General features: G+C 40.0%; 3 protein-coding genes and 2 long non-coding RNA genes across 5 annotated transcripts in view; 3 read left to right on the plus strand and 2 right to left on the minus strand.

The window, feature by feature from the left end:
- Positions 1-17,282: 17,282 nt before the first annotated feature.
- Positions 17,283-25,760, plus strand: CTSL (cathepsin L). The gene is made up of 8 exons (XM_042452849.1): positions 17,283-17,411; positions 20,000-20,133; positions 21,435-21,557; positions 21,639-21,794; positions 22,659-22,883; positions 23,291-23,459; positions 24,587-24,710; positions 25,235-25,760. Exons 2-8 carry the CDS (start codon positions 20,008-20,010, stop codon positions 25,332-25,334), a joined length of 1,023 nt encoding a protein of 340 aa, XP_042308783.1. The 5' UTR covers positions 17,283-17,411; positions 20,000-20,007; the 3' UTR covers positions 25,335-25,760.
- A 1,406-nt stretch (positions 25,761-27,166) lies between these two features.
- LOC121923841 lies at positions 27,167-31,138 on the plus strand. The gene is made up of 3 exons (XR_006102470.1): positions 27,167-27,883; positions 29,273-29,367; positions 30,886-31,138. It is a non-coding gene; the product is annotated as an uncharacterized LOC121923841 (long non-coding RNA).
- A 1,923-nt stretch (positions 31,139-33,061) lies between these two features.
- On the minus strand, positions 33,062-57,587 carry LOC121923839 (fructose-1,6-bisphosphatase isozyme 2). The gene is made up of 7 exons (XM_042454686.1): positions 57,261-57,587; positions 52,790-52,952; positions 51,636-51,728; positions 48,839-48,979; positions 43,774-43,911; positions 39,175-39,294; positions 33,062-35,436 (listed from the first exon to the last, which is right to left on the minus strand). The coding sequence occupies exons 1-7, from the start codon at positions 57,431-57,433 to the stop codon at positions 35,242-35,244; spliced, it is 1,023 nt and encodes a 340-aa protein (XP_042310620.1). The 5' UTR covers positions 57,434-57,587; the 3' UTR covers positions 33,062-35,241.
- LOC121923842 lies at positions 43,249-46,123 on the plus strand. The gene is made up of 3 exons (XR_006102471.1): positions 43,249-43,513; positions 44,037-44,125; positions 44,217-46,123. It is a non-coding gene; the product is annotated as an uncharacterized LOC121923842 (long non-coding RNA).
- A 5,911-nt stretch (positions 57,588-63,498) lies between the features above and the next one.
- Positions 63,499-72,089, minus strand: part of FBP1 (fructose-bisphosphatase 1) — an 18,454-nt gene continuing 9,863 nt past the window's right edge. Inside the window, exons 4-7 of the mRNA XM_042449634.1 lie at positions 71,824-71,964; positions 67,380-67,517; positions 65,013-65,132; positions 63,499-63,875 (exon numbers count right to left, since the gene is read on the minus strand). Of these exons, the coding sequence (XP_042305568.1) occupies positions 63,684-63,875; positions 65,013-65,132; positions 67,380-67,517; positions 71,824-71,964 (591 nt within the window). The 3' untranslated portion in view covers positions 63,499-63,683. The remainder of the gene's footprint in view (positions 63,876-65,012; positions 65,133-67,379; positions 67,518-71,823; positions 71,965-72,089) is intronic.

Consider the following 72,089-nt stretch of genomic DNA (forward strand, 5'->3'; position numbering starts at 1 on the left):
AAATATTTGCCAAGCAAAAAGTTAAGAAGGGGAAAGAGGAGAGAAGAACTAACTTTAAAAGCAGTTACGACATAGAGTTCTGAAATAGCAAGGAAATAAGTTTTATCTTATGTTGGTTTGGGTGGTAAATAATTGGCAGACCAAACAAAGGCAAGATATTACAGCAGACAGTGGACAGCATGTGACATGAGAAACTGAATAAGAAAGATTTAGCAAGAGCAAATATCTGAATGACAAAGGTGTAACAAACACACAGGAATGTGGACTGGTTGACCATAGGGTCCCATCACAATCCCTTGTCACACCATGGCATGGTGGCAGGAGGAAGCTGGAAGTGTCATTCTTCAGTGCCCCACTCATAAGTGCCACAGATACCTTTACTCAGTATAATTTCCTGGCCTTTAAGGTCCATTTTGGAGGCTTTTGTGGTCATGGCAATGGTGCCATGGTTGTACAGTAAATGTAATACAAAACAGTTAGGAGGTTATTAGTCTAGCTAATAGCAACAAAGCATGAAGCCAGCTGAAGACGCTTACAAGCACAGTATGTTCTTGGAGGTGTCTAACATGTATTCAGCAAGCTCCATGTCAATTACACTTAAGTAAGTGTGTATTAGATAGAATGCAAGCAACCTTTATTGTTCCCAGCAGGGCTCAACAACAATTGGTGTCTTAATATTATTTTGTGCTTGAAAATTTAGAGCACTTCTAACTGATAAGGCTTGAAGAGACCCAACTAGATAAGAGTCTTGGTGGTCATACCTTGGGTTAGACCTGGTACAGACCGGCTGGGGCCAAAAGTAGGGTTTGGGAGAGCAGAGTGTCCATGTGCTCCCAAGTCCTACCACACGCTGTGGGCACCATCTTAGTACATCACCGTTTACACAGCACATGCAACAATGGCGTGGCTTGTGCGCTGCATCCAAATGGTGCAGCGCATGAAGGACATCACAGTGCTGCTCCAGGGTGCTTATGGCATCTCGGCAGTGGCAGAGAAAGGAGCCATGTTTCGTGGCTCCTTTTTGGAGCAGATTTTTGCCACGCCGTGTGGTTGCCGCAGCAATGATCTGAGGAAAAAGAATCCAATCTGTACAGCCCATGAGTCATTAATCAAAATGGAAACTGTAATCAAGTAATTGAAAGAAGACTAGGACATGGAATGACAGCTATGAAGGAACTAGGCAAGATCCTTAAGTGTAAAGGTATATCATTGAATAGTAAAGCTAGGAATGTCCATACCATCATATTTCCACTTTCTATGTATGGTTGTGAAAGCTAGATAGTGAAGAAAGATGATGGGAAGAAAATCAACTCATTTGAAATGTATTGCTGGAGAAGAGTTCTATAGATACTGGAGACAGCTAAAAAGACATATAAATGGGTCCTAGAACAAAACAAGCCTGAACTCTCCCTAGAAGCCAATGTGACTAAACTGAGACTGTCATATTTTGGCCATAGCATGACTCACTAGAAAAGACCATAATGCATGGTAATGTAGAAGATAGTAGAAAAACAGGATGACTACATTCCAAATGCATAGACTCAAAGGCTATTTATGAAGAGGGACTTGAGCTGCGCCTGCACTCTACAGGTAATCCAGATTAACACCACTTTAACTACCATGTCTCAATGGTATGGAAATCTAAGAATTGTAGTTTGTTGTGGCACCAAAGTTCTCTGTCACAGAAGGCTAAATGTGTCACAGAACTACAATTCCCATAAATCCATAGCCATGGCAGTTAAAATGGTGCCAGCCTGGATTATTTCTGCAGTGTAAATGCAAATTTGGAGGTCTCTCATTCATAGGATCACTATAAATCAAAGTTGACTTTACTGCATTTAACAACAACAAGCTGGTTGAGGGATGTGTAAAATTTTAGCCTAAAAAAGTAAATAGCCATTCTGTCTAAGGGATGACAGTATCTACAATCCCAAAAAGTATGTTTTCGAAGGTCTGGATAGGACTGCCACATAAATCACATATACAAAGCGGAGAACATGTAACCCTCCAGATGATGTTAATCCACTCAAACCCAGCCAGCAGGGATAGTCTGGACTATAATCTATGGCCTGGTGACTCCCTACTATTATAGCTAATCATTGGATTCGCATGACAGTAGAATGCAAACTCCTCTTTTCCAGTTACCCACTTGCAGTGAGAGCAGCTAGAGAAGCCACAGATTTTCAGGCACCTATACCCTAAAATGGCAAAACCCTTCTGAACAGATCTTGTCAAGAAAACCCCATGATATGTTTGCTTTAGGGTTATCGTAAATCAGAAACAACTTGAAGGCTCACAGCAACAGCACATAGCCTAAAGACATTAGATCCAATCTGATTTTGGTAGCTAAGCAAGGTTAGCTCTGGTTAGTACTTGGACAGGAGACCAATGAATATCAGGTGCCATAAGCTATATTTCAAAGGAAGCAACTGGAAAAACCACCCTTGACTATTCTTTTGACTAAGAAAACCCTGTGAAATTCATGAGGCTGCCATAAATTGAAAGGCAACTGGAAGGCTCGTGCACACATAAGCACATTGAGAGCAGTATGGTGTAGTGGTCTGAGTGTTGGATTAGGACATTGGGAGATCAGGGTTTGAATCTTCACTCTGCCATAAAAACCCACTGGATGACCCAGGGCAAGTCATACTCTTTCAGCCTCAGAGAAAGGCAAGGACAAAATCAGTACATAATGACTTCAAGGCACACAACAACAACAACACATTTCATCTTGCCAAGTTGACTAATGTTAGGGTACAGGTTGCCAAGAAATAAATACAAGGACAGATACAGCCAGGGCTAGATTGATACATAGTGGTCTCTAAGAATGTTAATTTAAAAATGTGAAATTTAAGAGGCATTAGCATAATTCCAACTCAAATGTGTTTAATTATAACATATTTGGCTTTTTATTTGAAGGCCTCTCATAATATGAGGACTGAAAGTATGGGTTGGAAAATGAAGGAGGAGACAGGAATTATTCAGCCCCCATAACCTGCCTACAAGCCACATCATTGCTCTGATCATGACCTGAAATGGTGCAATATCATTTCTTGTTTTGAATGGAAGTTTGCCTGTTTTCCAGACTTGGCATCCCTAAGCTGAAATGTGTGTTGTTGTTGTTGTTGTTGTTGTTGTGTGCCTTGAAGTCATTTCTGATTTTGTCCTTGCCTTTCTCTGAGGCAGAGACCTTCCTACATGGGTCCCATCCCAGAGCTTCACTTCCCCCACCCCTGTGCTAAACTGTAGTTTACGTAGCTTCTAAATAAGTCCAGCCTTGGTCAGATTTGTTGTTCATTGTTCTGTGCCTTCGAGTCATTTCCAGCTTATGACGACCTTAAGGTGAACTTAACATGGTGTTTTCTTGGTGAGGTTTGTTCAGGGTTTGCAGTTGTCATCCTCTGAGGCTGAGAGTGTGTGACTTACCCAAGATCACCCATAAGGTTTCCATGGCCAAACTGGGATTTGGTCCCTGGTCTTCAGAGTCAGAGTCCAAAGCTCAAGCCAATATACCACACTGGCTTGCCCTGCTCAAATACCTCATGCTTTATTGTGGATAAGTGGGGGGGAAGCAGTGGAACAGTCACAACTGCTACCATTATAATGGAAAGCAGAAAAACCTGCCAACAAGCTGCTTACATATCAGATCTTAACACTGTTCCTCACCATGGTCAGTTTCTCAAGCACATGTGACTCCCGCTTCAATGAAAGTGCATTCTTTCTTTCCATGGCTTTTGATTATCTGAGTAGCAATTATGACTCATAAATGTGCTTGAACGCAGTAGGAATTCCTCAGCTGAGAATTTTGAGCAGTGGTAGAAAGTCACCTTATTGTTAAAGCCTGGTTACAAGGTGAGATTTTTAAAATATTTATTTATTTATTTATTTATTTAAAGAAGAACTGGGGAAAGAAAAGACAACATGACTGCCTGGTGCAGAAATGATTGCAAGATAAAATTACATTGCGAGCACTCTTTTAGAGTTACCATTTTAGAACTTTTGAAAGGGAGCTCTTTTAAAGAGGTGTTATTGTGGGCCTTCAGGTTGTTTCCAACTTATGCCAACCCTAAAGTGAAGCTATCATAGGGTTCTCTGAGGCTGAGAGCGTGTGATTCATCCAAGGTCACCCAGAGGGTTTCCATGGCCAAGTGAGGAATTGAACTCTGATCTCCAGAATTGTAGTCAGACTCAAACCATTATACCAGGCACACTGGTATGAAATCGTGATTCCAGCTTCATCTGAAAGTTTTAGGATGGCTGAAAAACGTTTGTGGACATGGGGAGGAAATGCAAAGATTACTAAAGGAAGAGGAAAGAAGCTGGCTTTCCTATTGCCTCTCCCCCCCACTGGAGAAGGGGAGAATCCTCTAGAATCAGGTAAAATCAATGTCCCCTACAGTAGATCCAATTCACAGGGCTTGGGAGCAGGGGTAGCTGGTTACTGGTCTGGAAATCTTGAAAGGCAGAGGGCCCAACTACATTGTAAAGAGTCTCTTCCCAGCCTGCAGGAAATCCAAGAGGGAGAGGAACAGGAACAGAGTCCTTTCCTCAGATCTCCCCACTCCACACACAGTCAGGACACCCTTTCTCACTTGGCCCAAGTCCCAGAGTTGCTGAGACAGACAGACAGACGACGTTCACCCACCAGCTGTCTATGCTCATCATCACACAGTTCAGTTGTGAGCAAACAGCTGGACACTTGCCAAAGGAAAAAATAATTGAGGGCCCAAACCTTCTCTTGACAGCCCTGCAGAGCAACAGAATTTTAAATGAAGAAGAGGTTGACACTAGAACTGGCTTTTGAATGAAACAAAGAAGAGTTGAACTAACGGATCTTTTCATTCATTTAAATAATTCCTATCTTGCCAATCTGCACCAAGGTGGCTTATGAAAAACCAGCCATAGAGCCATCCCTAAAATGAGGGTGGTGCTTTTTTCCGGGAGCAGGTTTTGACAGGAATTTCTCATTAAATGATCATAAGTGTATTTTTACTGCTAAGATGAAGGAGAGCTGCTTGCAGAATTTTCTGTCTCAGGAGTCAAAATATCTTGATTGGTTTGGAGTACTTGCACCACTCCTGAGGGCGAGAGGCCCTTTTCACCCATAGCTGCTTCAGGCAACAAAATATTTTAGGCCAGCTCTAGAAACAGACAATAAATGCAAGGTCATAAATACAATTGCACAGTAAATTGCAACTTAGTCTTTTGTGGGTTTTTCAAGCTATGTGGCCGAGTTCTGGAAGAGCATGGTCACATAGCTGGAAAAAAACACATAAAACTATGGATGCTGGTTGTGAAAGCCTTTGACTTAACATTAAATCACAACAGTTCTTAAAATTGCAAGTGACAAACAAGAATGCTTGCAGGGGGGAAATGCAGGGGCGGGTTCCAGTTAACAATTCAATAATTTGTTTATGAATTCATAAATTAAACTTTTTAAAAAATCCTTCTGGATGCAAGAGTGGTGTGGAAATACAATGAAAACAGTAACATGATATAATTCAATCACGCTGACATTAACATAGCTGAGTCTACACATTTTAGAACAAAAGAACAGGATGTGGGGGCCAGAGTTGCATGGGTTATTATATGATAAACAGTCTTGCTGAGAGGATTCACTTTCCTTGTCTTCAGTGCTACAGTGATATATACATATATGCTTCTGTTTGCATGGATTTTTTTTAAACCTTTGGACTCCCTTTTCACCCTGAGTGTTCAAAGCTGTATATAAAATTTAAAAATTTTGAATATAAAATCAAAAGGTGAAATGTTCTGTGTCTATACGGGCCATCCTCACCATACCCTACTTTACTTTATTTTATTTTTTTAGACAACAACCCTGAACACACCTAGTAATATCCAGTGAATGTTATGGGACTTACTTTTAAAAAGACACACATATTTGCATGATTTGACTGCTAGTCACACTGGGATCAATGAACACTGCTCACACTCAACAAGATGAAGGGGGGAAAGTTCTATGAGTGAGAAATTAGTTAGACAATTGGTTGGTTTTGCTGAGAAGCTAGTTGTTCTTCACTGGTGCCTGTGTGATAAAAAGCTACACAAGAGATTTAAAGATAAGGAGGTAAACTTCTCTCCATCATTGTAGATCAGTGTGCAACAAAGCTATATTTTTTTTAAATTATATTTTTGTTGTGCAAATATTAAACTAAAAGGATGAATCCCTGTCACAAAAAGAGGATATTCTAATTAAACTATACCATTGTTTATCTAAGTGTGAAAAGAATTATTTTCCCCAAAACACACATGCTAAAACACAAAGATATCAGATAGTCTCCAAAGTAAATTGTTCATACATTTGGCTTTTGCAAATAACTCCTTCTTGACTGAGTTGTTTTGGAAATATGATGCTACATTCCCAGTTCTTCCAGTTTTCAAAACTACTGTATCTGTTGCAAGCAACAGACTTGCAATGTAAACAACAACTGCACTTAAACATTACTAAACAGTAGTTTGTTGTGATGGATACAAGCAATGGTGAGCTTTTAGACTGTGTGCTTCCTCCCACCCCATTGCTACCATGGTAGTGAGGAAGTCAGAAACTTTCACATCTGTTACATTCAAGTCAGATAATGTTAACCATGGCCCTCGACAGACGGGCCCTTTAGCACGTAAGGAATACATGCTAGGGTTGCCTCGGGGTGTCCTTTACAGACACTCCCCAAACCTAGCATGTATTCCGTATGTCAAAATGGCGGCGCCCTGTACAAATGGGTGCTGCCATTTTGACGTGACGGCCACACCGCATCCAAACAGTGCGGCGCGGGTGTGACATGCTCGCGCCGCTACAGGGCACATAGGGTGCCCTATTTGCTGCACCAGAAGGAGATCCAAAATGGAGCTCCTTCTTGGGGAGCGCCTCATTCCCACAGTCACCAAATGGTTGCAGGAATGAAGACAGGGGGAAAGGGGCCAAATGGCCTCTTTCTCTCCCTGCAGCGGCTTCCTGGGGTTTCCTGAGGCATGAAGCCCCAAGGACACCCTTTCCAGGCTGAGGGGAAGCAGTGGATCGGGGTTTCCAGGGCTGCCACTATGGCTGCTCATGCCCTGATCCAGCGGTGATTGCAGCCCCTGCAGGCCACCCCAAAGGGGTGGTCTGTATCCCGCCTATGATTTGTAGAATCAAACCAGCTTACCAAAGTGTAATTTGAATTTGGTTTGTTTCCACTAACTGAGGTTAAAACTAATCATAGTCAATTACACTGTTAGGATTTAAAGGGCCTGTCACCATCACATACATTGTGGGTTGCCAGACTGGATCTAGGCTGGGGTTTCTGAAACTTTAATCCTTAACAGATCTTGAAAGCAGGACAAGGTACCCTAAAACTCCATTAAGTGGGGAAAAAGTACTTGTCCTCCCTAAACTTTCCAAACCCCAACATTCGACCATAGGCACCTGCCCCCAATATGGCTATAGCCTTGTTGGTGGACAACAAGAGGAGGATGAAGAAAGGAGCACACCGCTCTGGATATTCAAAGGATGGTGTACACATCTCTCCTTTATCTGAAGCATATCTCTTAAGGATTAAAGTTACAAGAGCCCTGTCCTGAATTTAATCTGACAACTTTATGTACACATCACTGTGGATAGTCTACCAGCTCCTTTCTCCCACTAGGTTGCCATACTTTTTGGCTGCTGCCCAGGACATTTGCTGACTCCCACCTCCCTTTATCAGGTGGCCAGAAAGGAATTTTCCTTTTCTTCCTTTATTGTTATTTTTAATAGAGGTCAGCTTTCAAAAGAAAAAAATAGTGGCCATTAACTCTCCCTGGTTGCTTTCTCTCTCCTTGTTGGCCAAGGAGAGAGGAATGGTGGCAGGAATGATGTGGTGGCATTTTATTTCTGGATGTTTATTTGAACAGAAGAGGTTTTAAAAGGTGTGTTTGTTAGCACAAACATTTCTTTCTTGAATAGGTGGGGGGGGGAAGTTAAGATGATGGGTGCAACTGGAGCTTTGAAAGAGTGCAAGAGAGAATTGCTGGTGTTGAATTACCTTTGGGGGAACCATTCCACCACTGGCATTGGGGCTCTAGATCTGTTCCAACCCTCACACAATCACTGCTTCTCTTGTTCAAATGACACAACAAGCTATGTAATAATAATAATAATAATAATAATAAAAACAAAAACACCAAACAACAACTGCTGTTACAGATTGCCAAAATAAAGCTGCTTCGGGTCTCTTTAGAGGTATGCTGTTTAAATGATGCATGCACCCTAAGAATCCGGAAGCTGCACCAAAGCTGCACCCCAGTACTTAGGAATGGAGTGTGGCTTTGGCGCGACCTCCGGACTCTTAGGACCCATGCATCATTTAAATAGCATACCTCCAAAGTGACCCGAAGCAGCTTTATTTTGGCAGTCTGTAACAGGCCAACAACAACAACCAACTGTCCATGCTGGAAGGAGGGGTGTGCTGACATGTTTAGGCATCATAGAGTTGTCAAGAACCAAAGACAATAGTTACACACCTTACATAGCAATTATGAAAACCTTACAACACTAACAAAATACAGCAAGAATAACCTATTGCAATGCTGCAACCCTGCACAACTTACCTTTGAGTAAACAGCATTACTTGATGAGATTGGTTTAGTTCAATGAGATTATAAATGTATAGCATCTGACTGTTAATTTCATTCGCCTAAATCCAATGCAGAGTTTGGCAGGTTTTTCCCCATTGATTCCAATGGCCTGAGGCATGCTTAACCCTGGAACAGATTTAGAACATTTGTAGTTGAAAAACCCATACCAGCAGTTCCCTAAATTGACTCCAGCAATACAGCTTGGTACAATACAGCTGCAAATGTGATCAATTAAAAACATAGATTAAATCAAAATGGAATGGATACTAAGACTCATTAGTTTATTTTTGTAATTTATTTTTATCACTGTATCAGCAATGTTTAAAAGAGATAATCAAATAGAAATTTCGGTTATTTAAACATAATAACCCACTACAAACAAAAAGGGGAGAAAATGCAACATATATACACATAGAGCATATAACCTAATAACTTTCTTGGACAAGTCATTTAATTTTCATTTGTTCCTCCAGACAAATTTCGTTATTTTAAAGGGGAAGATGGGAGGAGGTTTAGGTAAGTTGTTGGCCAGATGCAAAAGACCACAGCATTCCTGCCTCTTTACATGGAACCTGCTGGAATTTCTGCTGAGACAACTGCACAACTATTGAAGTGGCAGAGTATTGTCCTGGGGCCCTTTCACTCTGTACAATGATATAGTACTATAATTCTACTTTGCCAGGACAGCATGAGCCTTCTGGCTGAGATGTCCAATCCTGGAATTCCACAGAATAGAACGATGGCAATTATACTAATTAATAATTAGTATAGCATTGTGTACTGTGAAAGGGCCACCCCCCTGGCCACCCCATCACATGCCATCCAGTCTGTCTCCAAAGCCAGTTCTACAGTACTCTCCACCCCACCTTGTGCATGCAAGAGAGACATCTGATTACATTATTCTGCTGTTGTCCTTGTCCATCTCAACTTGTGACCAGAAAGGCTCTTGATATGCAAAAGAAGGAAGCTTCACAGATAAGTTGGAATGTTGCCCCTCATTCCAAGGTCTTTTTCAAGATAAGGTATCTTTTAAGAACAATTGAATTTCTAAATAGAGAACAGGATCCCCCCTGGGCTATTTAAATTGCATTTGAAGTCTACTATTCAAATGTTTATAAACTGTATTTTATTTATCAAAATAGTTATATCCTACCTTACATTACAGGTTCTCTGAAAAAGGTTTAAATCAATTGTTAAAGTTGCATTCACATGTTAATGCATTTTAAAGTTAACATCAATTCACAGGTGACTTTAAACTGCTGTCTTCCACTTTGTATTCCATAGCCTCTTACAATATGTAGAGAAATCTTGTAGCACCTTTGAGACTAACTGAAAGAAAGAAGTTGTCAGCATGAGCTTTCCTAGACTTCAATCTACTTCCTCAGATGCATATAGTTGCATATTGATTCTACAGACTAACATGGCTCTATCTCTGAATCCTCTTACAAGTGAGGAATTTCCCAGGAAAAGCCACTTTGGGTGTCACTTAAAATTTATATTCCTTTCTGAGAAAGATCCCCAACTCCTAAACTGAACTAAAATGAAATAATTAGTAGTGCCAACTGAAAAACAGAATCATCCACACAAAGAAAGCATTAAATGTAGAGATAAGAATTTGCCAACCAGGCAAATTTTGTTTCTTTTCACTTATATCATGTATGTAGGTTGAGGTGATACAAACTACCTTCATCCATCTCATCCTATGTCTTTTAAAGCAGGAGGGGGAATCATGTCACCCGCCGGATGTTGCTTGGTTGCGACTCCCATCAGCCCTAAGTAGGGTAGCCAATGACGAGGAATACTAGGAGCTGCAGTCCATCAACATAAAAAATGTTTTAGGGTTAAGATTTCCTAGAAAACCAGGTGTTCTACAATATAATTTTCAGCCATTCCAAACAAGAAACACTTCAGCAGCATGTGAAAGAGTAGGCTACATGAAGCATTCACTTGTATGCAGCTTCCTATGTGTGTCGGGCCTTCATGGTGGATGCCCCTACAAATGAAACAGGTATTCTAGGCAGCAGATTCAAGGGGACAGCATGTGGTGCTGGAAAGGTGTCAGAGCTGTGCATTCTTTGCTGCTACCCAGCACATTCTGATCTAGCCTGCTACACTCAATGATGGAGCCTCCTTCCTTGGAGGTCTTTAAACAGAGACTGGATGGCCATCTGTCGGGGATGCTTTGTTTGAGAGTTCCTGCATGGCAGGGGGGCTGGATTGGATGGCCCTTATGGTCTCTTCCAGCTCTATGATTCCCTCAAGAAGAAGAACCATCCCTCCGTACCTACTGTCATCATCAGATCTGGGAGGGAGTGAAAAAGACAGGCCCAATTCCATCAGGTCTAACTGTGAATTCTGTAACTCACGTCGCTCTCTTATATTTTATTGTATTTTATTTATTGTATTGTATTGTATTTTATTGTGTTCTCTGTATTTTCATTGCTGTAACCCGCCCAGATTCCTTGTGATTGGGTGGGCTATAAATAGATCATTACTATTATTATTATTATTATTATTATTATTATTATTATTATTATTATTCTATGATTCTATGTACAGTATTGCAAAACAGGAGGTGCATCACATACCTCACCTCAAGCAGCCAAGCAATTTAGGGTGGCTCTGAGTGTTTCTAGTAAACAGGGTAGTTATTGGCTCAGTCTGTTCCAAGGTCTTTTTGAAAACAATCTTCGTCTTAAGAGCCTTGCAAAGGTTGTATGAGAATACGATAGCTATAGATATATAAAACTGCTAAAACTGCTCTGGCTGTTTTTCCTTTGTCTATTTTCCCCCACCAGAGTCAAAGTTCAAATGCATACCTTTCAAGTTCCCTGTTGCTTAAACACATGAGATCTGCTGAACTATCCAAATTGCAAAACAGAATAGAGACTTGCAGTCCTCTGTTCTGGTTCATGCTGACTTTAAGCACTTCTGCTTTCTGATTGTTTTTTAAAATACTTTTCTCAATCGGTGTGTCTTTATTTCACAAAGCACCTTCATAACTAAACCATATGGGGATTTTTAAATGTACATTTATTTATTTTTCTCAATGGTTATTTATTTGATCATGAATAAAGCTTTTTAAAAATCTGTAATAATAGAAGCATTTTACAGAGATTATGAAGACATGATTCTCCCATTACAAGTCATGACAAATGAAATACAATTTTCAAAAATATCTATTATACAACATGTATCATACGCTCCTCTTTATGATTAAAAGTACAGGATTTTTTAAAGAAAGAAAACATTGAGCTGCTTTTTCATTATAGTAGTTCTCATACTACTTCATTATAGTAGTCATTAGTAGTACAGAGAGACAGACAGCACCAAGGGAAGTGATGTGATGCAAGGGAGAATCAATGAAAGTACAGTGGATCCTTGTTATACGCTGGGGTTTGGTTCCAAGATCCCCTGTGTATAACAAAATCCGTGTATGCTTAAGTCCCATTAAGTATAATGACAGAGCAAAATGGTGTCCCTAATAAAAAATGGAACATCAAGGTAAATTTATACTTTTTTGGAACATTTTCAAATCGTGTATGCTTAAATCCGTGTATAAAAAATCAGTGTATAAGAAGGGCCGACTGTAGGAATTAGTGACTAAATTAAACTGCAATCCATTTTGAAATTTTGGCCCTTACTGGTGCAGGATGTATTGAAGGCAGTAATATTTTGACCAAAGAAAAAGGTGGTTGCAATTATAACTTGTGGGCTGCCATACTGCTGGTGATTTATGATAACATAAGTCAGACTTATGACATTGCAACTCTCTACCAACTATGCAATGTCCAACCCCGCACCCCCCCCCCCCCCCCCCCCCCAAAGCAATGTACCCCCCCCCCCCCCCCCCCCCCCCGAACCCAGTCTGAAAGCAATGTACCCCTCTCCTCCACATGTGCATTTCCATGTTGTCAGAGATCAGGGAGATCGGTGCGGGCTCATCTAGCTATTTTCCTGTTCCTGGATGGGCTGCAACAGGCATCTGCAAAAACCTCCAGGAGTCCTTGGAATATCCCTGCATGTGATGCCTTTACAGTACATCCAACTATATGAAAATAGCTAGCCATGTCTCTGCTGATACCCTCACATCCAACAACCATGTTGGGGGCAGCTCCACTGTTTACAAGGTGAGTTTGGGGGGGGGGGGACTGCCTTGGAAGATGTAGCAACAGAGGCATAACTACATGATGCACATATGTGCCCCAATGCATAATCTTGGATGTGGTTTGGAAATTTTGAAAAAATTAGGACAATATTTTCGCAACTTGATTTACAGTAATAAAGAACTTTTCTAATTCGATTCTCTAAGTGTGATAAATAAAACAAATGATGTATTAATCAATCAATCAATCCTATCACGTTATCTCAGGGGTCCTCCAAAACAAAAAGAGGTTTAGTTCCTAGTTATTTTTCAGAGTGATAATGATGCTACTGATAACAACCTGCCTGCCAGTGTTGAGACCCCACCTTAAGAACAGTTCTGGGTGGTTGTGAAAGGTATACCTTTAAGGGTAAGGCTTAGCAGCATGGCCCTGATCTCTACATATAGCCATGTTAAGATACAGGTATACTGTAGCTCTACATACAATGTCATACTAGCAACTCTCACAAGTACACAGAACAGTTTCCCCATTTGGCTTCCCTCCTCCTTGCACCACCCCAGCTTCAAAGCCATCGTATTTTGGTAACTTCAGAAGAATGAGTCTTAAATGGGCCTATTTTTCACAATGCTATTTTTCTATCAAAATGCTATATATTTTTCAGAGGGTAGAGCTATGAAGGAACTAAACAAGATCCTGAAGTGTACAGATACAGTCGGCCCTCCTTATCCATGGATTGTTTTATCCACGGGTTCAAGCATCTACGGCTTGGAAATATTTTTTTAAAAAAGACATTCCAAGTAGAAAACCTTGAATTTCCATTATATATAAAAGACACCATTTTGCTATGCCGTTATATTTAATGGGACTTGAGCATCCACGGATTTTGTTATCCACAGGGGATCCTGGAACCAAACCCCAGCAGATAACAAGGACCCACTGTATATCATCGAATCCTAAAGTTAGGATTGTCCATATCATTGTTATTTCTAATTTCTATGGATGGATGGAAATGGTGGACAATAAAAAAGGCTCATAGGATCAAAATGAACTCATCTATAATTTGGTGCTGGAAAAGAGTTCTACAGATACATGGGACGCCTAAAAAGGCAAATAAATGGGTCATAGAGCAAATCAACTCTCCCTAGAAGCCATGATGACTACACTGAAGCTGTTATACTTTATCCACATGGGACAGTGAAAATTCCTGATATATGAGTTTGATAGCCAGGAAGTGGCTGTTAAGAAGACTGTGTTCTACCTAAATATCATGTAAAAGTATTTATTTTAATTAATTTAACCTGACTCTCAGGTTGGGTTAGATTTTACAGAACATCTGTTCCTCTCATCACTCTCACAGCCCCAAATATTGGATTTTCTGGAAGTCTATGGAGTGTCCTTCAGGGCCAAGCTTTCTGGCTGTCAAATGAGGGACATCCCTTACAATAAGGGATGCCTGGCAACTCTAATGGCTTAGCCATTAATCCCATCTAGCAAACTTTTCACCAAGTTAGCAAACTCCAGTTCTTAAGCATGTGCTAAATGGGGAAACGTTCCTCTGGAAACTCACACACACAAAAAAAGTCCATATCAAAGGACCTTGAGTTCTCAAGCCAAAATGTGGCAAGCCCTACAGCCTTAAATCATAGTTCAAATATTATCAGCCTCTACCTAAACCAATCAGATTACCTGTCAGGTAATCATGGTATTCTTTAACTTTTATTTTGGAAAGCTGTTTTTAAACTATGGAGATTTGGTTTACAAGCTCCATAATCTTACAATTCCATAATCTTAAAAGTAAACTGAAACCTTCACATGACTCCAGGCATCATGTGATTTTCAACAAAGCATGGGTTGAATGAAGAACTAGGGAGTTGTGAATGGAGAGTTGCCTGTTGACCCCCATGAAGGTCCAAGGGTTTTCTTAGGCACGAAATGTGTTTTTGCCAGTTTCTTCCTCTGAAATATAGCCTACAGCACCTGGTATTGGTTGGCAGTCTCCCATCCAAGTCCTAACCAGAGATGAGCCTGTTTAGCTTCCAAGATCAGATGTGTTCCAGTGCCTTTAGAGTATTTAGGCCCATTATTACATACAATTTTATCCTACCCATTTGGGCAGCTCTCCATTAAATAAGTCACTTGACTGATTTAAACCTCTGTAACAAATAGCTTTCTTGCATGCTATTTGAAATGGGAAGGTCACTTTCAACTCTGAATTATTCTACTATGGTCGGGAAAGGGGAAACCAAACAAAAAGCAAAAGGGAAATGTTAAAACCGGAACCTAAAGATACAGTATAATAGAGAGAGCCATCTACATATAATCATCTAACAAATAATATTCATAGGTGAGTCAATATACACTGATATTCATGCATCCTACAGGTCTGAAAATCAATATACATTTGTTTAAATCCAAACATTTGTATAAATCTGAAGACATTTGGAAACCCTTTATTACATATGTTACTTGTGCAAATTCTGGTTTTAATCCACTATTTCATGCAACTTTTTAAAAAATGTATTTTGAATGTGAAGGTTAATACACAACTCAGTTGTTAATACTATGAAGAGGTATTTGATGTACAGACAGTGATAGTGATATATATTTGGTTTATTAACTAAGATTGGGGGGATAAGAGAGAGGGATGTATGCATACATACACAACCCATTTTCACCATATTCACATTAGCACTTTAATCATTTTGGAGCTTTCTTATTAGACAGTTAAAACAGCTAAACAGAAGATCAGTATACTTAAACATTTACGATTAATGATGATGATGATGATGATGATGATCATCATCATCATCATCATCATCATCATCATCATCATCTTATACCCAGATAAAGATTTTGTTTAAACTGAACATTTATAAAAGAAAGATAAAAATGGTGGAAATTTTTACCAAGAACTTTGAAAAGTAGAAGAACATGGAAACAACTGCAATGACTTTCTGTAGAAACCAAGGCAATGAAGTGCTTTAGAGATGCGGAGGCTGAGGGCAAGAAGGGGACACACTCACAGAGAAAGGGACAGTGAAATTTTGGGGGAAACTTGGATCCAAAACACACTGCAGAAATAATCCAGTTTGAGACCACTTTAACAGCCCTGGCTCAATGCTAGGGAATTCTGGGAACTGTAGTTATGTGGGATATTTAGCCTTCTCAGTCAGAGAGCTCTGGTGCCACAATAAGCTACAATTCCCAGGCTTCCCTAGCACTGATCCAGGGCAGTTAAAACGGTCTCAAACTGGATTATTTCTGCAGTGTGTTTGGGACCTTTGTTTCCTGCAGGAAATAAGGGGAAATGGTTTCTGAACGATTTCTGTGAACTATTCTTTTATTTTATGTTTGAATTACGAATAAAATAGTTAAGCCAAGATGTTCCTACAAAGGGCCCGTGGTATCCATGCATGTTTGTGTTTTGTTGTAACAACGGGGTGGTAAAATGGTGTCCCTTATACAAAATGGCAAAATCAAGGTGTGCTTTTTGGAATTTTAATTTTTTAAAATATATTTTCATGCCATGGGGGTTGAATCCATGGATGCACGAATATGAAGGGCCAACTATATATTTATGCCTCCTAGTTCTAGTTATCTCTAAAAAAAAACTATGTAGCAATGTGACTTTTGTGTAAGACTAAATACAATATAGGTCACATCATTGAAGTTCCTGGTCTTGGCTTCCTTTTCTCGCTTCTTTTTATGGCAATGAGCCCCATGGAGAACTAGAGAACAATATAAATAACTGTTTTGCTGTTTTACTAATGTTGATGGCTTCTTGTTTTTAAATCTCCTTTTCCTGCTCTTAATAAACTGGCAGAAGCGGAAGTTTTATGTGTGTGTGTGTGTGTGTGTGTATATATATATATATATATATATTGATTGAATGAATGAATGAATGAATGAGTGTTCCTTGGTCCAAACACACTGCAGAAATAATCTAGTTTGAGACCACTTTAACTGCTCTGGCTCAGTGCTAGGAGATCTTGGGAACCGTAGTTTGCTAAGGCACTAGTTTATAGTTTACTGTGCCATCATTCTGACAGAGAAGGCTTAATGTCTTGCAAAGCGACAGTTCCCAGAATTCCCTAGCACTGAGCCTGAATAGTTAAAGCCTTCTAAAGTTGAGTTATTTCTGCAGTGTGTTTTGGACCAAGTGTTTTCAGTTTCATGCCCCTCATATTTGGGGGGGGGGAGGGATGCCCTCTTGTCCTCTTTTGCAAGGAGGACACCTGGCTCCAAACCACATCTGGACTTTTTAAACTCTCCAACATCTGGCAGGCCTGACTACTCACTGCCTACTAAGCAGGATCCCTTGTGAAAGAAAAAGAGGCATTTGAGGCCCTTATTGCTGATTTTGGGGAAAAAGCATTATCTCTCTCTCTGTGTCTGTCTTTGGTTTGTTTTTTGGCTGCCTGACCCACGAAGCCAGCCCTGGCGTCCTTGGCCCCAGATGCTGTTGATCCCCATCCCTCCATCCCAGCCCCCTCCATCACGGGATCCAGAGTCACGATCCCTGGCAGGATTAAGCCCAAGCCACGCCCCCTGAGCTTCCCAGCCAATCAGGAGGCTCGGGGGCGGGGCCTGGAAGGAGCAGGAGAGGCTAAGAGAGCAGCCCCAGACCCTAAACGCTCCACAGCGCTCACGGAGCAGAACCAGGAGGACTCTGCTGTCAAGGCTGCGCTCATCCAGGTGAGACTCCGCTCTGGGCCTCTTCGGGCCCTGCTTTCCCTTCTGTGGATAATGGGAGTTATTGTACTTGGCTATCCTGGCGGATACGGCTACCCCTGGATAGGCTTCCTTCTGAAACACACACATGCATGTATGTATGCACACACACTGTGTGCATATGTGTGTGTGTGTGTGTCTCCAAGCATTTTAGTCTATTTAAAGCATTTGTCATTTTAGCCTTGAATTTGTTTTAATTATTCTGGTAACCTAATCTTGTTTTATTTCACCGCATAGTGTTTTTTAATGTTGCAAGTTGCCCTGAGTCCCAGCTTTGGATGAAGGGCGAGATACAAGTATCATATGTGTGTGTTTGTGTTTCTATTTATGTATTGTGTATGTGTATATATAATGTGTACATATGTGTGTGTTTCTATATATATATATATATATATATATATACACAATATATCTATGCACACTATATATATATAATGCACACACATATATAGGTCTTTCAATGTGTGTGTGTGTGTGTGTATGTATATATATATACACATTGCCACTGCGTTTGGGCGACTCTGGAGAGCAGGGTTCGAACCCCTGACCCTGGGACCCGAGTCCACCGGGACGAAGTCACACTCTCTCAGCCCTGGGGGCTCCCTCTCTGGAAGGACCCTTTCCAAGAACCCCCCCCCCCCTGCTGAGTCTGGAAGGGCTCCGAGGCATCCACAAACAACAGCAGCGGCAGCCTCTGCTCCGAGGGAAAGCGAGGCCTCCCTGGCTGCCTCTCCGGGGCCTCGGTTACGAAACTGGGCCAGGTGCCACCTCTCTCCCTCTGGTTCCCTGGGGCTGCCTTTCCCGGCCTCTGCCCTCCTTCCATTTCACTTCGGTCCTACATTCCAGGCTGGGGGGGGGGGCTAGAATAATAACAGTAATAATAATCTCTCTCTTCTCTTCCATTTGGGAGCAGGGATTTACTTCCATGCCCATCCCCAGCTCTTTCTGTGGTCCTGGCCAAAGTGTTTTCTTCCTTCAGTGTAGGGCGTTATTGTATATGGACCAATGAGGCATCCTTCCCTTCTCCTTTTGTTGTCTTTATGGGAGTGGGGCACTATTGAAAGTGCCTTCCATCCTGCTGCCCAGGAGGGGTCCCCCAAATGCCCTCCTCCTCCTCCTCCGGGAGCCTGGCTGAGAAGCCTGCCCAGGGGCCTTGGGCCTCCCTTTGGGCTCTTTCCCCTCTCCTTCCCCTTCTCCTTGGACTCCTGCCCAGCCAAGAGGAGGAGGAGGAGGGAAGCTGCCCTCCACAGAGGCCCTGGAGGCAGTTGTTGTTGTTGTTGACACTCATCCTGGGCCTACAACCCCCACCCCCTCTACACGCAACCCTTGGTCATGTGAATTGGCACTCACGTGTCTGTTCCCTGAGCTGGGTCACGTGTCTTTGCCCCCCTCCCTCCCTTGGTCTCTCAGCCCCCCCCTCAAAAAAAAGAGCCTTGGAGCCAGGAGAGCGGAAGTGATTCCTGGAAAAGGCCGGATGAGTCAGGGATCCTCCTCCTCCTTTTGGGAGGCAGCTGCTGGAAGGGCTGGGCTGGGTCTCTGTCCTGTTTATCTCTCTGGTTTGTGGGCCTTCTGGGGGGAGAGGAGGGGAGAGGCCTCTGGGGGGGTTGAGGGGGAATGGGGTCTTCTTTCCCCGGATCCCCTCCCCCTTGATCCACAGTGTGGGATCTTTAATAGACCCTTGGACCCACAGTATTGGATCTAATAGACTGAATACATCCTTAGTCCCACAAAGTTGAATCTAATAGATCCTTGGACCTGATAAATCCTTAGACCCACAGTCTTGGATCTAATAACAGTGGTCCCCAAACTGTGCTCTTTAAGGGAATTTTGGACTTCAGCTCCCATAATCCCTGACTATTGGCCAACTTGGCTGAGGCTTCTGGGAGCTGAAGTCCAAAAGCTCTCAAGGGCACTGTTTGAGATCATTAGAGCCGCAATATTGGACCAAATACACCCGGCAACGTTGCTAGTGCCTTTTCAAAAAGAGATTTTTAGTTTCCTGTTACTTTGCTGAAGAACAGTGTCTGGCTGCCACACTATGCTCCTTCAATAGGGAGAGATTATAGTTTTTAGGAACTTTGGTAATAATATAGAGAAAGGCAGAGAAAATACTTGAAAGGGCTCTTTTTTCTTCTCATTTGCTACCAAAATGGTATTGACCTTGCATTGTTGCCGTTAAGGTGCAAGAAGTATGAGACTTCCATCCCTTCCTAAGAAAATTTGGTTAGCGTGTCAAAGGTAGTCTTGCCCCATCCCTGCTTCTCAATGTGTATCTATGTACATAAAAGTTCAGACAGCATTTTGAAAGAACTTGAGGCATCACTGCGTTCTTAATTTTCTACTGCTAAGTCACTGAGAAGATCGCATAAGGAACAGACTGACATTCTCTTGTACCAGATGCCTTATGTGATAGCTGTGGGGTGTGCCTGTGTTAGCCTTTTTAAAAAAGTAGGTTATTCTCCCAAACTTGGAAAGTTTTTTCTGTACTATAATGTTGTTAATTGTAAGCAAAGGAGGTTATCTTGCTGAACCAGATTTTCTTCTCACAACAGGTTTCAATATGAAGGTCTATCTGTGTTTACTGGCCCTTGCGGTGGAGACATGCTTTGCTGCTCCCAGCGTAGACCCTGCTCTGGATAGTCATTGGGACGCATGGAAGTCATGGCATGGCAAGAACTATGCTGAGGTGTGTATAGGTCAACCTCATGTATAAGTCAAGGGCAGGTTTGGGGGGCAAATCTATGGATTTTGATATGACCCATGGAGAAGTCAAGGGTAAAACTTAAGGGCATGTAATGAAGGTAATGAAGGATGTAAAGGACAAAGCAAAGGAAAATTACACAATTCCAACAGGCATAACTGTCCTCATACCAAAGGCTGGATGAATTTGGGGGGGGGGGGGTCAGTGCTTCCAGGGCAGATTAAACTCTTGCCTTTCACCAGGGGATTGTGTGTGTGTGTGTGTTATATACACATACAGACATGATGTAAAGTAAAGTTTGGGGTCCATTTCTAGACTTACACATGAGTATATACAGTACTGAAAGACAGTTTGAAATGGTGTAGTTGTGAATGTCTTATGAATAGTGCATAGGAAGGGCTGGGTTACAATTCCCTTCATCCCCAGTCAGGGTTAGGAGCTGTTGGTTTCCTGGTGTTTTGTATTACAATTCCCATAAAACAGTTGGGATGGGCAGTCATGAGGTATGGGAAGTGTAACTCATAACTGCCCGTGGGTACTAGGTTGCCTCCTTCTCCTATGTTTTTTCTAGTTTTGATTTGGATATTAATTTAAATATTAAATGTTTTCAGTTTTGATAGTATTAGTTATTTGCTACTTGTGTAACTTTTTCCACCCCTGACATAAACAAGCCATTGAATAGTAAGGCTTCATATTGGAGGTTGCTTATGCTCAATTTTGAAATGGTAGTGCTTAATTTGAGTTGGGGATATATAGCAGAGATGGCTGTTACTAAAACACCTCCACAGACCAAAAGCCTTGAATTAGTTTATAAAATAAGCATGAACTGTATAATTTTAAAAGGGCTGGCTGAAATAGTGGCACACTCTTGGCATATCCAGCATGAAAAGAGAAGCTAGATATTGGAGATATTTTAAAAGTTTAATTCAGGCATTGTTTCAAACTAAAACTAAGAAATATAGTTGTGGCTTCAACATGCTGCCTTGAAGTGACATAGTAATTTGTGTTCAGCTACCCAACCAAAACTGGATGCTGTGGTTTGTGCTACAGTTTTGGCACAATCTGTGGCATTTGTAGCTGTTGGGGGCCAGGGAGCTGACAGGTATAGGAAGGAGATGGGAGAATCAAAAGCAAATAAGCAGCTCTAAAGCATAACTTGCATGAACTCTTGGCAGCTGGATGCTAAAGTGCTTCATCCAGCCCATGGTTTATTCGGGTTACTAGATTTAGCCAATCTCTTCAGAATCTAGAGGATGTTGAAGACTAAACATTAATTTCTTCTTCAGAAAGAGGAAGGCTGGAGAAGAATGATCTGGGAGAAGAATCTGAAGATGATTGAATTGCACAACCTGGAACACAGCATGGGCAAGCATAGCTTCACCCTGGGAATGAATCAATTTGGAGACATGGTATGTATCAGCAAAGTTGTAGTGCTACTTCCTTGAGTAATTGTGTTGATGTTATCCTGATGTATTTCCTCTTTTTTCCAGAACAATGAAGAGTTCAGGCAAGTGATGAATGGTTATAAGCACTCCAAGACAGCAAAGAAATACAGAGGATCTGAGTTTCTTCAACCAAACTTTGTGGAGCTTCCAAAATCTGTTGACTGGAGGGAAAAGGGATATGTAACTCCAGTGAAGAATCAGGTATGTATCTGGGTTTCTGGGTTTGGCTTAGCTGTATACTAGTAGCTTGAGCAGCACTTTTAAGCAGTGGTTACATACAGTGCTTTGCACTGCCTGAAAATCACCTCTCAAGCGTTCTTGGTTCTCATAGCACTGGTGGAATCTGGTCATCTGTAGTAATATTATAGCATGTAGTTCTCAGACCTTTTGGGATTTCATCAGGTTTACTAATTCTCATCTTACTATTTGAAGCATTAGCAGAGGTTCAGAAAGTTGCTTTGTTGGACTGTAAATCACAGAATGGCCAGTGGTTAGGGGGTCTAGGAATTGTAGTCCAAAGATTGACTTTCCTGAGCTCTGAGCAGTAATAGTTCTCTTTCTTCAGCTGTGCAGCTGATGATTAAGAGAGAAATTGCCTTTCCTTCCTCTAAGCCCTTTTCTCTAATTTTGTTCACGCCAGGAAATGGAGGCTGGGTAGAATGCTGTGACTGTCTTCCAGTTAACTTGCTGACTTTGCATATTTGCAGTGTTGTTGCTACCAGTGCCTGGCTCTGCTTAGACCATTAGTAGTCAAAATTAGTCCCGTGAGTTCCACAGTCCCTTATTATTGGCTTTGCAGTGCAAAACATCTGGAAGGCCTACTGAAGCAAGTAGAAGAACTTGCTACTAATCTGGAAAGATCAGTTGCCCAGAGAAGCTCTTTTCTGGAAAGGCAAATTGAGTTGAAAGAAAGGTGGACTTCATTGACTGAACTGGGCTGGCTGAGGGATTCTGGTAGTTGTAGTTCAGTTTTTCCCAGTTGTGTTTGAGCAGATTGATCACAGCATGATAGCAGTGTTTTCTCCCATTGCAGAACTTAACAAATTTCTCTCAATTTGTCCTTAGGGTCATTGTGGTTCTTGCTGGGCATTCAGTGCAACTGGAGCCCTTGAAGGACAACATTTTCGCAAAACCGGCAAGCTGGTCTCCTTGAGTGAACAAAACCTTGTGGATTGCTCTCAGGCTGAAGGAAATGAAGGCTGCAATGGGGGTCTTATGGACCAGGCTTTCCAGTATATTCTGGACAATGGTGGCATTGATTCTGAGGACTCCTACCCTTACATTGCCAAGGTATAATGGCGTCTGAATCAGTAGTGCCTTCTTCCTTGGTTAGATTTCGTTCCTGCCAAATTATTTGTCAGATCTAACAGGTCAACAGATACATTAGGGAAGCAAATTAAGAAATAGCAGCTATTAAAATCTCTGGGATTGCCATTGGAATACTTGGCTGCCACCATATTGAGTTTGCAGTGCAGCAAATGAAAATGGTAAACTGTTCTTTGAAAAAGTTGATAAATGATAATGCTTCAGTTTGAATTTAAATGGATTGAATTTGCTCAGTAATTTCAATCTCTGCTTCATTATAGTTTAACCATATTGATAGTGGAGTTTTTTTTTAAAAAAATGGAGAACTAATGTTTCAATGAGCTTTCCTGCATTTGAAGTTTGAATTGTAACAAATGTGTTTCTTCATTAAGGATGATGAAGATTGCCTGTACAAATCCGAATTCAATGCTGCTAATGACACTGGATTTATTGATATCGAACCAGGACGTGAGCATGCCCTCATGGAGGCAGTGGCTACTGTTGGGCCAGTCTCTGTTGCTATTGATGCTGGTCACTCCACTTTCCAGTTCTATAAGTCAGGTGAGGCGCTGTTCAAACATGTGAGAATCTCTTTTATGCACTCCACTGCCAGCCTTTACCCAGTTTCCTTTCATTCCCAAATGCTGGTTAACAGTGAGAACTGCAAAGTGTATTATGCAGTTTCTCAAAGGAAGCCAATGAAAAAACGGTCAATGGCTGCCTCTGACATGGCATTGACATGGGAATTGTAGCTTGTTGTGGCACCAGAGTCCTGTGCAGAGAAGGCTAAATGTCTCACAAAACTACAATTATCAGAATTCCATAGCATTGAACCATGGTAGCTAAATGGTGTCAAACTGGATTATTTCTGCAGTATGGAATCAATGTGGATTATTACTGCAGTTGCTATTCTCTTGCTTTTGTCTTATAAATACGAAGAGCAATACTTGACAGTTCCAGTCTGTCAGGTAACAATAGGATATCAAGCAAAGGTAGAATCTGCTTTCTCCTGCAATTTTAGGAGGTTTGCAGATAATTTAAAAGATGACTGTTTGTTTAGACTTGTGACTAAAGTGACCCATTTCTGTTTTCTGAGGCAGATGTAAAACTGTAGGAGGCTGCATGGGTAATAATCTGTTCTTACTACTACAGCTCCATGCAAGTCCTTGAGCCAAACCCAGAACTTACTCCTTCCTCATCACACTCACTCCTTTTATGGGGTGGGGGGCACCAAGAATTCTCCCTCAAAATCCTAAGAAGTAAATGAGGCTCTGCCTCACTCAGACTTGGCAAATGCCAGAAGAGCCTTAATATCCTGAACCTTGTTTCCTTTTATATGGACATCTTTACAGAAATTTTGAATATCTGCTAGTGTTTTTTTTTCTGTCTCATTGAAAGCCAGCATAAAGATGCACATTCCCTTTTCTGTATTTCTTTGAATGAAGGTTGGGGAAAATCTTGCCCTTAGTGAGGTGGTGATATATTTACAGATCATTTGTCACATAATAAACAAGAAGCAAGAAACAGAGACTTGTACTGTATCCAAAACACTGGAGAGTCACTTGGTCGGTCAGCATAAACAGATTTAAACTTTGCATAAATCAACTTCCTATAAGAGGTTGCATCAGACAAGATAACCTGAAGGAAAAGTTAATTATCTGAAATTTGATCTATCCTTCCATTTCTAGGAATTTACTATGAACCAGAATGCAGCAGTGAAGATCTGGATCATGGTGTTCTTGCTGTTGGTTATGGATTTGAGGGAACAGATCCCGAAAACAAGAAGAAAAAGTACTGGATTGTCAAAAACAGGTATGTGCCGCAAAACTAATGTAAAGACTTCTTGCCTTTGGATTGTGTTAATAATTTTTCTGAAGCTTTACACAGTGATGTAATTTTGCATGTATGCTGGAATTTGTAAAGTGTGCTGTTTATCCTAGCAGTTTCTATATAAGTTTTTTTTATTGCTTTATGGTCTGTAATACCATACAACATATATATAATACATCCTTACTAAAATCTATAACTGAGGTGAAGTATTTGCATGGAAACCTACTTGAAAAAGGGGCTAGAAGGAAATGCAGATAAACTTAGCTGTTGGCTTATAATAAACACTTCAGCATTTTTTGTTGATACTTGTAGCCATATTTACCAAATTCTGCACAGACAGGAGATAGTCCCTTACCCACAGGCTTTCAATGTAATAAAACTTGATACAAAAGAAATACCATGGGAAGAGATGTGAGCATTGTGGTAGGTGTTCCAAAATCCTAGTTTGCTATATTAAAATAGTAGTTTGCTTTACCAGTCTTAACTGCTGTTTTTTTTTCTTTCAGCTGGAGTGAGGCGTGGGGTGACAAAGGTTATATCCTCATGGCTAAAGATAGAGAAAACAACTGTGGTATAGCTACAGCTGCCAGCTATCCTCTTGTATAACTTCTCCAAGGACGAAATTGCTGGTTAACAGCAGTTCTTCAACTTGAGAAGATGAACCACTGGAATAAGCTTTCCGGATTGTTGGTCTTTCTGGACACTTTCTCTGAGGCCACCAAAGTATTTCAGCACCAGAAAGGACTTTAAACTGACTTGCACATGTTACTAATACATGTGCTTGCAGCTGTTTTCTTCCAAGATCTGAGTTGTGATTTTTTTTTACCTTGAGCCTCTGTGATGTTTACTTGATGGCAATGTGTGCCCTCTTTTATAAACTTGATGTAAATGTTGCTTATGTACACAAGCTTGTAATATTGATAGCTTGAATTCTGGCTAAATCAGTTTCTTTTTTAATTTTGATTTTTTTTTAACCAATGGCTTGCACAAAGAGCTAGAGCTTTTCAAATAAACACTGAACATTTCAACATATTCAGAAGAGTTATGTCCCATTTGTATGTGAAACCTGTCTCCCCATTCTGTTCTGAAATAATTTTATGCTATTATGCATACTTGTTCCTGAGAGTCCAATTTCAGTAAGTCCTTTCTGATTTAACCTAGGTGAACCAATTACAGGGTTGGGGTTTTTTTGGAGAATATTTGTTCAGAGGGCATTTCCCCTTTCATCGAAGCTGAGAGTGTGACTTTCCCAAAGTCATCCAGTGTGCTTTCATGGTCAAACATTTAAACCCTGATCTCCAGAGTCAATAGTCCCCAGGCATTGCTACTACACTTCAAATCCCACATTCCATGCATCTATCAAAAGCTTGGAAATCCTGCTCTTTTTCTACACCATCCTATTTCAATGGCATGTGCATTGTTTGTATGGCATGTCACTTTCAACTGAGTTTTGAAGCATAGAAATGGATTTGTGGGCTGCTACTCCCACCAGCTTCACCCACCATGACCAATGGGTAAGGGTTTGTGGGAGCTTTAGTTCTGAAACTTTTGAAGGGCCATAGGTTCCCTGCCTCTGCTTGAAGACTTCAGATACTTAGGATGCTTCATGCTTTGCAGACTACTTGAAGACAGAAGGCTAATGGTGAGACCATCAGTCACTTTAAATGGGAAAGGGATCTTGGACTTTGAAGAACTGATGCAGCTATCCATCCATTTCTGAGACCCATTTTGCAGCTGAAGTAAGAGTTGCAATGCATGCTAGCAAAGGCCTCTGGTTACTGTTTAAAATTCCTGAATGTCACCACTTCCTATGTGATGTTTCCTGACATTTTGCTGTAAACACTGGTGTATGCCACCCCAAGGTCATTACTTACTGGTGAACAGCTGCAGCAACATTTGCTTGGCATCCATAATATTTTATCCTATAGTTGTGTTGTGCTCTGCTGAAATGCTACTAAGTGTTTTAATTACCTGGTTCTAGGACAGAACTGAAACCTATAGCTGTCCACATGTTAGACTGCATTTCCCATTCTCTCACACCATTACCTTTGCTACTTGTAATTGATGAGAGCTGCAATCCAACTGGCTAGAGGGACCACCCTCGCTCTCAAACCCACTGGTGACATGATTCCCCTCCCTGTTGTAGAATAAGACCTGTTTTAACACATTTAGTGCATTTTAGGGTAAACCAGTCTGGTCATACTGGGGAAGAAGAGATGGAGAAGTACAGTGGTGTAGTCTACTCTTTGCCAGATTGGTAAAGAATTTCAGCCAATATCTTTAGACTAGCTTAAACATATAATACCCAGATTCATCTGTTGCTTCACATATAAAGCATTTGACTCGCTAAGATAATCATGATACAGTACTCTCCCTGCCCTGTTCAATGTACAGAAAATTACTAATTCATAGTTGAGATGGTGGTGGTATAGCATTGTATACTGCAGGGGTACTATCTCCAATGATTCTTAATTATGTATCACTAAATATTTTTGCAGTTGCTCTGACGTATGAATGACATCTTCTGTTGCATCTTGCACAGCTTTAAGAGAAGTGAACTAACAATTTCTCCCCAGAAAATCCTATAAAACTAAAACGAACTATTCCCCTATAGTCTAGTCTTAGCAATGCTTAGAGTAGATCTATTGAAATCAATAGTACAGTACACATAATGAATGCTGATCCTCTTCCTGCCCTTCTTATTTTTATTTATGTCTTTCCAGCATTTCCCCCTGTCTTTGTTTTGCTGACCAGCCCAAAGGCCTGATATTTAAATGTAGACAAACATGGTTTCCACACCCTTGCCTGACCTAGAGATAAATAGGTTGATCATTGCACGATGTGTTCTGGCAAAGCAGTCCATCCTGTCTGAACCCTGTTGACTCAGAAGTCAGTCACACTGCTCTAAATAGGACTTCTTCCTTAACATATGTGTTTAGATTGTAGCATGATTGCATAAGACATTTTGGTGGTGGTTGTTCTTGTGGAAAACAGCCTATTTTAGTCAATTCCTCACTTTATTGAAACTATTTAAAAAAACAAAGCTTGGTTCTTCATGCAACTGTTGATGACAGGAAAGCAACTAATTTCACCTTAATGTTGGAAGAAAACCTGATCAACTAGATTACAACAGGAAATGGGACATCCTACATTAGGTTTGTTTATGCAGTGATTGGTAGGTGTGTGAGAGAGTGTGGGGGTGTGAGAGAGAGAGAACCAGAATATGGGTGAATGTTGTTTCTGTGGGGTTTTTACAGTAAACAGACGTCTCTTTCTGTGGCATGGGTTGACGATGAATTCTGAATTTTATATTGAATCAATGAGGTATAGAAAGCCACTTTGCCTTGGGGCAGGATTAAGTTTTCTTTTTTAAAAAAGAGTTATCAAATGCAATGACTGACTGAGCGATAGGGAAGGCATATTATCTTTTCTTTGGCAAATATTTCTTTCCATGACAAACTACTGTATCATGGAACTGGCAAGGAAGTTTAACTTGGTTTCATGACCCAGAGAGGAGGTGAAATGCTTGTGAATATTGTTAGCTCTTGAAGACACACAATCAAAAGGAAATGGAAAACATTCATGATGGCACTCCCTGGCAGCTTTAAAATAGAGTGGGATGGCATGGGCTTCCAGATGTTGCTGTATTTTAGCTCCCACCTGCCCTAGCCAGCATAGCCCAAAGTGAGGGATGCTTGGGCCTCCCACTCTCAGCAAGATCCAAAAGGACACTTAATCATAATAAAAGACTAGAAAATTTAACAGAAAAAAATGATGTGAAGGATGGGTTTTCTCATCTGCTTCATGAGTGCATATTAATATGTTACAATATATATTTCTGTATTGTTACTGTGTGTGTGTTATATGTATAACAGTATATTTTAATATGTTATCAATATATTCAAGAGAACTTAAAATTTTGCTCATATCCTAAAACTACTCTCACACCTAGTATCTGTTATTGTAAGCAAAATAAATAAAAGGAAAAGTCTATCAGCACCTTTCAGAATTTTACAGTGAATTTGCATGGATCCCAATCCAGTTCCTAAGACACACTGAGGAATTAAATGTTAAAGGACCACATCTATAAGAGTGACATGGCTGAAAAGGGATCTTGTACCACCTTTGGAACTAACTGTGTGAAAGAAGTTGTAGTATAAGCTTTCGTAGACTTAAGTTTAATTCCTCAGATGTATGGAGTGATGTCCTGGAAGGACTGGTATAATCGGACTGTATGAATACCCATGGAAATGCAAAACATCTGGGTATGAGGAGGAGGAGATAGGTTCAGTTTTAACTATGGACACTGAGGTACAAAAGCAGGAGGGAAAATGTTGCCTGAGGCAGGGGTGGTAGATGACCATAAGAATGGTGGAATGTAGTGTGTGTGGGCAGGCCGGGAACCTGAAGGGAAATATTTTAATCTGGCTAAGAGCATCCAATGTTATAATATGTGTAGTGTGCCAGGAGGCCATTGTCTTTGTTCCACTGTTTTTGGATTGATGTTTTTGAATATATTGTAATTCAGCGGTTTCTCTTTCCAGTCTCTCTTTACAGTTTTTGTTGTTGATGTTGTTCAATTACTGCTATCCTGGGTCAGAGATGAAATGCCCAGCAAGATTAACGTGTTCTGCAACAGGTTTTTAAAATATTCCCATTCTTAATGTCTGATTTATGTCAATTTATCCTCAGGCTCAGAGACTGGCCAGAGTGGCCCAGTGTAGAGTACCATTGAGAGAGGATGGCATGTATCACAATATTAGAGGATTCTAATATTGAGAAATTCAGTGTCCTCTGTCTAACAAAGGTGCCTGTGGCCTCAAAAAGGATGGAGACATACTAGAGTGCAAAGGAAGTATCTTTTTGTGTTGCAAATGGATGTTATATTTTTAAAAGAAGGTGCTAACCTGCAAGTAATATCCCTCCGTACCATCTGAACCGAGACAAAACAGCAAAATGCAGGCCTATGACAAACATGTTAAAAAATGCTCTCTATGGTTTTTAATACCTTCCTTGATGAAGAAGCCAGTGGAGCTTTGAAAGCTTGCAACATGTATATTGTGCATTTTGGCTGGTCCAGTAAAGGTATCACTGATGGTTTTTTAATGTTATTGAATATTACAGGATGAGCAAGTGAAAGTTCCTGTAATGTTGTGGGTAGATGTAATTAAGTCCTGTAAAGACATTTCCTGAGTAGATGTGTGGGCAGAGTTGGCATCTGCGTTTGTAGCAACAAGGTCCTGTACCCATCTCACCATCTGTATTGTACATCCTCTCGTGAACAAGTAATAGATTGGGATGCTGTCTGCAGACAAGTAAAGGCCTGACATCAACAGCCTTTGAGCAGGCAGCATTATTGTCCAAAATAGGCTGTAATTCAGTAATGTTATGTGAGTGGTCTCAACTTAGAACTGTATGCGACAACTAGTGGGGTTCTGAAATTTCCTGTCTTCAGTTTGTTCTGTAATAGATTGGTCCTTGTTCCTGTGAGGGTGGGATCAGAGGATAATAGGATACAGAAAGGTGCAAATTGGAATCCTAGCTATAAAAGTTCAAAGGGGCACCTAACATGATACACAACTATCAAGTTGGTAGTAACCTTGAGCTGTGAATGCACTAAATCTGCTTATCCAGAGTCAGTTTCCTTGATGTCAGTAACTTGTTTAGGCAGAACTTCTGTGCCACATGTGAAATTGAATCAATATATCCAGATACCCTGACAGTGTGGGTTCAAATGCTTGAGATGATTCTGTCACCCTATGTTACCTGGTTTGAGGTAAATTTCAAAGATATAGCCATGTTAGTCTGTAGAATCAGTATGAAGAAATATCTTGTTGCACCTTTGAGACTAACTGAAAGAAAGAAGTTGACAGCATGAGCTTTTGTAGACTACAGTCTACTTCCTCAGATGCATTTAGTGGAGTGGTTTGGGATAGTAATTAGAAGGTTTCTGGTTAAGGCTTCCCAGGGTGGAATATCTGTTGATATAGGAACATAACTGCTACCCCATCTCCACCAGCCAGTAAATCGTTGTGTTGGTGGAACCAAAGCCGCTAAAGATGGGTGAGGGGATGTGAAGGGAATGACTTGTCATTCTCCTTGTGCAGAATTTTACAACATGTCTCATCACTTTTTTGTTTTGACTTCTGTTCCCTAGGTCTGGATCTCCAGATTAGTCCAAAGTGCTTCTGACTGTGACATTCTGTTCCAGAACCAACTGGGCAAATACAACTTACTCCAAAACTGGTACAAATATGTTCAAATCATTTGAATCTGGCTCATTACTCAGCCTTCAGAAGAAGTGTGGCACAGGACTAATTTTTTCTGTCTCAACAGTTCAGTACGATTAAAGTTGGCAGAACCTAATCAAAGTTACAGCTTTTGATACCCTTTCTGCAGTTATTTAACTGAACCACATAAACCAATGTTAAAAAAGGCTTTTATCAGAATTGTGACCTCTATTTTAATAAATGAAAGTCATTGTGAGTAACTAAATCATGAGAACTGCAATTCTCACCAGCGAGAACTCATGAGAACACTTTCTCATAAAACCAAGGCTGCCTTTGGCCATCAAATGGAAAAATTAATGTCAGCATGAAAAACATAACTGAGATTGTTCCTTTTCAAAAATATTATTTGATGACTAACTGCAGGCTTCTCAATAAGAAGAATCAGACAATTGGTTACAATTGAGCGATACTGTTTAAAGCTGTTGTATTCTGCTTCCAGTAAACTCAAACAAAATTATTATTGCCTGCAATTTGTCTACAAATAGTCCCTATAATCACTTCTAGAAAAGTATTCAGTTACTTCACATGTTTCCTTGGCACTCATGAGCAAATTCACTAAGATTAAGTGAAATGAGTGGAGGCTACTCTGGGAAACATTGGCTGGAATCCCATTGGGAATTTATGTATGTATATACACTGTAGTGATGGTGCTATGCTGCAAATCCCATCTCAGTTCCCAGTAGCATTCCTAGTGTTGGAGTCACCCAGAGTGGGTCCTGGGGAGGCAACAGCAGCCTGCCCTACCACCTTTCTGCACAACTAGGCCAGCTGCAGGCCACTCAAGACACTGGGACGGGGGGCAGGTGCACATGCGCTCGCCCCTGCTCCTTCCCCAGTCCCTTGGCTTGCTCTGCCAAGAGCCAGGAAGGCAGAGACAGGGCAGGCACTAGCAGCAGCACTGAACCGTACACACAACAGGAGGAGGGCCCAACCAGCTGTCATCCCTCCTCTCAGGTGTCACCCAGTATGGTCCATACACCCCACACCCACCTAATGAGGCCACTGTCAGTTCCCCAGTCCTCCCTTATTGGGCAGGGGCCACTGTGATCGACAGGGGTCATTCCTCTGTCATTTCATAGAATCATAGAAGCAGCTGGCAGTCCCACTCCCTACCAATAGTGATCTTGGGGGCAACAGGTGAAAGAAGGAACCTTGTTGCAATTACGCTTTGCACTGGGGATTGCTCATGCAAAGGGTGGGGGGGGGGCAGTAGAGCTGTTAGCCAGCTGCTTCCCAATTGACAGGAATAGACCCTTGTCAATTGCAGTGGTTGTTCCCCAGTAAGTAGAGACTAGGGAACTTTAATGGTCCTATGTCACCCTTAAACACCATAGGGCTTATAAATACAAAACAATTACAGTGGACCCTTGTTATACGCTGTGGTTTGGTTCCAAGATCCCCCGTGTATAACAAAATCCGTGTATGCTCAAGTCCCATTAAATATAATGACAGAGCAAAATGATGTCCCTTATAAAAAATGGAAAATCAAGGTAAATTTATACTTTTTTGGAACATTTTCAAACCGTATATGCTTAAATCCGTGTATAAAAATCCGTGTATAAGAAGGGCCGACTGTACAAGAGTGTATAACTCTAGGTTATGCATTTTTAAGTGGCCAACAAGATTCTGGCCATTATACCTAAGTGTTTGGATGGATTGAATCAACAATCCACTAGTGTGCTACAATATCTGTTGCTATGTCTTCATGGTGGGCAGCAGAGTTCATTGTGTCAAAGATCATTCTGAAGAGAATAAAGTAAAATATGAGAATGATTAATAGTAGGTATGGCTATTCTTCGCAGTCCATTAATGTTGTATTGGCTTCTTCCAGCTTTGTCATCCTGAATGATTCTTTGTTTTGTATAAGCTGACTTTGTTCCAACCAGGCTTGTGCTTGCAGAAATCAGTCTTCAAACAATGGCTTCAGGTAACAAAAGTTTAAATTTGACCCCTCACAAAACAGTGATTCAGGCTTGGGCTCGATATGTAGTCATCTCATTGCTGGCATTTCCATCCAGGCAGATGCAAAAAGCACAGCCAAGACAATATACAAACTTCATTGTATTTTAACATTTAGCAGTGACTAAATGCCGTGTTTAAGCTTATAGGTTATGTTTAAGCCTATCACTAGCATCCCCCTCACATGTGTGCTCCAAAAGATCTATATTTTACATTTAGCTAGACTTATGTACAAGGGCTTATTTTGTCCACTGTTTTTCCCCCTAGCCACAATCGGAGACAAAGTATCTTGAGATTCATTTGACACATAATGGTTACAATTCATCATGGCTCAGTTTAGCATAGTGGTTCCATATATCTACTTACACTAGGCCAAGCCATACAAAACCATCACCCCAATTTACTGTACAACCTCTGAGGCCCACCCCACCTCTTCATGACTATTCTGTGCTTCATGGGACGTAGGCAGGAGTGAAGAAGCAACTGGCTATGTCCCTGTTGGCAGAAGGGAAATGATTGCATCAATACTGAGCTTTACTGGGTCCTTGGAGGTAATCATTTTGCCACTGGCTATGGGGACACAGCCAGATGTTTCTCCAATACTGCCCAGTTCCATATATATATCCATGAAATACAAAATGGCCATGTATGTGATCTTTAGAAGCTGCACAGTAAGTCCAGCAGGAACTTTGGGTACTACAGCAGGAGGAAAGCAATACCAACCTCTGTATTTAGAGCCTAAAATATGACATACAGAGGTACAAGGGAAACATACATGTCTGTATCTCTCTAAAATAATACCAGCTAGAGTTAAGTATGTGTGTTGGAGCAGGGTACACTCCTAAGATGTTTTAGGTCCATAGCTGAACACATAAAACTTATCTCTTTCAAGATATTAAATAAACCAACCTAAACCCACTTGCTAGTTCCAATTAGAGTAGACCTATGAGTTAATTGCTGGGTGGCAAGTTAACATTTAGGGATGTCCCATTGATTTAAATGATTTACTCTAGTTGGAACTGGCAGTAGGATTTACACTATAGGATAGGGTCAAACTGAACATGTTACTGGACAGCAGCTCCCATCAACCCTAAACTGCATAACCAATATATAGTCTACCACCCCCTCACCATTTTTCAAAGTTCTGGAAAAAATACATAGAACATTACTATGTATGAGTCATTTGTGTAAGCTGTCTGAATGTAGACACCCTACTTAGAGATGAATTTTTAACTGTGCATAAACTCACAAAGGCAGTGCAAGAGGAACAGTCTTCATCTGCACAAAGCTAGGTTTCCCGTTAGCTTTGCAAAGTCTAGTCAATGTGGGCAGAGAGCCAAAGATAATGGCATTCTTGTTTTGATCAATTACCCATAGCAAAAATTGTTGGGCAGAAAAATGTATTACTTCATAGGTCACAAGGCTGGTAGCTGTGTGTGGTTTAATGGGAAACAAACACTTGCAACAGACAATTCAGCTGAAGTGACGTTAGATGTAAGTTTGAACCTTTCTGTTTCCTCAGAAAAAAGAAGGTAGCTGACCAATTGTCTACTCTCTTCACTAACAGACACCAAGTGTGCTTTGGTTTTCTTCATATATGAGAGAAATTGAGACTATCTGTTTTATATTCTTTGTCAGCAACAAAGGAACCATTTCAGAATGGCTTTATTTCTACTGATGTCAGCACAGTGGACGTTTTTGGCTAGAATTGTGTTGGTGCACTATGCTGACACTATTAGCAGGCAGGGAAAAGAACAAGGCCAAGGGTACTGTGGCCACAAAGGAAGGAACACATGATAAACAGGCTGCTCAGAGCTCACACATTTTGGCCAAGACATCAGAGTTATGTAGAGAAACTCTCTGCATAATTATACGTTGCTTGTGATTACACAACCCTTGTGTTAAATGGCAATGTTAGGTAACTGAACAAGCAGATGCACAACTGAATGCAGGACCAAATCTGCATGAGTGTCCATGTGTATCCACATGTGCAACTCCACTTCAACAACTTTGAACAAGATGTGGATGTGCCATATGGGACAAAAACATCTAGCCGCTTTCATGGGGGAACGTATACATAAGTATAAGACACCAACAGGATTCAAGCCTTTGTTGGCTTTCCCTTGCCAACCTTGCATGACCATGGGGGAAAAATAACTGCAAGTGCATCAACAGGATTCTGGCCCTTGTTTCATTTTTCAGCATCATCCTTTTCCCAATATACAGTGAAAAAGGAGGTGAACACAGAAAACATCAGAGGGCCATTAGCTGCTTTTTTGGTGTTTTTGCACGAAGGAAAGGTATTCTTGAACATCCTCAGGAGAGCCAACAATAAAGGGAACTCTTTGATGAATCGATTCTGGTTTCACGTCTAGCACTGCCCCAGTCCCAGTTGTAGCAATCCCTCCGGCCTGCTCAATGATGAAAGCTATAGGGTTGCACTCATAGAGGAGTCGGAGCTGAAATACAAGAGGAAACCCTTTATTGCAATGTTTTTGCATTCGTTCAGAAAAGTGGAAAGCGTGTCCTCTAGTTTCAACAGTTTTGAAAGTTACAGACACGCTTTTGTAGATTTACTTGTCAGCCTCACAGTTAAATTCCAATTCTGCTTTATTAAACAACAACCAAAATCACACAATTCAACCAATGTTAAATGTTTTAAGCTTCAGTTTGTTTCAGTGGGGGAACATAGGCCATGCTAAGATTTTCACCATTGATATCAATGGGACTTAACTCCTTAATCCTGCAATTTGGAGTCCCAATGAAATTGATTAGGAGTAGATTCATGATCAACACATGAAAGGACTTCTTCAAGTATTAATGTAAGGAAGTCATTCATGCACAGAGTGCTGTGATGTCCACTAGCTTCAACAGGGGAAACTAGACAAGCTCATGGTAGACAGCTCTAACAACAATGACCCATAATGGCATTATAAAACTTTCTTAATCTATATTTTCTTTTCTTCTTTTTTTAGCTACATTTGTATCCTGCCTTTTCTTTCAGTGAGGTCAAGGTAAAATGCATTGTTCTCCTTCTTACTTAATCCTCACAATAACTCTGTAAGGTCACGCTAAGAAAGAGTGAACTAGGTAGGATGGGAATTGCAGTTCAACAATATCTGCAAGGCCATTTGTGCAGCTATCCAGATATTGAGCTGCAACATCCAGCAGCCTTAGGCATCATTGCCAATGGTGAAGAATGGTGAGAGTTGCAGTTAAGCTGCTTTGAGACCAGGTTTTGCAGAAAAGCCAAGGTATCACTGGTAATGGTGGTGGTGATGATGATGACAATTAAAACAAGATTTGCAGACCTATCAGCAATTCACACACTTGTGAGAAATTAGACATTCAGGCTATTTTCTGTACACTTACCTTATATTTTGGATGCTATAGAAATACTACACCAAAGCATAGAGAAAAAGATCCTCCCCAGTCCCCATTAAATTCACTTTACAATTTCATTTGTAATTCTCTTCTTGTAGGTCAGTATCATGCTTTTAATACATAATTTGATCCTATAATCAGCAGTGAGAATTTCTTCCCAAATTAAGTTTCAAAAGTTTTTTTATAGGGAAAAAAGGGAACCCTATATTGTTAAAAGTATTATGGCTGGAATCTTGCATCTGCTTACATGTGACTGAGTACTTAACTGAATAACTTCTTCTCTGACTCTCTTCCCCACACACTTGATGGAAATGGCATTCAACTGTGCTCCTAGCATTGGCAGGATAGGCCTCCTTATACATATTTATTACGGCACACAGCCTCCTTATCCCAATGAAGCTGATGACTAATAAAAGGGGATGGGGAGATTTACAATCATGGATGTGGCAATAGTATCAAAATTGTGACTAAGTAACAATTGTGAACACAAAACAGTTACAGTAACCCACCTTTCAACCTACTTTACTAGACATCAGGTCCATTCTGCCGGTAATCAGAGCACAGGTGAATGTTGTTTCAATCAGGTTTGGATGGGTCAGGGTAGAAGAAGTTACTTAGGGGCTGTGTAGACCACTCCTTTTACAGCCAGATTGGGCCCATGGCAACTGCACATCGCAGCCCCAATCTGACCTTTGCAGGGTGCAAAAAGAAGCTGCAAAAGGTGGCTCCTTTTTGCACCCTGCAAAGGGCTCAATAGCCATGGCACCACAGCTTTACAGTGCTCCTTCGGCAATGCATCATGCGGACACAGCGCCAGAGGAACACTGTGATGCCGTGCGCTGTGTGGTGTGGCACACGGCATCAAGCCACCCTGGGAGTGGAGCCAGGGCATGTGTCATATGGACGCCATGCCCCAACTTCACCCCCAAGCCGGCCTTGCCCGCTGGTGTGCACAGCCCCTTTGTCATGTACATGTTTAAGCTAATATAGGACCTCAGTTAATAAAATGGGTCCTTGGTATCTGATGGAATCTGGCTACCAAATCTGTGGATGCATAAGTCTCATTATATTCACAGGGGTAGTAAAATGATATCTCTTATATAGAATGGGAAAATCAGGGTTTGCTTTGGAGGGTGAGGGGTATGTTTATTCAAGCTGTAGATGGTTGACTCCATGTATACAGAGAGCCAACTGTAGTATTTGTATCTCTTGTTTAGGCAGGGAACCCATTTCTGAGTTGTGCCCTTTTTCAAGTGAAACACTAGGTTTCTTTCACAATTGTTTTATATAGGCATTCAGATAGGACACAACACGGGTCCACAGAAACATTCTAAGACTAATAAATAAAACATCTTAATAACATTTTATCTTAATCTTAATAATGTACATTCCTGTGGAGTCAACTAATTTATTCTTATTAAAATTCCTGCCTGGCAGGGGGTTGGACTGAATGGCCCTTGAGGTCTCTTCCAACTCTATGATTCTTCTTTGATTTTATCAGAACCTTGCTATGGCTCCTTGAAAACCATACACAGCAGACTAACAAGGTTACAAGGCAAGGGCACATCTGCACTTCAGAAATAATGCAGTTTGACCCCTCTTTAACTGCAATGGCTCCATCCTATGGAACTCTGGGATTTGTAGTTTTTTGTGGCACCAGAGCCCTCTGACAGAGAAGGCCAAATATCTCACAAAATTGCAAACCCAGAATTCCACAGCACTGAGCCATGGCAGTTAAAGCAGTGACAAACTGCATTATTTCTACAGTGCAGATGCAGCCTAAAATGTAGTCTTGTAAACTTAGGAAACAACACAGTCACATTATTTCAAACATGGACTCTGCTGATAATTGGATTTATGATGAGCTACTTGACTTATAAATACCATAAAGGCACCAAATCCTGTCTGACACTGGAAGCTAAGCAGGGTCAGCCCTGGTTAGTACTTGGATGGAAGTCTGCTAATGAATACCAGGTGCTGTAGGCTATGTTTCAGAGGAAGAAATTGGCAAACTACCTCTGAATATTCTTTCCCTATGAAAACCTGTGAAAATCATTCAGTCACCATAAGTTGACAGGTGACTTGCAGAACAGTAGAACAGCAACCCCAGAGTTATAGTGGACATTATTCGCTTCCGGGCGCAATACAAGGTATTGGTTATTACCTATAAAGCCCTAAATGGCTTGGGCCCAGGGTACCTTGAAGACCACCTCTCTCCATACAATCCGCCCCGCACACTCAGAACAACTGGGCAGCAGTTGCTAAGGGTTCCAGGGGCCAGATTAGCTTTCATTTCTAGGAGGGCCTTCACCACCTCGGCCCCCAACCTCTGGAACTCTCTGCCCATTGAGCTCAGCTCGGCCACCTCCCTGGCCCAGTTTAAAAAGGGGCTGAAGACTTTTCTATTCAAACAGGCATACCCTGATGTGAGCCCCAAATAACCCCACCCTCTTCTTTTCATCAGCAATGGCAAGCTGGCTGAAGTGTTTTATTGTTTTATTGGATTTTAAATGAATGTATAATCTGCTATGTGTCTTATTGTATTTTGTGGAATGTTGTGCACCACCCTGATTTTGTAGAAGGGCGGTATATAAATAAATTTTTTATTTATTATTTATTTATTTATTATTAAATTCTATTTTCATTTTTCTTTTGCTTCATATGAAAAGTTGTGATACACCATTCCCTTCTTATGTCTGCCTCAAAGAGTTTGTTGGCACCTTGATCCCTAACATAGTTTTCTTGAAGACCCTAGAAAACCCAGTTTTTATGGGAAGGAGGTCGATAACAATAATGGGGGGAAAAGGACTTACCTTTCCCTTTGGACTCTTCTGGTTAGCTGGATACAAAAAGATCCCACCATACACCAACGTACGGTGAACATCAGCCACCATGGAGCCAACATATCGGGCTCCATAGGGAGCAGCGCCTTCCTGTGGAATAGAGACAATTGATATATTAGTTAGTCCTTGTTCAAATTTGCTTTTCAATGCAAACCCTGATGTTAGTTCTATTTCCAAGAGAACCACAGGAGCATAAATGCCCCGAAGGCACATCTGGTCCTGTCTGATCCTGGAAGCTATACAGCTCAAGTCTAGTTAGTACTGGCAAGGGGACTGCCAGGGATACTAGGTGCTGTAGGCTATATTTCAAAGGAAGGAACTGGCAAAGCCATCTCTGATTATTCCTTGCCTAGGAAAACCCTAGGGAATTCATGGAGTCACCACAAGTTGATAGGCAGCTTGCAGGCACATAGACACACCCCATGTGCTGGTAGCCAGTACAATGTGTATCAGCACATGAAGGCATATATTACTGGTACGAAAGAAAACATATATGGCCTTCCAGATGATATTGTCTCTCAGTTCCTATCAGCTCTACTCAGATGAGCCTATTTGGCTGGATCCAGCCACATCTGGAGTAGGGCTAGCTAGCCAGTCCCCATCCCATGAACTAGACTGAGCAATTGGGTGGTGGTGGAAACATTTAATTTCAGCTGTGCCTCCAGTTATATATATGTTTTTTAAAAGCTACTCCATGTATGATGAATTTGGCTTTGAAATTAATTAGGAAAAGTTAAATTATAGATCAAAGAGTCAACAAATCCTTAAATGAAATATGAGACCTATATCTTTAAATGCTCTTGGGCAACAAAAGAAGTCAAAGCTTCATTTCTGCTAATGAACCTGCCTCAGCCTGCCTGATGTGGAAGAGGACAGCATTAAAATCCATGAGGCTATAGCAGGGGAAAGCAAAGAATGGGCAAGGGAACCAACAGTAAGTCAGTCTTAGAGTGGCCTATTGCCTATGTAATTTCCCTCGGGAATTGTTACTCTGCTTTCATCACCTGTCATATGCTTATAGTCATTTCACTTACAGGTGGGAAGTTAACATCTCTTTCAGTTGACAAAGACTACAGATATTCACTGACATCTTGGAATTATTCTGTTTTCCATTCCTTAAAAAAGCTAATGAGAGAAAGGATGTTGTAATAATCTACTTGCATCTGCCTATGTGTTTCTATAGGGCATCTGATACTTCCTAAGTGACCCACATGAGAGTTATACAGTAAAATCCCCAGAACCATGAGACTGGTACCTGTGATTTCACTTACCCACTTCCAAAAAATATATATGTTTCTCTGCATATTTTCTAGGTCCTCCAGCATGATTCTATGTTTTGTAAAGTGCTATGTAAAATCTATGGTGCTATATAAATAAACATAATAATAATAATAATAATAATAATAATAATAATAATAATAACAACAATAACAACAACAACAATAATAATAGTATGCTTCTTGTGGAACTCATTCATTTCAATAGGGTTTGCTATTGTCCATGGTTGTCTTTCCACGGTAAGTCCAGGATAAGGGGGTCCTACTGGGTCGATATGGGCAGTTGGTGGCACCCATGTCTTTGGCATAGTGAATCTGCTCCAAGGTTTAGTATGAATTTTGCAGGTGTTACCCAAGGTGCTGTATCACAACTACTAAATAAGTTCAGCATAGAGAATAACTTGAAATACATTTTAATTTTTATTGTGTCATGTTTTTAACTTTTAAAAATAGCTTAATTATTTTTAAAACTTTGTATCCACATTTTAATGCTTTTGTTTTGTCTTTATCGTGTACTGTTTTAGATTTGTTGTTAGCCACCTTGAGTTTCTAAATCAGGAGAAAAGCAGGATATAAATAAATAAAATGACAACAACTGTAGCAACAACTTCTTAAAAGTTTGGAGTAAAACCAGGAACGGATTCATCACCCACTGACATCAGAGCAAGCCACGGGGGGGGGGGGGGGGGGGCGCAGGGGTTTAACATGAATTGAGATGCAAAATGTACTGTTGAAAATAACTTTGCAATTAGAAAACTCATGATGGACAGTTGTAAACACAGGAGGAAAACTAGGCACATTAGGTTTGTTAAATGACAAGGACAGCATGGACTTGAATCAACACTACAGTATTTCGAAACAAACTGTCCAAACACCATTAGAACACCTTCTTCTTTTTGACCAGCACCTCTACCTTCTCACTGTCCTCTTCTGGCAGGTGATATTTTGTGGTGTCCTTGTAAATACCCTTGTAGTACACTTATTTTTGTGTCTTTTTTTTTCCTGCTGCCAATGCAGAACAGCTGTCTCAGTTTGGCAAAGATGGCATATTACTGAAAGGCTGCATTGTAGGTCCTATTGACTGCAGTGCAAAATGAACTAGTTTTAACCTGTTGCTGAGCTGTGCTCAGGCAATCCTGGCAAAAACAGGTAAACCCAAGTTTTGAAGAAATGAAGCCGCAGGAACAGCCCTTGCACTGGCGTCAGTGAGTTGGGATTTCCATTGCAGCACAAGCCAAGGGATTATCCTACTAGTTAATGAATTACGGTGGATTCTCAAATGACCCATTGCTCTATAGCAGATATAAATTATTGATTCCTGTTTTGTTTGTTTGTTTGTTTGTTTTTAACTGCTGCTAATCCCAGGTGCAAGCAAAACTTGCTTTGGTTTGATTTTCCTTTACTCTGCTTTTTTCATTTGGGGTGTCAGATGTGGAATTTGTACAGTTGGAACATCAGCTTTTGAGGACAGGAGCCCTGCTAGATGCCATTGAGTCTGAATATTGGTTCCATCCATGATCTTAAAGAACCATACAAGTCACTATTTAAAAACAATAGCAACTTGTATTCTTAAAATGCTGAGAAGGCTATTTTCACTTGCTAGATTTGTGTGTGTGTGTGTGTGTGCGCGCACACACACTTTCTCAGATTGTTCATTTGTGATATTATCTTGCACCTGTATTCTGAGAAGGAACTACTAACCACATAACAAAAGAAACAATCCTGTGATGAGCACTATCACTAGATGTTCTGTTTCTTTTCATTTTATCTCAGGAAGCTAGTCTCAATACACAATGCAAGAGCACTAGCCACCTGGTTTGAGAGGCCTTGGGTTGGTTGGGCCTTACAAGGGCATCGGATAATGGTTCATTTCTCTGGCACAGCAAATGTCATAACACTTCTTCAGCAGCATGTAAAAACCATTTTTACAGCTGGGATGAAGGAGGAAACTCTTTCGAGAGGAAAATGAGCAGCTGGACATTAAAAATGACAAACAACATTTACTGGCTTTCAAACCATGAATCAATTAATTGATCCTGTTCCTTTAGCTGAAGTTTTCTTTCCTCCCATCAAATTGCACAAAGAGATAAAGAAAGTACAGCTGGAGTCCTCTAAGGCAATCAGTGGATGCTCAAGTATCATTTACTCTTTTAAAATGAATAATTCTTTCCAGCATTGCTGGAGATACAAGTTTAAATAACGTTATCTTAAACTGTTTTTATAATGTATGCTTAACCATACTAGTTTTATTAAGTTAACAGTATATTGAAAGTGTTGGTTAAACAGATGCTGTTGATGTTAGCTGAGCAAGCTGAGGAACGGAAGTGAACCGTCAGTGAATTTTGCTGCCTGAAGTTTCTTTCTTTGAAATGTAGGCAGCATGAGATGTACTAATGTCACTAGTTCGTTTTTGTTTTGTACCGTATTCGTTTTGGAGTTATTTTGCATTAGCTTTACAAAATGTTTGGTTTCAAAGGTCAGGTTTTTAGGTCATGTCCTGACTTGTGCAAAAATACCCTGATAAAAAAAACACCTGACATTGGAAAAATACGTTTCTGTATTCTCATGCTTGCTGACTTTGTGAAAGTCATCAAGCCAAAGAGTTTAGCATTCCATGAAATCAAACCGCTTCTTGAGAAACCGCATAAATTGTTGTAATGCAGTTTAGCACAAACAATAATCTTCAGATCTGAGGACCAGTTATTTGATCTCAGTCCATCAAACCAGAATTAAAGCCATGATGATCACAGTGTAAAATAATGTTTTATGGAAAAGAAGGAATCTTTAAAAAAAAACAACCCCAAACACAAGCATTCATTAATGGAATATCTTTAAGTCAAAATCAAAATAAACCCAAATTTGTAGTTACAATTGCAATCTGGAGCTCTCAGTACAGAGTCAGATGAAACACTAATGTGTTTGGTTCACAAGTCACAGTAGACCTTAATGCTGAGTGTTCCCTGTTTCTGTTTACAGTTCTGCTATGGTCCAGAGGAGAAGATTAGAAGAATCCTAAGCTAAAATAACATCAGGTAAATATTATATTGTGTATTGGTTTGCCAGATAAATAAGACCGCATTGTCTAGTGCTATGAATGTGGTTTTAAAATTGCAAAAATTCTGGCATAGGACTGGCATGGTATTGACAGCTAAAGTATATAAATTGTATAACTTTCAAGTGTATAAATTTTAAAGAGTGCAACATTGTACATCGTAGCAAATAGATTTAGTTCAGCAAGGATACTACAGTAACATCTGTAATAAAGTGGCAGCAAAATGATATAATTCAGTACCTCAGGAAATTTCTTCTTCTGTATGTACTCTGTTACAGCAGGATCAAAGTACTTCGCATAACCCTCATTCAGGCTGTAGATTTTCCCTTTCTTTTTGATTCTCACATCTTTTTCCACCAAGATGAATTCACCAAGAGCCTGCAAAATAGTTAATTGATGGCACAGCTATTAAATGTAGTAATGTCACCTTTATGACATTCAGGAGACTTAGCACTTATATTCATCTAACTTAATAGATTAATGTTCTCCATTCCTCCAAACAGTAAAAAAAGCTCTGTGGTAATGTTTCAAGATTTGATGCAATTTAAAACAGACCTACAAGGGAGTAGGACCCACTGGACTTTACTTCCAAGTAAGCATAGAAAGGATTGCACTGTTAATTACTTTTGGATAAGAGGATTTGGAGACTAATGGTGTCTTTGGCACATTTCTTTTCTTTCCAGATACATAAAGTCAAAGTCAAAGCAAACAGGCACTCTGAAGCAGGAAGTATAACCCCCTGTACTACATCAGTTTCTCCAAAAGTATTGATCTCACACTTCTTCACCCCCATTATTTCCATATCTCAAAATTATGTCTCTGATCTTCAATATTTAGACTACAAGACTGGTACTGGACTATTTCTCTGAAGAATATCCCTTTCCCATTGAGACTGTATTCTTAAATCCAAAACAAGAACTTGATCTTTCATCAACTGATTATTATTTAGCCTATCAACCAATCATCACTTTAATACAGGAAGGCCTTTTTTTGGGGGGAGCAATAATCCTATAAAAGAAGTCCAGACCACAGAGAGGAAGTGTAGACATGATGCAGTAAATGTGTCAAACATTGATGGCAGAGATGGGAAATGTGTAGCCTTTCAGATGTTGCTGGACTGTAATTTCCAACACACCTTGCCAGCCTCATCAATAGTGATGGATGATAGAGACTGCAGTCTAATAACATCTGGATGGTTATATACTCCCTATTCCCAGTTTAAGGTGTGTTGCAGTAAATCAATTCATAACTGAACTATTTCTATATCTGTGTCTTTATACTTCTCACGCAGTCATTCATATATGATGAACAAAACATTTCCAAAAGGACAATACATTCTGTATGTACTACAGTACCCTAATTACAAGCTTATTCCAGAGAAAGCAATTATATTTAGGTGATGATGACTAAAGTTACTAGTGATACCATTCGTTGCATTCTAATTGAGATTTTTTAAGATGCACCCTCATTAAGGTGCATCCTTGCCAAGATTTTAAAAGGCACATCCTACCTTTCAAGCATCCTTATTGAGATTTTGAAAGAAACTGAATATGCATCCAACATTTATATTTGAATGAATGGCTTGAGGTTTTCATCCTGCATTGCAATCAATACCATAAATGGGAGTGACTGAAGGACAAGTATGGGTTATACACTTTACATGATTTGATTCATAGTCTTAGTGCTAGAGGAAAGGTGTCTAGCCTCTGGGAAGTCTTTTGGCAATTCTCACACAGCTGCTTAGTGCTAAATGCTAAAGTATCAAGCAAAAACTGCAGGATGTTGTTACTCAGACATCATCTTAAACAAACAAATTAAGTTTACACCATCATGTCCAGAATGAGGAGGAGGCATAAAGGCAAGAAAAAGAGTTCAAGTAGGATCTGTGCTGGGGCAAATGATAGCTAGAATCCTGTTGGTGACTTACAGTCCCTTATTCAAAGGCACGTTTTGAAGTGGTCCATAGTGAGAGAAGTAGTCAATATGACAAAAGAAGATAACATACAACCACTATGAAATTAAACAAAAACAAAAAATGATGGAAGCAATACACAGAAGAGCTATATAAAAGAGAAGAAAGGAAGAATAACATATGGGAAGAAGCACCATATGAAGATAAACCCCAAATTCTGGAAAGTGAAGTAAAAGGGGCACTCCAAGCAATTGGGAAGAATACATAACCAGGATCAGATGACATACCAATAGAATTGCTGCAATGTAGTGAGAGAGAATCAACCTCAGTTCTAGCTAAAATCTGCCAACAAATATGGGATACAAAACAGTGATCCACAGATTGGAAACAATATACATTCCTATTCCTAAAAAAGGAGACACAAAAGAGTGCAGCTGCTACAGAACCATTGCACTAATCTCCCATGTAAGCAAAATCATGCATAAAATTTTGCAACACAGATTCCTACTATAGGATGTTCCAGAGGTGCAAGCTGGATTCAGAAAATGAAGAGACACTAGGGACCACATAGGAAACTTGCTATGGATAATGGAGTACACCAGGCAATTCCAGAAGAAAATAAGGATGTGTTTTATAGAAATGACAAAGACTTTGACTGTACAGATAATAAAAAACTATGGAGTGACCTTAAAGGAATGGGTGTATCATTGCACTTGATTGTCATGATGTGTAACCTGTACTCAAGACAAGAAGCAACCATCAGAACAGAATGGTTCTTAATTGGAAAGGGGGCCAAACCAGGCTGCATCCTTATCATCTTATCTATTCAACTTGTATGAAGAAAATATCATACTCAGAGCAAGTTTGGACATGGAGGAAGGAGAAGTGAGGATCAGAGGAAGGAATATCAATAATCTAACATATGCAGATGACACCATAATAATACCAAAAAATATCAAAGACTTGAAACAATTACTAAGGAAGGTCAGAGAGGAAAATGCCAACACAGGCTTGTTGTTGAACATTAAGAAAATAAAAACAGTAGTCACAGAGAAAATACAGGAATTCAATACAAATGAAAAGGAAATTGAAATTGTCCCTCCGGATTTGTGGCCTTGTCTGTGGCAGAGGGGGTGGGTGTGCACACGCTGGGCCACGAGTGCTGCTGGGAAAGAAAGTCCTGATGGCTGCTGGGGCCAATTACAAGCCCCAGCAGCCTGGGCTCCAATAGTCCCCAGTGCCAGAGGGAAATTGCAAGTAAGGGAGGGAGGGGGTGGGGGAGGAGGGAAGGGAGGAAGGGAATTTCACAAATAGTCAAGTCCCATTGTCCCCAATGACTCCACTGAGGACAATGGGACTTGAATGTTTGTGAAAATTTTACGCCAGGGAGGGGGCGGAATGTATCCTCCACGAATCCGGAGAGATCACTGTAGTTAAAAATTTCCCATGCCTTGGATCAGTCACTGACTGGGAATAGGAGCCAAGAAATAAGATGAACACTGGGATTGGGAAGGGCAGCTATGAAAGAACTAGACAAAATCTTAAAGTGCAAAGATATATAAAGCAGAATACCAAAGTTGGGATTGCCCAAGCCATGATATTTCCCATCACCATGTATGGATGTGAGAGCTGGACAGTCAAGAAAGTGGATAGAAAGAAAATTAAATCATTTGAGATGTTGCGCTGGAGAAGAGTGTTAAGGGTACCATGGGTGGCCAAATGACAAACAAATTGGTTCTGGAACAGATCAGGCCTGAACTCTCCATGGAAGCCAAGATGACATGGACTTGAAATGCATGGGCCAAATAAAGCATCTTCTGACTGCTTTGTAGGCTTTGCATTTAGATGACACACACCCGCAAAATAGCCCAAAGCCATGCTGCACTGGAGGGCAAAAAGCTGGCCCAAAAAGAAAGTCAATTTAGATTGACTCCTGGCTAGAACAGCTTGTGAATGTGGTAATGGCCCACTTGGGAGCGGGCCGTGTGGTCGCCGTGGTCCCAGCCTGATAACGGCTGGAGTGGCCAGATGCCGCTCCTATGGGGCCGTCTGCTTTGCCCCTAAATTGAAGCTGTCATACTTTGGACATATCATGAGAAAAGATGACTCACTAGGAAAAGAAATAATGCTGGGAAAGCTGGAGAGAAGTAGAAAGAGAAGAAGATTACATACTAGATGGATAGACTCAATCAAGGAGACCACAGCCATGATTCTGCAGGACCTGAGGAGGGTATTTGTTGACAGGGGGCCTAGGCAGTATCTCATTCACAGGGCTGCCAAGAGTCAAGGCTGACCTGAGGGCAGTTAACAACAACATAGTAGTAGCAAAGATGGAAAAGAAAGCTTTATCTGGGATGAAACAGACAGCCTGAAGGGGGTGGCATGACACCACTCCTTTGAGAGCTGGATTGGGGCCACGGCAACCACATACTGCAGCCCCAGTGCAGCCAGCTTCCACCCCAAATAGGAACAGAAAAAGTCTACTCCCACTTGGGGCAGAAAAAAGCCACCTCTTCTCCTCTAAAGCCAGCTTTTTTCTGGCTCTGGGGCAAGTAAAGTCTGAACTACATGCCCCCAAATCACCCAGAATCAGCCAGTGTGTAATCGCCGGCATGGTTTCTGGGTGTGTGTGTGTGTCATGTCTAAATGCCACACCCCCAAGCTGGCTAGAAGCCAGACTTTCAAGGCCGCCTGTCTCTGCCCTCTATCATCAGAGAAAGATTTCCTTCTAGCTCCTAAGCACTTTGGGAAATGATAAAGCATCTTTCTGTTCTGACAAGTATGGCTTTTGCTGTTGTTGCTGGGCCTACAACCATTTCCCCCATCCTATTGTGGTGTTTCCTGTGAGTTACATGGGCCAACAAGCTTGTGGTGTCTATACAGTTCTACCAGAATAAGGAGAAAATGAGTATCAGTCAGTCCTATGCAAAATGTGTTTAAGAAGTTTATAAGTTATTAATTAGATGGCTTTAATAGGCCCACCCTCAAATCTTCCACACCATCTTTTTAAGCTTGTCTGAAGCGACCCATAAATTGCTTCTGTGGCATCATTTCCCCCCAAACTTCTCCTTACTGACTACATCATCTGTTGAACTGTCACTATAATGATATCTTGATGTGGTGAAGTCAAAAAGCCAACATGGAGGTGGGGGTAGTGGAAATCATTGCACTCAGAATGTTTGAGAGAGACCTGAACAGTCAAAACTTTCTTTACTGTTTGCATGTGCTACTTAGGCAAATGGGGAATGCTAATCAACTTGGCAGCACTCAGAAAAATTAATTGTCTGGACTACTCCCAGCATCCTCAGCTACCCTGCCTACTCTCCAAACTCTGAGAATATGAGATCACAGCAGAAGATGGAATAGGATTAGTAATTGGTATTTGTGCAGTACCGGATCCAGCATGAAGAAATCCACCCCTTCTCCTGTGGAAAGGGCCACCAGCGTAGCACTGCCATACAAAGCATAGCCCGCAGCGACGATGGTGCGTCCCGGTTGCAAGGCATCTTTCTCAGAAGGCTCATCTTCTGATGTCTTAGGGAAGAAGAAAAAAGAAAAGAAGCAATAGTAAACACAAATGCAAATAGGAAATTCTCTTAATCACAGAAGTAGAGATTTCATCTTTCTGGCAACAGAGACTTGCTGAATATTTGTACACATACCTGATATAATGAGGTGAAGCTTGGGGGCACATTTGGCAAGAATTTAACTCCAAACAACAAATTAACACAATAATTTTTTTAACATGGTCATGGTCTGAATCCTGTTGTTATTCATATCAGAGATAACTCACTGAATCAGTGAAATTTACAAGGTTTACCAAACTATGAGTATTTCAATAGGTCTACTCTACCTGGGACTAACAATTGGCTTTATGTCAAGGGTGTCACAATGTAATCTTTAGAATAGCTACCTACTTGTTAAAATGTCCACTTTTGCCCAGTTTCATGAACATTATTCTCACATTTTTCAGGATATACAGTACAAACAAGCCACATGGAAACCTTGTCCAAAAGCCCATTATTTCACAGAAGTAATTCCCACTTAGTGGAGATAGTTTCATCTCAGAAAATTAGCTGTATTGCTTATATGGCTGACATTCCTAGAAGCAGAACATCTCCCAGATTTTCATATATTTGCAAATACTTCCCAGAGAAAAACTTTGCTGTGTATTGATATTAACTGGAAGGAATCGATACTAAGAGAATGCAGTCTTTTGTGAAATGCACATTCTATGCTTTGAAGATCTTATCCTCATTCTTGGGAGATTGAATCAATAAGACATTTAAGTTCTAAGCTGGACTCTTGGTGAGTCATCTTCAAGACTGCATAATTGGAAGGAAGATAGTAAGGGTATGTCAGTGACAAGAGAATAAAATAAAAACAAAAGATAAAGAAAAGCTATCTGCTATATCTTATCAAATGGAGAAATACAAATAAATGGTATTCTGTAGTATTTACTTTTTAAACATGCAAATCCTGTCATGTAGCTAATGTCCCCAATGTAAAAATAATAATTTGAGAAACACTCCAGTTTGTCTGAGGTTCTAATACCTGACATTGGCCTGTTACAGACTGCCAAAATAAAGCTGCTTCGGGTCTCTTTGGAGGTATGCTGTTTAAATGATGCATGCGTCCCTAAGAATCTGGAAGCGGCACCAAGCTCACCAGTGCTTAAGAATGGAGTGTGGCTTTGGCGCGACCTCCGGACTCATTAGGACCCATGCATCATTTAAATAGCATACCTCCAAAGAGACCCGAAGCAGCTTTATTTTGGCAGTCTATAACAGGCCATAGGATCATCATATTCTAATCACAGAGATTGATCTGATATCCTACCCACTGCACCACAACGGCTCCCAGTTCATATTACCATGTTGGGAGCATTTTTTTAAAAAATAGACAAATGATACATTTCAAAAATAAATATGCATAGTGTATGGAGAAATGTTCCAGATGGAACAATTGAAAGTGGCTTCCATTCATTAGCCTTAATATAGCAGGCTTCCATTAAATATTTGTGAGGCAGGCTGTCACATACTTAGTACGATTTAAGATTACAGATGAAATTTACCAGCCCCCAAATCCAAAAACAATTTTCAGCAAAAAAGAAGGGGTTTACCCACCCCTAAAACCCAGCAATGTTCAGTCATACAAACTGCAGTTGCTCCCTTCCAAGCCTTCCACCACAATGAGAAAGCAAAGTATGGGCACTTCCCCTAATTTCTGCTCATTTTTGTATAGGGTGCAAACTGAAGATATTCCAGGAGATGAGCTAAAAATTGCCCCCCCAGTGTGCCTGTTTCTGCTGTATCCTATAGCTTCTGGTTACACTAAAACACCTACATTACTATTTTAAGCTGAAAATAATGTTCAGCACAGCTTACAATGATGAAATACAATTGGCCCTCCACATGTGCAGCTTTTCCAGATTTGATTATTTGTGGTTTTGATTAATATGTTCCCTCTAGGAATCTCTACACCCTCCAGCACAACTGGAGAACCTGGACATGAAGGGGATTTGCAACAGGGTCCTGCTTGTGCCTGTTGCAATGGAGATTGCTTATGAGAGTGCTGGGAACACCAGTCAGCTGCTTCCCTACTAACAGGGGAACAGATACCCTTCAGCCACAATGGCTGCTTCCCAATGGAGACTGGAGGAGGCTGGGCTGGAATTCATTGTATATCTCCATTAACTATGATAGTTATGCATTCATAACTGCCCAGTAGGATTTTGGCCATAACTAGCACCCAGCCCGTCAAGCCATGCATCAGATCTACAAAAGGAGATCATGTCATCAGCTTCTTTCTTTCAGTTAGTGTCAAAGGTACTACAAGTTCCCTTTGTGTATAGTTCTAAAAGGCTGTAAATGCACTTGAAGATGTAATACACTTTTAAAACTATTTATTAATTCTCAAGAAATTATATGTTTTTTCTTTAAAGGAGCCTAGGTGGCACAGTAGTTAAATGCAGTATTGCAGCCAGTACTGCAGCCACAAGGTTGTGAGTTCGATTCCAGGGGCTCCAAGATTGACTCATCTTTTCATAGGTCGGTAAAATGAGTACCCAGTTTGTTGGGGGTGATTAGCGTACAGATTGTAAACAGCTTAGAGAGTGCTCAGTTCACTGATAAGTGGTATAGAGATGTACATGCTATGGCTATTGCTATTCTTTCACATATCAACTCACCTTCTTGTAGATAGCAAATATAGTTCCTATTGAAGCTAAACAGTCTATATTGGAAGAGCCATCTAGTGGATCAAAACACACCACATATTTACCCTGAAAGAGAAGAAATGAAAGCAGTCTTCAATGACATGTTTATCAGGATGAAGCTGCATCATATGTAGTTTTAAAAAGCAAAATAAAAGTTTAGCCAACAAAATTTGTTTGGGGAACTATACATCAATGTAGGCACATGGTTCTATAAAATAAGGGTTGCTGAAATGTAGTAAATTGGCAGAAAATAGCCACATACATACAAGGGAACCAGTGTGGTATAGTGGTTTGAGTGCTCCTCTGGACAAATCTTGCCAAGAAAACCCCATGATAAGGTTGTCATAAGTTGGAAACAACCTGAAGGCATACAACACATGTGCACATATAATATACAAAGGCTCTGGTAGGGTTATCAAATCAGTTGAACAGGTGTATTGTATCTCCTTCTGAATGATACAAGCTTATTTCATGTCAAGAACATTTTTTACTGTATTCAGAAATTAAGTGCTTTTCAATAAAATCATTTGCATAGGTCATACTACAGACATGCTGATATAAACCTTCATGCTCCATGTAGTCTTGTAAACTGTAGTTCTCTGAAAGATAGCTAACAACAAAACTACAATTCCCAGGACTCCTCAGACAAAATATGTTTTCTGCTAGTGTATAGCTATCCGTGGTGGTGGTGATGGTGGTGGTGTGTACCTTCAAGTCATTTCCAACCTATGTCAACCCTAAGGCAATCTTATGGGGGTTTCTTGGCAAGATTTGTTCAGAGGCTATTTGCCATTGATTTCCCCTGAGAATGAGAAAATGTGACTTAGGGTTTCATGGCTATTGGAACCATATGCAAAGGAATCAAACCCTGATCTCCAGAGTCATTGTGCAACACTCAAACCACTATGCCGCTCTGGTTCTCAAAGCCACTCTTAGATAAACCCAATGTACTGTACTTCTCTCTTTGTTCATAGTTTGCTTCAGTAATTACACTGAGCCTTCAATGTTAGGTATTCTCCCATTTTAGTTTTCTAATGTCTAGCTAATTTTTTAGCAATGCAACTGCGCCATCTACTGCTAAATGAAATACTAACACCTCTTCCCAATCACTCTGAACATGTACAGACCCTTTTTTCTTTTGGCGTGATAATTGCTTCTTTATTCTCCTCTGAAACCAAGACACAAGTACTGTAGGAAGACTCTAACATGTTAATAACCAGAGAGTTTGATAGCACATCCAACTTCTTCTGCTCATCACCAGTCACATTCACAGTGCCTGCAATTCCAAACCTATGGGAAGAAGGGAACACCATTAAGATCATGAGCATATGTTATATTGTAAGAATTTGCTTTTAAATACTGTGGCTTGTTTTTGAGCTCCCTTCTTTTTCTTCCTGGCATTCAGGATTCAAATTATTTAACAGTCCCATTGGAATTTCCTATAAAAATGTCTAACACGGCTCCTTTATGTAGCTAGTAGTTCTAAAACCTTTTACGACTGATATATGCCAATGAACATCTTTGTTGGAACTTATCTGCTCATGGAACTCCAGTGGAAGGTCATTGTCTTTTCAATACTATGGTCTATGTTGAGTTTTAGTTTTTCTGATGATGTGCTACTTAGACTCCCAAACTACTGTTTACAATCACATAAAACTATCAAGTGAAGATAACAGTCATTCTGCAACTGTACATCTGTCTGAAATGAACAGATAACACAAGTCAACTTGTTGTTGTTGTTGTTATTGGATGCATTCCAACTTATGCAATCTTAAGGTGCCCCTGTCATGGGTTTCCTTGGTGAGATTTGTTCAGAGGGGGTTTGCCCTTGCCTTCGTCTGAGGCTGAGAGAGTGTGACTTGCCCAACATCACCCTGTGGGTTTCCATGGCCAAGCAGGGATTCAACTGATGGTCTCCAGAGTTGTAGTCCAGTGCTCAAACCACTACAGTATGCTGGCTCTTTCACAAATCAACTATTAGTGATAAAACATTATTATTACACCCCTTGAGAAATGATACCAGGCCCACTTATGTGTGATTTGTAGCTCTGTCATGTACACTCAGAGGTAACACCTGTTGATTTAATTTGAGGGTAAGTGCATAGGAAAACTTGAAAACTGTTGCCGCACTACTAATTAAATGAACCAGTTCTCAAACCATCCATTCATTCAACACATGAGTCACCTCTACTGATGAAGGTCACCAGGTGGTGTATACAAATACAAAATAAAGCACAGCAGTGTAAACTTAAAATAACTTGACAAAATAAGACACAATATAAAATTCTGTTAATTATAATTTTAAAACCTGTAAGCAGCCACAGAGAGCTTAAGCAGATCTTAGAAAAGGTTACTTTTTAGATTACATCTTCCAGAATTCCCCAGCCAGCATAGCCAGACTTATGGTTGAAAAAGGTAATTTTTCAGACTCTTGAGTTTAAGATGGTGAAGTCCTACAATGTTTGGAACACCAACTCCTATAAGATCTTTATGCGATACTGAAAAATGGGCAAAGCTGGCATCAGATGTGCCTCTTGGAGAGGATATTTCACAACTGGATGACCACAGCTGAAACGACCATTCACACACAGCTACCCTCTGAATACCAATGTGTATTAATGCCAACAACAGATTTTATGTATACATCTCTGTGTATAGAACAATCATTAAAAGAATGCAGTCTTCATGCACAAAAATATCATAGAACCTCAGAAGAGAAAAAGGACAACACATTATTAGGGAAATTTTTTTAAAAAAAATGTGGAGTAACAACAGTGTAATGGTAAATCATGATGGTGAGCTTGGGCTCAACATGCCTTTATTTCTAACTAGGCCAATGTACATCCTTTCATTAAATAGCAGGATATATTTATCTTGCAATCTGCTGTTTTGAATATTGCTTTATGGTCTCATTATATTTTTATTATTATATTTTGTTTTTTAAAAGAATATTATAACTGGCTGCACAAACACTGGAAGACAGTACACACATTTCTGAAATAAATTTGTAATACTTGTAGTAAGCTACAAGTAGAATTTTCTAAACTTTTACAAACAAGTGGTGGGACCCAGACTTAGTCATAACAAGAGAAGACCCACTGAAATCAAACAGTATTAAGTTAGTATTAATTTATACCCCACTAAAATTCATTCCAAATTGACTAAACCTGAATCCAATCCAAAAACTGGGCAAATAGGATGGCAAATTTAGAGGCAGAGCTTGGAAGTACTGTAATAATAATAATAATAATAATAATAATAATTTATTATTATTATTATTTCTACCCCGCCTTTCCAATAAGATCAAGGTAGCATTATTTGCATTATAAACACCAGGTGGTTAACAAGGGCCTAAAGACATCTTCTCTGCAAAATAATGAAATGATGGGTAATGTAATTACATTTTTGTGTCAGAATATTATTCCATTTTGTTTTGTTTTTCTTATTATGGGGGAGAAAAATATGTTCTGAATATTTCGAAACAATTCTCTCTGCCTCTCCACCCCTTCTTCCTTTTTAAGATGGATGTCTCCACCCAGAACTGAAAGGTGACAAGTTATGTAGTGAATTAAGTAACAACTACTATTATTTTTTTATTTATTGGTTAACTTTATTTATATGCCACCTTTCTCCCAAGTTAGCTTCCAGAAAAACAAATTAAAAACATTTACAAAAAAGTTTTAAAACCAATGTAAAATCCCCAAACTAAAACACTATAAAACTGTTTAAAATCATACAAAAGTTAAAAACAGATAAAACATACATTTCCTTTACTTGTAATGACTATGTAATGAGCAAATACTATGTAATGAGTCACACAATGAGTTACATCTGAAAAATAACTTTCCAAGTGCTGATGGGAGAAGTAGGATTATATCCAATCAATGAAGAGACATATGTGTATAAACTTGATCAAGGAAGTCACAGCCCTGAGTTTACAAGACCTGAGCACAGCTATTGATAACAGGAATACTTGGAGATCTCTCATTCATAAGGGTTCTCTAAGTCTAAGTCAACTATTAACAATTAACAACAATAACATTGTGAAGAATGCCCAAACTTTAAGTGGACATTCTGTTACTGCAATCTTTCTTCACCCTTTCCATGGATTTATTGCAACATCTGCATAGTCCTACAATAATATAAGCCACATACTAAAAAGGAGGAGTAGTTAAATGAGTGTGTAACAAAGACTTGTCTCCCATGCATTTTTACAGCCTAATGCAGAATCTACTCCTAACCAATTATTAAAATATTTTGCTTCATAACTATAGATATATCAGGTAATAATTAACATGGCCATCATTGTAAGTAGGACTCGTTCACTCTGTAACTGGAAGGAACACCCTTATTACAGGTTAGGGAAAGAAGTGATGAAACACTAGTTTAAGAGGAATGGTTTTCCTTGGTGAAATATTAAGCATGTTTATTCAGAAGCAAGCCCAATGGAACTTATTTTCTAATAATTGTCCTTAGGATGAAGCCTTAGGGTGGAATCTTATGCATATTTATTTGGGAATAAGCTTCATAGTTCACAGTGGCATTTATTTCCGGGTACATTTGCAAAGGATTACACTTAGTGCTTTAGTTACTTGTTGAGATTCTCACAATTTGTATTGTGCCACTTAAATTGTTTTGTGTATGCATGAGTGTGTGTGTGTTTCCTAGTGCAGACAACTGTAAAGAGTTATATTTTATTATTTATGGATGAATTGAAGACAGGACTTGATTCATTCATTTGAATATTGAATCAGAAGAGTAGTCTGACTGGCTTTTATAGTATAGCTTGTGTTGTTTGTGTTACAGAACCAATGGAGCTTGGTCTACTTCAGAGTATGCAATATTAAATGCATCCTCTGACTGCATCTTCTGTTACATTTGAAACCAAGTTGGCTAGCTTAGATCTATGGGCCAGCTTGTTTGACCTTGACTGCAACAGAGGTGGCAGACAAAGTTATTCTTGTTTCTTTAAGCTGATTTCATAATGTTAAAGCAAGATATATGGGTTACGCAATCCACATTACTGAAATAGCTATAATACAAAAAGTAAGTGTTATTCCTCTTCTTACAAGTTTTGAAAGCTTAAGCAGTTTCATTGCTTTTGTGTCCTGATTCACTCAATTACAGAATATCCAAACACTGGTAAAAGGTTTTGTTTATACTCCTAGTCAAATCAAATTCTCTTTCCCTCTTCTGAAACTTGGCAAAATTTGGCCAAATAATGAATTTGGCAACATTTGGCAAATATCCAGTTGGAAGATAGTAACAGAAATGTTTATTTACTTTTTCATTCGTTTTGATTCTAAGAGTAGGATTCCTTATTCCATGTCAAAGGCTATAAAAGTTACTTTATGATGACAACTCCCAGAATTCCCCAGGCAATATGTTACTGGCTGTGCTGACTAGGGGATTCTTGGAGTTATAATCCTCAAAGTAACTTTTCCAAGTTATATTATAGCTACATAGAATTTCCAAAGTGCAATTCGAGTTGTATTTTAGTGCATGCAGTGTTGAAACTATGGCTCCCTACATCCCAAATCTGGTAACACTGATTTTTTATTTTATATTATTTTATTTTCCCCATTCTGTTCCACTTACATATGTGCAAGTCCTGCCTTTCGGACTGCTGAAGAGATGGCCTTGATGGCAGTGAGAATAGAGTTCAAGAGTTGGGTTAGTTCTCCTGTAGCCCCTTTAACCCGCCGTCCTTTCTCCATGACAAACCGGTTTAGGGTTAACATATCCGTTTCAAAGGGGCTTCTGTCCGACATCTTGGCTGGCAAACAGGATTTATTTTCTTAGATAGAATCGAGTGGTTCCTTTCCTCTCAGTGTTACTGCTGTTCAATGACAGTTTTATTTTAAGGAGAAGTTGTTGGCTTGCACGCTGGGGATGGTTTAGTAAAAGATTCCCGAGTCCATGTGACTTACCTACTCTGGAATAGACATGCAATACAATTCCTCTGGTCTTCAAGGCTTCAAGCGCTTATTATACTGCCCGTATGAGGCTGAAAAGAGTAAGACTGTGCAAGGTCACCCAGTGACCAAGTTTGAGATTCAAACCCAGTTGTGGTCCATCAGGGACATAGCCAAATGGAGGGGGGTCCCCAACCCCCCTTCCATTAGATACAATGAATGGCCTGCGCCACTGCACGCAAGCCCATTATAATGGTGGCACTTAGTCTGGAACCCACCCCCCCCTTCCCAAAATCCTGGCTACATCCCTGGTCCAATGCTCAAGTCACAGCACCACACTGGCTCTCACCTTAAGAGAATTTGTGCCCATTAAGGCAGAGTAGACAAATATTGAAGACAAAAATGATGGCAGATGTAAAGTGTGAGTAAAATAATCAATTAAAATTAACCTGTGGCAGAAACATATGAGAATGGAGTTTACAGTAGCAATACAAAAAGAGAGGAATAAAATAAAGCTCTGAGAAAAATGAATGTATGTAAGGATGAATCCAAACTTCCATAAAACCGTCTGAGTGCTTATTGCTAGGGCTCCATAAAGCACACTCTCTTAATGCCATTAAGCTTATTTCCACAAATGGCCCAAAATGAACCTCATTATCAGAGCAAATCTATTAATATCTACTCAGAAGTGAGCCTCGCTGAACTGGACTTATTCATAGATAAGTGAATACAGTATGCTTCCTAAATGACCCAAGTCCATGACATGGAAAAGTGCCTCTTTGATAAAAATGGAGCAGTTGTTGAGATCAGCTCCCAGCAGATGCTTCATTTTTTCCAGGGTGATTTCTCCAGGCTGCATGAACAGCTGTACTGTGTTTATCAAATGGCTAATGAAGAACTTTCCTGAGATCTTGAGACTGGCCCAATACAATTCTAAATTTAGCTCAGCAAGAGCAAAGCTAACTTGTATTTATATTGTAATATCCAAATGTACCCAAGGAGATTTATCTGCCTTATCGAGCAAGGAGCACTTTGTGTATCATTATAGATTTTGTCAATGCTATATTGATGTCCTTTTTTAAAATGGTATTTAATTTGAGATGCATGGAAAACTTTTATGTTATAGAATATTTATGTTATAGAACATGTTTATTATTGTTTATCTCTTATTTTGTCTCTTACATTTACTTCAGAAGTACCATATATACCCGACTATAAGTTGACCTCATGTTTAAGCTGAGAGCAGGTTTGGGGGCAATAATTATAGATTTTGATATGACTCGTGGATAAGTCGAGAGTAAAACTTAGGGTATGTAAGATATGGTGCAAAGGATGAAGCAAAGGAAAACAGTGCCAGAAAACTTACAAAATTCCAGTAGGCATAACTGTTTGTGCTCATATTAAAGGCTTAGTGGATAAGAGAATATAATGGGGGGTATGTGTGCTTCCAGAACAGATGACACTCTTGCCTATCACCAGGGGTTGGTTCCTTTTTTTAAAAGAATTAGAGTACAATACTTACATTGACCTGTGGATAAGTCGACTCAAGTTTTTGGAATCAATTTTTTGACTAAAATTTCTAGATTTATACATGCCTATATACAGTAAATCCTTTTTGTTCTTCTGCTTGATTAAAGTTCAGTTGATAGGATTATAGTGCCATGTAACGTTTAACCAAGTGCTGCAATCATCGTACAGTATTCACACTAAAATCTATGGAGGTATGGACTATGATTCTGGCAACCAGCATCTGAATTCCCGCTCAGCCATGGAAACCCACTGGGTGACCTTGGGAAAGTCATATTCTCTCAGTCTCAGAGGAAGGCAAAGACAAAACCCTTCAGAACAAATCTTGCCAAGAAAATCTCATGATAGGGTCACCATAAGCCAGAAACGACTTGAAGGTACAACCAAGAATAACAGCAACAACAGAAATGGATTAATGGTTGCAGTCTAAACCTGTTTGTACTACTACATCTACCAAATATTAGTGCTATGGAATTCTGTGGTTTGTAATTTTGTGATATATTTAGCCTTTGCTGTCAGATAGCTCTAATGCCACAACACAGTGCAAATCCCAGGATTCTATAGGATGGAGCCAAGAGAGCTAAAGCAGTGTCAAACTACATTAATTCTGCAGTGTGGCAGCAGCCATAGACTGACCAAGTTTTAAGACTGGGCCATCAATGCACTTTTCTGTGGCCCTTTTCCAACACTCTCCTTCTCCTTGGCAGAAATGTCATGGCATTTCACTGCCTGAAGTGCAGTTCCCTAAAAGGAGACTACGGCATTCCTTCCATGTAGCTTAAATATCCACTAGTGGAGTTACTTTACACAACTAAATATCAATGTAGCACAATGTATGTGGCTAAATAGTCAAGGCATGGGGCTGGCAACCTATTGTTGAACTACAGTACAATAAATAGAGGCAAACTGTTCTGTGTACTTTAATGTACTACCACATGTGCAATGGTGCCAAAGGTGTAACTCCATTTATACTATTAGCTGGACACAAGCTGTGACAGACTAGTTGGAGCCAGTCAATCACAGCTCAGGTAATGCTGGAGGGGGGTTGTATGAGAGAAAGGATAGAGAGGTAAGGGAAAGATGTCAGAGAGATAGTTTAAAGCTGTAATAGAAATAGGACAGAGCCGAAGAAGAACTAAATAGGGTTTGGGGGAGCTGTGAATGATTAAATAGTTCAGGACTTAAATGTGATTTAATTATGTATTAATGAAGTTGTTTATTGCAATTGTGTCTGGCTGTTCCTATTATGTTTTGATAGAGAATCTGGTCACGCTCACCATGGTGAATGCACAGAACAGCACATCCACTAGTCCATATAAGGACCATCTTGAAGCCCAAGTACCAGATCCAGGGAGGGATTTTGAGGGGGGAAAGAGGCAAGGGGAATGACAGGAGCTTGGATTAGTCTAGCGAGGGGTCCATCACTCAAGCATTGTACAATGTCCAAAAAAATAACTCCACATGCATAGTGCAACTTAAATCTATGTCACTTAGAGGATACAGAGTATGTGGTCCTAATTGTGTCTGTTCAATAGATGTCAAAGTTTAGCAGCCCCAATAAACAAATGTTTGATTTTCAATGAATGCTGTGATCATCTTGATTTTAGCTGCAGTTGAAAGTTGAGAAGGAATCCGAACCCTGTTCTTGAAATATGAAGCTACACTCTTCCCTAGAAGAGCCATGGTGTTTTAAATGTATGTTTGTCATCAGGAGGGAGGGTTCTGTTTTCTATCTGCCAACTTCTAGCTACTTATGTCATAGAATCATATGCTTCTATGATTCTATGAAATAAGTAGCTAGAAGTTGCCTTTTAAAAGGTGGCAAATAAATGAAGAATTAAAAGCAGTTATCAAGGTTAAGTTCCAAGATTCTTTCCTTCATCGAGATAATGGATGCCACCGTGTTTTTTTGAAGAACAATATTAATTCTGATTTCTTGCCTAATCACACATAGAACTGGTACAGGTATTGCAGAACTGCTAAACATCTTCTCATTTTGATTGAATTGATAGAGGGAAACTGATGTATTTCATAACCAAATGAGGATTTGAACCTGAGTTTCCCATATGTACACTGGCCCTGTAGGAAAGGAAAATGACACTGGGAAGCCCCTAGCTATATTATGAAGGTATTCATAATAACATGCATAGAATATACGTGTGTTATTTCCATTACCCAGCCGACTAAAACAGTTCCATTAAGGGGATACTTTCTTCCAACTCAGTTTAAATGCTAGTAGTCTGTGTTACTGAAACCATCTGTAACTAGAGCCAGTGACCTTTCACCAAATGCCAAAGTACTTTAGTCACTTAGTAGAACAGTAACTGTGGTGGTCAATAATGTTCTAGATAAAAACAGTGGGAAGTTACTCTTAGAATGAGAAACCTCATTTACCAGTTTAACCCCCTCCCCACCCATCATCACCATACATACAATCTTGAAATCCAATATAATCTGATATAGTTCACATCTGGATAATTGCTGGTGGCTTCCCCTCCACATATGGCTAAGAAACAATCCAATACTGGGCCAGATGGACCAATTGTCTGACTCACTTTACTTCCTATATTCCTACTATATATTGTTCTCTGTACTTTGCCCCACATCTCACTTTGGCTTGCTTTACAATAGTACCAATTAAGTTAGCAATGATTAATTCCTAAGCTAATTAGTAATTACAATAGTATAACTAATATACTAATTCTGGATTGGAAGTGTAGTGGAGGTTTCTTTGCTTCCAAGGCTGGGTTGAAATAAACTCTCAAAAATCCCTTAACTCTGCATTGCCTTCTAAACCCCTAATGGTTGCACTATGAACTACCACACATATAAAACTACCTTAAAGGCACCAGATCTCCCCATCTAAGCAGGATCAGCCCTGATTAGTATTTAGATGGGCTCCCACCAATGAATATCATGTCCTGTTGGCCATATTTCCAAGGAAGGAACTGGCAAAGCCACATCTGAGTATTCCTTGCCTAAGAAAACCCTACGGAATTCATGGGGTCGCTGTAAGTCGGCAAGTGACTCAAAGTTACATTCATACACCGAACTGCAACTCCCAAAAGTCCCGGTCAGCAGAGCTTGTGATCACAGATTGTGGGAGCTGTACTGTTAAACACATGAATGCTGCTAGGTTGTCTATCTGACCTAGTCAATGAGAAGGAACAACCTATGTTTGTTGTGTGCCTCCATGTCATTTCTGACTTTATGCACATAAACACCCAATGATAGAGTCGCCTTAACTCCTAATAATCTATTTAATTAGTCCAATGAGTTAGTGTTTTGATGTAACACCCATTTAGTGATGCATGTGCTTTCAGGTTCCCCAAATTCCCTCTATACTATTGGTATGAAATGGACAATGTCTTTACTTCTGAATGACTCCAAAGGGCCATTGGCTAGTCCTTGTTCCATATATCTATCACTTTATATCCTGCCTTCTCCCCAACACTGGAATTCAAGATGGCTCTATCAGCCATTTTAGTAGCCAAAGGAAACAAAGCATAAAGTGCAGGTGGTATAGAGCTGAACAAATCTACCCCAGTTACCTCAATGCAGGATACTAATATATCTATAGTTTAGTATCAGGTCCTCTTACACTGCACAATTATAGCACCATGATTCCACTTTAACTGCCATGGCTGTATCCTGCAGAATCCTGGGGTTTGTAGTTTGGAGAGGCACTAGAACTTTCTGGATGAGAATTCTAAGTGTCCTTCCCTAAACTGCCACAGAAGGGAACCATGATAGTTAAAGTGAAATCACAGCACTATAATTGTCTAGTTTTAAAGAGACCCAAGCTTGTAATTTGGTGAGGCACTAGAGCTCTCTGGCTAATTTTTTAAACCTTGACTTCTCTATAAACTGCAAATCCTAGGATTCCATAACATGTTGCCATGGCAGTTAAAGTGGAATGATAACACTATAATTTAGTAGTGTGAAAGAGCCCATACGTATGTTACTCTTCAGCCAATGAAGACTCCTTATGACTGTGAACTAGGATTCAACTAATAGGCTTCCATGCAGGATATTGTTTTTCCAGTCTAAATCAGACTTATATCCCAAATACTGCAGTCTTGAGGCTGAACAAAGAAGGCCCTAAGTCATGTGGGGACAAAGTGCATTTTTCTGGTGCATTTTTTTAACATACCCTCATCATTTTAAAAAAGTTTACATGTGGGACTACTGGTCTCAGCACTTCTCGATTCATAGGGAGAGGCAGATCATCACCATCACTACCGCCTGTGTTGGCTAGGCAATCCAACAACATCTGGAGAGCTGCATAATTCCCACCATAGTGCTAAATCAGCACTGAGCTATAGGGTACACTTTCCTGATTCTCTAATGGTATTTTACCAAAATGGATTGTGTAGCTAAAAAAATGAAGTCACTTTCTTTAACTGGCACTTTTAATGGCACTATGAAGATAAGCACCAAGCACACTTTTTGCACACAGTGACATTACGGCTCTTTTGCACTCAATCAAAGGCTTCACAGTCAGAACTATGGCACAGTATGGTCTTTGGTCCAGGGGTAAGGCACTTCAGTTGGTAATGCAACAACTGCTTCCTCCACTTCATTTAGCAGAATGCTTCTTGACAAAGGCTAGGTATTCCTGCACATCATCTGGGGAACCCAAAACAATGGGCACACGCTGGTGAATGTTTTCGGGCACAATGTCCAGGACTGCCTCCTTGCCTGTTGTCGCCAGTCCTCCAGCCTTCTCCATGATGAAAGCCATGGGGTTGCATTCATAGAGCAGCCTCAACTGGAATCACATAGTTTGAAAATAAAAAGAAAGCCATCAGCTAGTACTGCAGAAGCAAATAGGCACTTACAGATCACCAAAAAAAGCACTGCAGTTGTATCATGCTCCTTGTGTATTTTTTCAAATTTCAAACCCATGTTACTCCAAAGTAACTTCCAGTGTATTCAAAGATTTAAAGAAAAGTGTAATTTGGACTGCAGTTTGTCTTACCTCACAGGGTTGTTATGAGCATAAAATGGAGGAAGAGAACTTTGAGCAGCTTGGAGAAAGATTGCAAATTAAGTATGAAAGCATTGCTAAATCCAGATTTTATCAGTGAAAATATGCAAGAGACCCAGCACTATTAGTTGTGTACATAAGAAATACTGTTCTCTTTTCAGGTAAAGGGGAAAAGTTTTGTTTGTGACATTCTATGTAAATGAGTAACTGCTTATCTACAAACTGAAGCAAACACTGAAACAGTTTCAAAATTCAGATTAAAGTTGTTTGCTGAGCAACAGCCCTTCTCCCTTCCAAATATGAACTAGGAAAGTGTTTGCCAAAGAAATCACTGTCGGCAGCTTTTCCATTATTGAAACTGGAGCCTACACCTGAATCCTACATGAAAATGTCAGTAAGTGAAAAGTGATTGCATTTCTTATACTGTAGAGAAGCAGTGTAACTCTTTAGTGGTGTGGAATGTTTTGCCTTTCTTAAAATACACCAGCTAGCAAAACTAGTATTGAAACAATTATTTTAATTAGCATTTGCGGTACTTGATGTTTTAATTACATACACTTGCCCCATAATTCCAGACCTGATCTACACAAGTAGTGGAATCCTGAATGGTAGAGGGGATTCTGCCACTTTGGATGGCAGATGCAATTTCCCACAAGGCTTAAAAAATGGACATATCGAGAGAAATTTTATTCCAGCCCACTGTCTGCTCAGCTAGTTTTCCAACCATAGAATTTCATCTTAATTTGTAACACTTAAAATATGGCCCTTCACCATCAGCCTGAAACCATTCACACTGTGTCTAGTTCTTTTCCACAGTGCCATGACTGAAAACTCAAGAGTGTCCACAGAAGTAGGTGCAAGTCTAGAATATAGAGGCAATAATAACATGAAATATAAAAAGAAGTATATTTATGTTACCTTTCCCTTGGGGCTCTTTGAATTGGCTGGATACAGAAAGATTCCTCCGTAGACCAGTGTACGATGCACATCAGCAACCATAGATCCAATGTATCTGCTTCCGTAAGGGGAGCTACCATCCTAAGACAGCAATTGAAGAAAGCAGGGCATTACAATAAATGTTTCCTTTATTCCTTTATTTATTCCTTTATTCCTTTAGGTGTTGTAGTCCAAAATAATAGGAGGGAAGACAATTTGGGAAGACTGCACAGTATTTTATGAATGGATCACCATTACTCCCCATTAGGGCCAGTCCAGAAAACAGCTAAAATTTGTTTCTTCCTAACTGGGAAGAAATTGTAGCATCCAACTAGAACAGGACAACAGCTGGGCAAGTGACAGAGGTTAGGAGGCTGTGTTGAACCTCAGGAAATACTGGTGGGTTGATTCCCTCCCACTGCATTTCCCTGCAAACAAAACAAAACAAAAACAAAAATCTCTCCATCCTCAAATGACCCCAAACACACTCATTTTGTGTTGTTTTGGGGCCCAGGAGGAATCCTTTTTCTGCAATAGGAAATCACTTCTAGCATTGAAAAGAGCCACAGACAAAAATGATGTGCAAAGAGAATATGGCAAAACTGCCCACTCATGCTCCCTAAAGGGTGTTAGAGGCATTTGGGGGCAATGTTTTTAACCTGGGGGCTCAGCGGGCTCACAAAACAGCCTGTGGGCTGCACACAGTCAGTGCAGCATAGTATGCTGATCCGTAAACAAAAAGGACAAAATGCAACCAAAGGAACAGAAGAAGCCAACTCCTCCAGACGGTCATCATGTTCACTATAGGGAAGCTCATCATGCAGACCCTTCAACCACATCTGACTGCCCTATGAAAAGCCAAGGCAGTAGAAAACAATGTGTGAAGTGGATATACTGAAATATATCCACTTGGATATATTTAGGACTATTTTTAAAATTTAAAAATTCCTACACAAAGGAAAAGTATGAAAAACCTGAAGATGGCCCCATGCAGTGATCTACTAAAGCTTATCACACAGATTCCCAGCACTTTAACACAGCACATGAGAGGCCAGTGCAATATGACTGGCAGCAGCCCACAGGTATTTTTTTTCCACCTCTTTTCCTACAAAAGATTTTCATGCTGGAAATTTTAAAAGTTCAAACCAATCCTTAAAGTTTCTTGGACATATCACATTTACCCTTCTTATTCTAGGGACCTTATCATATGGGAGGCAAAGTGCCCAAATCCTGTGGGTAAACAGGGTTTAGATCCCAGGAAAATCTGACAAAAGCAGGATTGTTTTCAGTCATGTCAGGCTAACTGAGCATTAACCCGACATTAACCTGTGCAGAAAGTGGGCAAAATTGGCTGCTTTTTACTTCCGGGAAAATCCTGAAAGTAAAAAGCAGCCAATTTTGCTCACTTTCTGCAAGGGTTAATGTTAACTGAATTAATGTTCAGTTAGCCCAACGTCATCTGAAAACAATCCCGCTTTTGTGGGATTTCCCCGTATTTAATTCCCGTTTATCCACGGGATTTGGGCACTTCCCTCTCATGTGATAAGGTCCTAGGAATCAACCTTGCTTCTCAATTTGTATAAAAAATTATTGAAGCTTATAGTTGGAAGGGACCACAAGTGCCATATAGTCCAAGCCCATGCCACACAGAAATACACAATTAGAGCAATTCTAAAATATGCCAATCCAACTTCTAGTTAAATACCTCCTAAGATGGCATGTTTGCCACCCTATGAGGCAGTCTATTCCACTGTTTAAACAGCTCTTAGAGTATCCAATTTACAGCGGTCCCTCCATATTCGCTGGGGTTAGGGGCACGGAACCCCCTTGAAAGTGGAAAAATTGCAAATAAAAAACCACTATGATTTTATCTTGCCATTCCACTACCTGTACAAGTACAATATCTGCCAGAAATTGACCATAGAATCACACTGGAGGACTTACAAATATCAAGAGAATTGTTTTCTCTAGTAACCTCTAAGTCCCCCAGTGCAACTCTATGAACTATTTCCAGCAGAGCTGCATTGGAGAAGCTAGAGTCCTAGAGAGAACATATTAATCAAATCCTCAAATAATCAAAGCTGCAAATGTAGAGGGCTGACTGTATTCACAATGTTTAGGTGGAATCTTCTTTCTTGTAGTTTGAATGAATTTGTTCATTTTTTAGTCTCTGGAACAGCAGAAAACAAGTTTGGTCCACACACAGGACTGCTTAGATCCAGAGGGCTGGATGCAATCCATAGGATTCCATTCATATCAATGGATGGAGACAGTTAATGCAATACATGGAATCAAAGAAGTGATGATTCCCTGTGTATTTTGATACCAAGTCTATTAGCAGAAGCTTACCTGAGGAAATTTCTTTTGCTTAAGGTATTCTGTGACAGCCGGATCAAAGTAGGCAGCATATCCCTCATTAAGACTGTAGATATTTCCTTTTTTCTTTATTTTCACATCTCTGTTGACCAAAATGAATTCCCCAATTGCCTAGCATTAAAAAAAGAAAAGGAAGAAAATCATTCCCATTCTCATAGCAAGCACTTTATAGCCAAGCAAATTCCATGCATAGTTTAACAGCAACAGCGAACACCTTACTACAATGCAGAGTGATGTTGGACAAGTTATTACTAGCAGAATAATGTATTTTTATACATATGTACAAGTTAGAGAATGTACACCGTCACATCAAGTGGACTGTATTTGTTGTAATTCCCCTGCAAAGTTTAAAAGTAATTAGGAATACCTTTGGCAATAACAGAGGGCTATTTACTAGCATAGTTCCTCATTTAGGAACAGCCATATAAATCTTGTCCATACTAAAACCAGTTATTCCTAAATGGTGTTTATGCTTTCATGATTATCTAAGGAAAGTGTTACTACATATACACAGCATAAAACTCATAACAGCTAAGGGGAAACAAACAAAAAGCAAGTTACATGCAGCCATTTCAAACATACAGTAAGTTCTGCTATAAAGCGATAGTTGCATTCCTTAAAAAAACCTGTTATAATATTCATGTTCTAAAAATAACAGGACTTATATGGAAAATAGTTACAGCTGAGGTAGGTGGCTTTTCCTAGGGGCCTTTATAGACATCTAATTTTTGCTGCTTTGCCATTCTTTTTCACTTGTAAAGAAGCTGCTGGTAGGGTGCAAGATAAGAGTTCGTGCTGAAAACTGCTACTCTGCTATGTTCAGCATTACATTCCCTTTTTTCTAAGACTTGCAATTGCTTTTTAATTTCTATCAGCACGTTTGCTAACACAGAAGTATAAAGCTCTCTTGGTTTTGTATTTCATCATTATCTTCATCTGCTGCAACCTCAGCAGTTGCGACAAGCTGCTGCATACCTTCCATGCAGGAATTTTCTCCATGTGATTCCAACAACTCATTGATATAATTTCCCACCTCCTGAGATCCGATCTGCTTTGCAGGTGGAGCACAGCTTTCTTTGATTGGTGCAGGCTTTTTTTAATGGCTTAAAGCCCGAAGAATCACAAACATACCCATAAAGGAATATTTTCCCCTCAACAAGTATGTACACAATCTTTAGTGACATCATTCCAAGCCTCAACAATGATGTTGACGCCATTCTTTATGTTAAAATTCTTCCAAAATTCAGCCAAACTTACCTTGTCACCTGTGGTTGGCAAGCAACTTTGCCTCAAATAATAAATCTGATATAACCCCCTGATCCATAGGCTGTAGTAGAGAAGTTGTATTTGGTGGTAAAAAATATCACTTTGATGTGTTGTAAAAGCTCAGCAACTGTATAGGGATGACAGTGCATTGTCTAAAAGCAGGAGAATTTTAAAATTCGTATTCTTCTTCTTGCAGTATTTTCTAAAACTTCTTCAAAAACACCAGTTAAGAGATCTGGAAAAAATTGCCCTGTCATCCATCCCTTCTAACTTGATCTAAAATATACACCTAAAGTTGACTTTAAATACTCCTTTGAAGCATGCAGGCTGCAGAGTGGTAATCAGCCACAAGCTTCAACTCCAAATTACCACTAGCATTTGAACCAAGCAACACAGTCAATCTGACCTTTGCAGCTTTGAATCCAGAGATATGGACTTCACTCTCAGAAATATACGTTCTAGATGGCATGCATTTCCAGTACAACCCTGTTTCATTAGCATTAAAAATCTGATCCAAGTTGTAGTTTTCTTCTTCAGTTAATTTCCTTCATAGAGGAAGGAATATATTTGCAATTTCTTCATGTGCACTTGCAGCTTCACCACATAGCCTAACATTATGAAAACCATATCAGCTCTTCAATCCAGCAAACCAGCCACTACTAGTACTAAATGATGGCACTTTACTAGGATTTTCAGACTTCTTAGCTAATGCTAAGAGCTAATGCAGTCTCTTTTATTGTTAGAAATGTGGTCCCACATCAGCTTTTGTTTGACCTTCAATCCATGCACTTAGTAGTTTTTCTGTCTCCTTCATACGTGATCTAGATTTGCTTGCACTTAACTTAGTCCCTGCAATACAACTTGCTTTAATTTTCTCTGCATTATATGTGCAATATGGATTCCTTTATTCCTGCTGCACGAACAAGCTCACGTGCACATTTTGTTTAAAATGCTTTATCACATTAAGCTTCTCTTCTAGTGACATTTTTTACCACAGGGCATTTCTTTGAAGCACTCTTACATAGCACCTTATTCAGGAAACACAATAATGTTTCAGATGAACACAGCAAAAATCACTTCTGAGCACTTTACAACTGATTAAATGAATGGCTAAAATGAGAGAAGTGGGATTGCATCTTTACAGCCAAGATGCAGAGAAGCACCGATTTTGGCAATTTTGAATGCACAAGATGGAATTGCACTATCTGCAAATAGTTTTCCTCTGTTAACTGATCATGTTACTGCCAATCTGCCTCATAAAAACATGCATTATGGCTGAACTTACTGTATACACAATGGAGAATTCCAGGTTCTAGCAACAGAATCCAGAATTCATTAAACTCCAGCTTCTCAGATGTGAATAGACAAAGTAAAATTCAAGCAAGTCTGTTGAATATCACTTCTCCTATGCAAAAAGTGGTTTTCATTAAAGGTATGAGAGCTATGTTGTAACATGCAATCTGCTAAGGACGTTCAAGGATGAAAATACTCTAGGGTGTTTAAGATGTCACACACATAGGATCACCACACTTACTCTTTTAAAGACATCAGGATGCAATCTGAAAGTGTACAAGAACATCTGTTAACATGATTTTGATGGATATAGACTAAAAGAAGATTCCCTTGTTTGAAAACTTCTAGAGTAAAAGGAGCCAATCTGATGTAGTAGTTTGAGTACTGGACTAGGACTCCAGGAGACAAGGGTTCAAATCCCTGGTCAGCCACAAAAACCCACAGGCTGACCTTAAGGCAAGTCATTGGCAGTGTTTGCACAGAGCCAGAATAACCCAAAGTATTATGGCCCCAAAACAGCCCTGACTTCCCCTTCATTACCTTCACACTCTGGAGTGATGCTGGTTAGCTATTTGTATGTGTTTCCAACGGTGTCATCCGCCACTGGCATGAGTTGCTTCCTCTGAGGCTGAAAACGAGGTGCTCAGCATCAATCACATGGCCGGTTGCCTTATTCTGATCTCAGAGGGGACAACTCATGCCAGTATCAGGTGGCACAATGAGACAGGCATGCAAACAGCTGCCCACTGTCACTTCACAAGACTGCAAATCTTCTGGGGATATCCAGAGCAAAAGGTTACCTTATTTTAATCTGTTTAAGAGTGGTATACCACAGATTCAGTTCTGAACTAGATGTACAGCATCTGGACAGTTCACACCAGAAGTGAAAATTGGGCCTTTCATTGTCTTCACTGGTCGCTATGAGGGGAAGGCCTGTTTTTTGACTCATTAAGATATAGCCATAATGTCACATTCAAAGAGGAAGGCAGTGGCAACCCCCCTCTTAACAAATCTTGTCAAAAAGACCCCTTAATATTTGCCTTCAAGAAACAACCTGAAGGCACACAACAGCAACGAAGGAAAGGCAACCGCTTTAAATTCTAAAGATTCTTAAAACTATATGTTCGTTAAGTATGAAAATGACACTTCAGCTTTGATAGATAGTATGCAGCTCAATCTATTCCCTTTTCTGTACTCAAAAGAAAGCCAGAGGACTGTTTGCCTCCAGTGATGGTCCTAATTCATACTAGGGTCCCAGGCCCTTCAATCTACATAAAAATACACTCTCATTTGTTTCAATTGAAGATTTTTCCCTATGCAAAAAGAAAGTAACACCCATATAGATGTGGATGACAACAAGGAACAAAATTTAAAACCCTCTGCATCCAACAGTAAAATCCTAATCCATGCAGGGTCTGTTATATTTACTTCTGAGTAGGAAAATTGGGAACATGTCCCCCCTATGTATTTAAGGTAATAGGTAATTTGGGCTTAATGCTGAAAGGAGACTTCAGAGTATTTGGAGGGTGAAGATGTTAGCAAGTATGATGGGAAACCCTGGCAGGATGGGTGGGGCTCATAGCACCCCCAGGAGCAGGATTGCAAAACCAAGGGTATGCAAGTGTTTGAATGTAAGGATCCTAAGTAAATAAGCTATTCTTTCTTTGACACACATGCCTAGTTTGCTCATCTTAATGTTACTGTACATGAATTTTGAAAGCAGAACCAGCTTTATTACTTTTAGGAAAAACTTATTGCTTCTTTTAATAAATTATTACAATATTCTTGGGGGGGGGGCAATTTCTGCCCAAAGCATAGAAAATAAACTTTTTCACAGAATATTATTTGAATGGCTTACCGGATCCAGCATAAAACAATTGACACCACATTCCAGGGCCAAGACAAGCATGGTGGCACTGCCATAGAGGGCATAACCAGAGGCTACAAGATTACGCCCAGGCTGTAGAGCATCTTTCTCACAAGGTGCACCAGGAGAAACCTTGAGTAAGGGAGAAAAACCTTCAGAGCTGGAAGTCAAATGTTATGGGGTTTTTTTAACCTTAAAGTATTGTTGAGAACTTTCTTCTTTCCTAAATGCTTTAAAACTGAAAATGGCTTAAGGAA

The sequence above is a fragment of the Sceloporus undulatus genome, chromosome 2 (genome assembly GCF_019175285.1).
Source record: "Sceloporus undulatus isolate JIND9_A2432 ecotype Alabama chromosome 2, SceUnd_v1.1, whole genome shotgun sequence".
Taxonomy (NCBI): domain Eukaryota; kingdom Metazoa; phylum Chordata; class Lepidosauria; order Squamata; family Phrynosomatidae; genus Sceloporus; species Sceloporus undulatus.

Excerpts from the sequence above, each read along its gene's own strand:
- CTSL (XM_042452849.1), top strand. The coding sequence starts at position 20,008 with ATGAAGGTCTATCTGTGTTTACTGGCCCTTGCGGTGGAGACATGCTTT. Across the intron at positions 22,884-23,290 it reads CCTACCCTTACATTGCCAAG|GATGATGAAGATTGCCTGTA; the intron begins GTATAATGGCGT and ends TTCTTCATTAAG. Across the intron at positions 24,711-25,234 it reads TACTGGATTGTCAAAAACAG|CTGGAGTGAGGCGTGGGGTG; the intron begins GTATGTGCCGCA and ends TTTTTCTTTCAG.
- LOC121923839 (XM_042454686.1), bottom strand. The coding sequence starts at position 57,433 with ATGTCGGACAGAAGCCCCTTTGAAACGGATATGTTAACCCTAAACCGG. Across the intron at positions 51,729-52,789 it reads TCACGCCAAAAGAAAAAAGG|GGTAAATATGTGGTGTGTTT; the intron begins GTCTGTACATGT and ends CTTCTCTTTCAG. Across the intron at positions 39,295-43,773 it reads AGAAGAAGAAATTTCCTGAG|GAAGGCGCTGCTCCCTATGG; the intron begins GTACTGAATTAT and ends TCTATTCCACAG.